Here is a 69,818-nt window from a genome sequence, read left to right as displayed (position 1 = left end):
GACGGGCTTCGCAGCGGAATATTCCGCGGCGGAGCCCGTCACGCTCGTGTGCAGCCGGCCTAAAGAAATGAAATGCTAGCGGGGAGCAGATTTATCTTACGTTGGATGTGAATGGAACCTGATGGATCTCATTGACTATAGTCAGGTCCATTAGGCTTACAGCATGCTGCTCTGCATTTTCTGGACAAAATAGTGTAGCAAGCTGCGTTATTTAATCCAACATTTTGTGCCAAATCTGCATCGGACGCTCTGAGCCTTAGGCCGGTCTCACACACATATATTATCATTGCGTGTTGCTTGGCAATTTTGCCGTGCACAGCATGTGATGCCAATAGCCCATTGATTTGTATGAGAGTGTACTGGGCCACTCTCATCTGCCATTATTTTAGTGCGAGTATTACACGGCATGTTCTATCCATCATTCACGCCAAGATGGGGATTGGAGGCACGCAGCATCCATCATTCACGCCAAGATGGGGATTGGAGGCACGCAGCAAGTATGCATATCATTGCATGCTTGCTGTGGGCTCGCACACGTGTCTCTCGCACAATACTTGAGTGACTTGAGGGACGGAATTCGAGAGGGAAAGGTGTGGGGGGTAATATATGAGATGATATTTGTATAACAAGTTTTCTGTTTTAGTACGGTGTGAGCTGCAGTAACTTAGACTCAATGTTGACCGTGACTTTTGTAATCGGTGGTACTGACTACAATTTATCACCTGAACAGTATACCCTTCAGGTAAGTTCATCATAACAATAAACTCATTGGCTTTGTCTTTTTGAATGTAAATCATAATGGTACCGTGTTAACTAGAAAAATATATGTGATGTTAAATACTTGTCAGGAAAGAAAAAATTATTATATCATTGAAACCTTTATTGGCTAACAGGAAAACGCTCCTAAGGAAAACCCTGACTACTTGTACTTAGACCTCGCTCTTCCCAGTCGCATTTAGAAAATCCTTTGGCCTGGGGGTATACCATCCAATACCATATTTGAATCATTTGAGAGCTCTTTCATGGGGTTTTCAAGGCAAAGTTTTTACAGGGCATGTCGCCAGGTCTTTTCCTAAGGCCTCATGTCCACGGGCGGATCTGATTTGCAGAATCCAAAAAAAAAACCTGCTCAGGATCCTGGACAAGTAAAGAAAATGTCCATGCCTGCATGGAGGGTTGGATCCCACTGTGGGCTCCCACAGGCGAAGTCCAACCCATCCATGGACATGAGGTCTAAAGGCCCATTTAGACACAACGATATCACTCAAAATTTGCTTAAAAGCCGTCTTTTGAGCAATAATCGTTGTGCCTAATTGTGCCCATCTTTCACTGTTTGGCCGAACGACAGTTTTCAGTTCTGTTCGAAAACCCTCATTCAGCAGAACAGCTGATAAGCAGGACAACACACAGAGAGCTGATTACAGCTGATAACATTGTTACAGCTGTTCTTAGTTCTTAGCCACAGAGGCAGAACAGCTGATAAGTAGGATGGCATACTGTGTCTGCTGCCCATTGTGCTGAATTCTCCACGGGGAGCCTGTAGCTGAACAATGGAGCTAATTACAGAGCTCAGACCTCCTGATGAGTTCTGGAACAGCCCCCAGAAGCTCTTTTGCATGCAAATGAAGCTAATAAAGTACTAATAGCAATTAGTGCCTATTAGTACTTTATGCAAAACGATCGCTGATCTTTCAATGTTTTGAAAGATATCTGTGTGTGTATATGGGCCTTAACCCTCCCCATTTATCTGGGCATGAGACTGGTATATAGGCATGACTCCTACATGGCTGGGTTAAATTATATAGTATTTGCAACTTAAAACCTAGACTTATTGACTGACTTCACACTACCTTCAGACTGATCTCATATATCTGAACTCCTAAGGCCTCCTGAATCAGATAAACTTCTGGCACTGTCTTATCAGGTAGTTAAAATGCAACTACACAATCCTTAATGCCGGAGTCATCTGCCAGTAGGAAGGAATTCAGGAGGCCCCAATACACATTAGATGGTCAGCAGGTTCAGCCAATATACATTTAATATGTATAGCTGTCCTAAGTTTTCTATTTGGTTTTATTGCTTTGGCTTATCTAATTGATGTATCGCAAATCGCAATGTTTTATCTTTTAAACCTTGTTTTTCTCTCAGCCATTAATTTGCTAAATTGCCTGAAAAGACAATTTTCCTGGTTAGACAATAAATGTATCAATTCTATAATTCTTTTTGGGTTTTTTTCGACAGAAAAGTGTTTAACAACACATGAATATAAATCCTTAAAGGGATATTCTGGCAAGGGGACTTTGGGTGCACTGGATGGGTGAAAACTGATCGATTGGTGGAGGTCTAACTGCTAGGACCCAAACTGATCCAGAGAATGGGGGACCCGTGTCTCCCCTATTTCATAGTTCAACATGCATTATCCCATTTCTATAGTGTAGTGGGGTATGGAACAAAACAGGAGGAGGATTCAAGATACGTACGCTGCCATGGATGATACACTTTTTAAGAAACATGCTCATTAAACTACAGTCAGCCTTTAGTGTGGCAATGGGGACCTCCTGACTTAGGAGTCCCATTATGACCCCCTACAGATATGCATCTAATGGCACCTATAGACTTCAATAGGCTCCAGTGTACCTCTGTTTGCCTCTGATTTCATATGGAAGTAATGGAAAGCTTTTCTCTGTTAGATTCTGTATGAATCTGACAGGAGAGAAGCTCTTGGCGTGTTTCATTAGATGTTTATTACCTATAAAGCCCATCATACAAAGTATCATACAATGGCACACTGAGCGTCCAGGACTCTGTGCAGCATCGGCCATGATCATAGTGCATGCACTGAGTTGTATAACTTCATAGAATGCTTAAGATCCTGATATATTATTGCCATGTACTCAATGTTTTACACATCCATACTTTGTGCTGAGCAGTGTATTTTACTGGAATCCTTGACTACTACAGTAAATATTCACTTGTAGCCTAACCCAGCTAGATAGAGATCTGGGTTTTATCAACATGCTGATAAAATTCACACCTAAAAGGTTGGGTTGTTAGGTAAGTACCTTATCTTACTATGCTTTGTAGGCAATCCTTGATTGCAATGTATCAACATTTAACCCAAGTAGTGCAATTTGCTTTACTGAATGTCCAGGTCCAGCAGGACAACAATGGGCAGGGACATTCCTGACCAAGCTGACATATTACTTGTTTACCAACTTCCAGTTCTTGCTTTACATAAAACTTTATATTTGTTTCCTGTGTATTTATTCTCATTTTTCCATTTAATTACCATGGTAAAATTATTGTACATGATAATCCATGGTCATAGATACATCTGCCTATATTCACTCAGCTGTCTTCATAGTGTCAGCACAGCAGAGGATCCACTGTGCCTCAAAACCGATTTGGCCTCAGGGGACTGCATCTGGGTACCCCAGTTTCACCCTTCAATCCTACCAAGCAGGATATGGTCTTTGCTGCAGAAAATCCTAGTCCATTACCCCAGAAACAGTCTTGACTAAGAGGCAGCTGACACAACTTGATTAAGTTTACCAAAACGCGGTACCAGAGGGTGTAGCCAGAGACATGTTGAGGTCAGGACAGGTGAAATACTTTTGAAATGATGAAACAGGCCAAGGGTCAGGGTAAGCAGCTGACAAAGTAAATGTGGGCAATAAACAAGCCAAGGTGAGAAGAGGAGAAGTTTGGAAAGCTGAATGGAATAGATAAGGATCAAAACCAGGGGAGCAGATAGAACATGGTAACACCTTTGTAAATTTGGAAATCTCATCTAACCATATTTTATTCACAATAAAGCATTGAACATATGTTTTTGTGATTTGCATGGTGAACCGTGATCACAGACAATGATTTCTGGAAGTATTCCTGAGCCCATGCAGTGATTTGCATTACAGAATCATACTTGGTTTTAATGCAGTGCCATCTGAGGGTCTATAGATCTCAAGCATCCAATATTGACCATGGACCCTGTCCCTTTTGCACATTAATTTCTCTGGATTCTCTGAGTCTTTTGATGATATTATGTACTGTAGTTGGTGGGATATTCAAAGTCTTCACAATCTTACATTGAAGAACATTTTTCTGAGATTTTTTCACAATTTTTATACAGTTTTTCACAGATCGGTGACCTCTGACCATCTGTGCTTCTGAGAGACTCTGTCTCTCTAACATGCTCTTTTTATAGTCATGTGACTTAGCAGAAAACTGACCCTCCAACTGTTTTTCCTTAGTACCACTTATTTTTCCAGTCTTTTGTTAACCCTGTCACAACTTTTGCGAGATGTGTTGCTGCCATCAATTTCTAGATTAGTTAATTTTTATAAATGAAATGGAAAAATGTCTCTTTCGCCTTCTGATATGTGTTCTATGCTCTGTTGTGAATAAAATATGGATAGATGAGATTTCCAAATAATTGCATCCTTTCTTTCTTTACATTTTACACAGAATCCCAACTTTTTTGGAAATTGGGGTTGTATTTGATTTGATTATTATTTAGCCTAATTATAAATGAAGAAAAGTTTAATTCATAACTTGTATAATAGAAAGTTAGTTCCAACATATTTTACTGCCAGTGCGAAAATCCCAAGAAGGAGCTCCAACCTAAATTTCATGGGAAGCATTTCAATTCAATCATGATACATAAGGGTCTTTTTCCATGGCCAGAGTTGTGCTTGTAACAAGTGCCAGTTGATGGTATAGAAAATCAATTGGTGATCATTGTTACTTTCATATTCACTTGGCAATTATCGGGAGGGGTTGGAATTAATGATTCTCTGTCCCCCTCATCTCCCAAACACTTTACATTGTCATCGACAGCACATGCCCTGTTTACACAGGCTGTGATCAAATGACAAATAAGGGTTTTCTTGATTCAAAAACCCTTTTAAAGGTAAAATGTTCTCAAAAACATACCCCTCATAAAACGAACTTCCATAAGAGGCTCTGGTGGCATAAAAATGGACTGCTTTTATTTGCACATGTCACATAGGGAAGAATGGATGGAAAGGCTTGCCGGTAATTTATATATAGTCTCTCCTTGTTTCCTAGGATGGAGAAAACTTCTGCAGCAGTGGCTTCCAAGGAATGGATATTGCTCCGCCCTCAGGACCTCTGTGGATTTTGGGAGACGTCTTTATTGGCCAATTTTATTCTGTGTTTGATCGGGGTTACAACAGAGTGGGACTTGCCCCAGTTATTCCATCTCAATCTTCAACATAAAGTATTATAGAACATTTTCAATGATTTTCTTCAGCTCCTTTAAATGCACCAAAGTATCAGCTATCCTGATGTAAAGATGATAGTGTAATCCCTCTACACATATGAAATTACCCATAAACAGAAAGGGAAATTTACTATGTCTGGCATCTCCTGCGCTGGACTTAGTAAGATTTCCCCCAGTGCACAGTGAGCTGAATACATGAAGGGGTGCATGCCTTTTCATGTATTCAACACATCACTGGCACCTCCATGCGCCTTCACAGAAATGTACACCTGTTCCCAACCACACATACATTTCTGGCATAATAATTACACCACAAACTGGCATAAATACATAAACCTGAGGGTCTGAGGTGCATGCCCCTCCCAACAAGCCCCACACACATTTTGAGAATGTTGAAAGGCTGGCACAGTAGGAAGAAAGGTTGCAAAGTTTTTGTGCAAGCATATTTGTGGTTTTTCTATAATAGAATTCTGGTGTAGATTAGTTAATAAATGACTTTCATAGAACATGTACTGTATAAATATAATGCAATGGTTTTAATGAATCAATATTCTTACAATCCTGCAATAAAGGTTTCCGGAGTTATAATGTACAATATAAAAGCATTTCTAAACCATAAATAGTACACTGTTGGTAATTGTTGCTGATTGCTTGTAATTGTATGATTTGCACCTTTTAACAAAAAGGAGATTTATGAAAAAATGAAAGCTGCTCTGTGATTGGTTGCTGTGGGCAGCAAAGACCAGCTATCTTTTAGACAATTTCATAAATGTGCCCCGTATGTTCTTCTGATTCGGAGCTCCAAATCCACCACAGAAACATGGAATGAAATTATAAAATTCTGGAACCACTGGAGGTTACTGATAGAGGTCGTGCCAAAATGTGCAATTGGGAATGTCATAGGTTGGGATCCTCTACTTGTGACCCGCCTCTATGTACCACAACAAGAGAGCCGCTCAGTAATAGTAATGGCTGTATTGTAATCCTATATTTCCGCTGCAGCTTCCCCTAGCAAAATCAGCTGATTACAGAGGGTGCCAAAAGCCGGAATTGAGTCCAACAGCTGATCACCCCCATTCTCAAAAGGTTTGTGCATAATGGCACAACCCCTTTAGCACAACCTCATTATATTTAAGTCTAGAATAAAGTAATTTCCTAAACCAGTAATAAGGTATTGCTTTGAATGTGACGCATATTACTTTCATATTTTTTACTCCTGTTCCTAAAGCCATCCCAAAATGACACTTACACCAAGGAGAGATAGTATTTACCTGTATTAAACAACATAGATGTTTTTTAGATATTTAAGGTCAAAGTTTACATAATGTGACTTTGAAATGAAGAACATATTTTATTATCAAACATTTTTTTAGGAAAATATACTCCATTAGTTTCATGTGCTCCATGAGCCCAAGATGAAAGTTCTGCTGTAATTAGAAGCAAAGTTATGATTAGAGATGAGCGAACGTACTCGTCCGAGCTTGATACTCGTTCGAGTATTAGCGTGTTCGAGATGCTCGTTACTCGTAAGGAGTACCACGCAATGTTCGGGTTACTTTCACTTTCATCTCTGAGACGTTAGCGCGCTTTTCTGGCCAATTGAAAGACAGGGAAGGCATTACAACTTCCCCCTGCGATGTTCAAGCCCTATACCACCCCCCTGCAGTGAGTGGCTGGCGAGATCAGGTGTCACCCGAGTATAAAAATCGGCCCCACCCGCGGCTCGCCACAGATGCGTTCTGACATAGAGGAGGGAAAGTGCTATCTTGTTGGAGCTGCTATAGGGAGAGCGTTAGGAGTATTTTAGGCTTCAAGAACCCCAACAGTCCTTCTTAGGGCCACATCTAACCGTGTGCAGTACTGTGGAGGCTGCTTTTTGCAGTATTGCACTTTTTTTTTTTTTGGTATATCGGCCGTGCAGAGCATTGCGCCCTGCAGTAATACTCCAGGGCCAGAAGCGCTTAGGCAGGGACAGAAGACATATTGATTGAATATAGGCCGTGGGCCTTTGCAAAAAAATTTGGGGAAAAAAATCTATTTGGGCTGCCTGTGAGTGTCCTCAGTGTTCTGGGTCTGTGCTGGGTGTAGTAGTTCTCCAAATTCATACGCAGCCAGCTAAGTGTTACAGCAGGCTTGCGCAAAATTATTTCCTGGCTCTGTCTGGGCTGTGAAATCACCGCTGTATTGCAGTGCACAGTGCAACACTCTGCAGTTCTGTGACATACTCCAGGGCCAGAAGTGCTTAGGCAGGGACAGAAGACATATTGATTGAATATAGGCAGTGGCCTTTGCAAAAAAATTTGGGGAAAAAAATCTATTTGGGCTGCCTGTGAGTGTCCTCAGTGTTCTGGGTCTGTGCTGGGTGTAGTAGTTCTCCAAATTCATACGCAGCCAGCTAAGTGTTACAGCAGGCTTGCGCAAAATTATTTCCTGGCGTTCCGTAAGCGAAGTCAGCCTCCAACCACAGGCCAATAAGCGGCACATTTAATTACAGCGTTCTGTTTCTGCACTACTGGTAATACACCATGCTGAGGGGTAGGGGTAGGCCTAGAGGACGTGGACGCGGGCGAGGACGCGGAGGCCCAAGTCAGGGTGTGGGCACAGGCCGAGCCAGTGCAGTGGCCAGGGGTAGAGGCAGGGCCAGACCGAATAATCCACCAACTGTTTTCCAAAGCGCCCCCTCGCGCCATGCCACCCTGCAGAGGTCAAGGTGCTCTACGGTGTGGCAGTTTTTCACAGAGACGCCTGACGACCGACGAACAGTGGTGTGCAACCTTTGTCGCGCCAAGATCAGCTGGGGAGGCACCACCACCAGCATGCGCAGGCATATGATGGCCAAGCACCCCACAAGGTGGGACGAAGGCCGTTCACCGCCTCCGGTTTGCACCACAGCCTCTCCCCCTGTGCCCCAACCTGCCACTGAGATCCAACCCCCCTCTGAGGACACAGGCACTACCGTCTCCTGGCCTGCACCCACACCCTCACCTCCGCTGTCCTCGGCCCCATCCAGCAATGTCTCTCAGCGCAGCGTCCAGATGTCGCTAGCACCACTGTTTGAGCGCGAGCGCAAGTACGCCGCCATGCACCCGCATGCTCAAGCGTTAAACGTGCACATTGCCAAATTGATCAGCCTGGAGATGCTGCCGTATAGGCTTGTGGAAACGGAGGCTTTCAAAAGCATGATGGCGGCGGCGGCCCCGCGCCACTCGGTTCCCAGTCGCCACTATTTTTCCCGATGTGCCGTCCCAGGCCTGCACGACCACGTCTCCCGCAACATTGTACGCGCCCTCACCAACGCGGTTACTGCCAAGGTCCATTTAACAACAGACACGTGGACAAGCACAGGTGGGCAGGGCCACTATATCTCCCTGATGGCACATTGGGTGAATTTAGTGCAGGCTGGGACAGAGTCAGAGCCTGGGACCGCTTACGTCCTACCCACCCCCCGAATTGCGTGCCCCAGCTCGGTGGTGGTATCTTCAGCGGTGTATGCTTCCTCCACTAAACCACCCTCCTCCTCCTCCTCCTCCTACGCAACCTCTGTCTCGCAATCAAGATGTGTCAGCAGCAGCACGTCGCCAGCAGTTGGTGTCGCACGGCATGGCAGCACAGCGGTGGGCAAGCGTCAGCAGGCCGTGCTGAAACTACTCAGCTTAGGAGAGAAGAGTCAGACGGCCCACGAACTGCTGCAGGGTCTGACAGAGCAGACCGACCGCTGGCTTGCGCCGCTGAGCCTCCAACCGGGCATGGTCGTGTGTGACAACGGCCGTAATCTGGTGGCGGCTCTGCAGCTCGGCAGCCTCACGCACGTGCCATGCCTGGCCCATGTCTTTAATTTGGTGGTTCAGCGCTTTCTGAAAATATACCCACACTTGTCATACCTGCTCGGAAAGGTGCGCCGGGTCTGCGCATATTTCTGCAACTCCAAGACGGACGCTGCCACCCTAGAACCCTGCAACATCGGTTTCATCTGCCAGTGCACCGATTGCTGTGCAACGTGCCCACACAGTGGAACTCTACGCTCCACATGTTGGCCAGGCTCTATGAGCAGCGTAGAGCTATTGCGGAATACCAACTCCAACATGGGCGGCGTAGTGGGAGTCAGCCTCCTCAATTATTTTCAGAAGAGTGGGCCTGGTTGGCAGCCATCTGCCAGGTCCTTGGAAACTTTGAGGAGTCTACCCAGATGCTGAGCGGGGATGCTGCAATCATTAGCGTCACCATTCCTCTGCTATGCCTCTTGAGAAGTTCCCTGCAAAGCATAAAGGCAGACGCTTTGCAATCGGAAACGGAGGCGGGGGAAGACAGTATGTAGCTGGATAGTCAGAGCACCCTCATGTCTATATCTCAGCGCATTGAGGAGGAGGGGGAGGAGCATGAGGAGGAGGGGGAAGAGACAGCTTGGCCCACTGCTGAGGGTACAGATGCTGCTTGCCTGTCATCCTTTCAGCGTGTATGGCCTGAGGAGGAGGAGGAGGAGGAGGAGGAGGAGGATCCTGAAAGTGATCTTCCTAGTGAGGACAGCCATGTGTTGCGTACAGGTACCCTGGCACACATGGCTGACTTCATGTTAGGATGCCTTTCTCGTGACCCTCGCGTTACACGCATTCTGGTCACTACGGATTACTGGGTGTACACACTGCTCGACCCACGGTATAAGGAGAGCCTTTCCACTCTCATTCCCGAAGAGGAAAGGGGTTCGAGAATGATGCTATACCACAGGGCGCTGGTGGACAAACTGATGGTAAAATTCCCATCCGACAGCGCTAGTGGCCGAAGGCGCAGTTCCGCGTCCCAGGTAGCAGGGGAGGCGCAGAGATCAGGCAGCATGTACAGCGCAGGCAGGGGAACATTATCCAAGGCCTTTGCCAGCTTTATGGCTCCCCAGCAAGACTGTGTCACCGGTCCCCAGTCAAGGCTGAGTTGGCGGGAGCACTGTAAAAGGATGGTGAGGGAGTACGTAGCCGATCGCACGAATGTCCTCGGTGACGCCTCTGCCCCCTACAACTACTGGGTGTCGAAGATGGACACGTGGCCTGAACTCGCGCTGTATGCCCTGGAGGTGCTTGCTTGTCCTGCGGCTAGCGTCTTGTCAGAGACTGTGTTTAGTGTGGCTGGGGGAATCATCACGGATAAGCGTACCCACCTGTCAACCGACAGTGCCGACAGGCTTACACTCATCAAGATGAACAAAGCCTGGATTTCCCCAGACTTCTCTTCTCCACCAGCGGACAGCAGCGATACCTAAACAATACGTAGGCTGCACCCGCGGATGGAAGCATCGTTCTCTATCACCATCCAAAACGGGGACCTTTTTGCTTCATCAATCTCTGTATAATATTCCTCCTCCTCCTCCTGCTCCTCCTCCTGAAACCTCACATAATCACGCCGAACGGGCAATTTTTCTTAGGCCCACAAGGCTCAGTCATATAATTTTTCTAAACAATTTTTATACGTTTCAATGCTCATTAAAGCGTTGAAACTTTCACCTCAACCAATTTTTATTTTTACTGGGCTGCCTCCAGGCCCAGTTACCAATTAAGCCACATTAACCAAAGCGATTAATGGGTTTCACCTGCCCTCTTGGTTGGGCATGGGCAATTTTTCTCAGGTACATTAGTACTGTTGGTACACCAATTTTTGGGGGCCCTCGCCTACAGTGTAATCCAATTAATTTTTAGCCCACCTGCATTACAGCTGACGTTACATCAGCTGTGTTGGGCACTGCAATGGAATATATATTTATGTACCGCCGGTGGGTTCCAGGGAGCCACCCATGCTGTGGGTCCACAGGGAGTTGTAACTGCATGTGTCCACTTCTAAAGAACCCCAGTCTGACTGGGGCATGCAGTGTGGGCCGAAGCCCACCTGCATTAAACATGACATTATTACCTCAGCTGTGATGGGCAATGCAATGGGATATATTTATGTACCGCCGGTGGCTTCCTGGCACCCACCCATGCTGTGGGTCCACAGGGAGTTGTAACTGCATGTGTCCACTTCTAAAGAACCCCAGTCTGACTGGGGCATGCAGTGTGGGCCGAAGCCCACCTGCATTAAACATGACATTATTACCTCAGCTGTGATGGGCAATGCAATGGGATACATTTATGTACAGCCGGTGGGTTCCAGGGAGCCACCCATGCTGTGGGTGCACACGGAATTCCCATTGCGGAGTTGTACCTGCCTGTGACTATTTATAAAAAAACGCGGTCTGACTGGGGCATGCAGACACCTTGACAGAATGAATCGTGTGTGGCACATAGGTTCCCCATTGCTATGCCCACATGTGCAGCTCCAGATGGAGGTGACACAGGATTGGATTTCTCATTGCTTATGTACAGCATTGTGGACTATCGCCCCGCCCCTTTTAAAGAGGGTCACTGCCTAGCCGTGCCAACCCTCTGCAGTGTGTGCCTGTGGTTCCTCCTCATGGCAGACGCACTTATAAATAGACATGAGGGTGGCGTGGCTTGAGGGCAGCTGAAGGCTGGGCAGGGACAGTTTGGTGTGCGCTGTGGACACTGGGTCGTGGGGGGGGGGGGTTGGTCAGCATGTAACCCAGGAGAAGTGGCAGCGGAGTGTCATGCAGGCAGTGATTGTGCTTTGCTGGAGGTAGTGTGGTGCTTAGCTAAGGTATGCATTGCTAATGAGGGCTTTTCAGAAGTAAAAATTGTTGGGAGGGGGGGAGGGCCCACTCTTGCCGCTATTGTGGCTTAATAGTGGGACCTGGGAACTTGAGATGCAGCCCAACATGTAGCCCCTCGCCTGCCCTATCCGTTGCTGTGTCGTTCCCATCACTTTCTTGAATTGCCCAGATTTTCACAAACGAAAACCTTAGCGAGCATCGGCGATATACAGAAATGCTCGGGTCGCCCATTGACTTCAATGGGGTTCGTTATTCGAAACGAACCCTCGAGCATCGCAAAAAGTTCGTCTCGAGTAACGAGCACCCGAGCATTTTGGTGCTCGCTCATCTCTAGTTATGATTATTTTTTGTTGACCTGGAAAGCCTACATTTCACTTTTTTTTCTCATGTTTGCAATCCTGCTGTATGAATATAGCTGAGGGCTAAAGTTTTACATCTGTTAGTTACTTTATGCCCTCTACCATCTTACCAATCTTCATGAAAATCTGAGAAGGTTGGGATAGGAGCTGTCATGACTTGGCATGAAATGGCCTGAATGCTTTAAATATAGACACCTTTATTGACAGGTTATTGCAAATTAGCTTGTTAACATAATAGGGAGAAATCTGAACCAATTCCCAGGAACACGATATAGGATACATATCAGCCATAATCCTCGAATCCCAGTGCTACAAAGCAATAGTGATAGCCACTGAGCCACCAAGTAACTTCCTTCCTTCTGTTCTACCTTCCGTCCCTTCTTTCCTTCTGTTCTTCCCTTTCCTTTCCTTTCTTCCTTCTTTCCCTTCCTCTTCTCTGAAGGAGAGGGAAAAGAAGATAATCTTCTTATTCTCCTTCTTCATTTTCTCCCTTTCCTTCTCCTTCTACTCCTTCTACTAGGAAGAAGAAAGAAGAACAGGCATGATGGCTCAGACATTAGCACCGTTGCCTTGGTTCAGATCTGTCCAATAGTAGCATTTGCATGTTTTTAATGCTCTTTCTTCCTGTTCTTCTCCTCTGCAGCAAAAAGCACAGTTGTAGTGACTCAGTTTCTTGCACTGCATCCTTGCAGAGCCTAAGGCCTAATTCCCATGGCCGGATTTCTGCCACGTGTCATGCAGCAGAAATCTGCGGCATTATCCCACAGCTATTAGATTCTACTGAACCTAATAGCTCAATGTTCACGCTGTGGAATTCTACTGCGGAATTCCGCAGAGCGAAAGAAACTGCGGCATGCTCTAATTGCCACAGAAAAACGCGCGTTTGGCTTCCATTGTAGTCAATGGAAGCCGTCCGTCACGCGATACTTATACTGTGAGCACAGCGGAAGTATCGCGTGATTACTCGTCACCGCCGGCTGCGTCATCCCACACTGCCAACGCATCATGAGCTGTACTGCTCATGCGTGCCGACTCGCCTAACGGGACACGAACTGCGTATCCGGAGAGCAGCGACAGCCCCATTGAAAACATAGGGAGTAAATCGCTGACTAATCAGAGGATTACTTCATCCCCATGGGGACCGCAGAGATGAAGAAATTCTCTGCCATAGCTGTCACAGCTGTAGCAGAAGTCCTCGATGCTATCCCATTGCAGGCAACCCCCGCAGTGATGATTTGTGGGGAAGGGCTTGAAATATCAGCCCTTCCCTAAAAATCAGCCCTAGCTGAAAAAAAAAGTTAAAAAAATGTACTCACCTAGAAAAGCCGTCCGGCTCTTCTCTCCGGCCCTGTCAGTCGTCTTCTGTCTTTTGGAGGCTGGGGATTGAAAAATCTCCGCCCCCAGAAAGCGCTGGTCTGATTGGCTGAGTGCTCAGACAATCACAGGCAGCGCTCAGCCATTGAATGACAGCTGAGTGCTGCCTGTGATTGGTCATAGCGCTCAGCCAATCACAGGCAGTGCTCAGCCATTCATAATTCAAGGAATAATTGAAGGAATTCCCTGCATAGCTGTCATAGCTGTCACAGTTGTGGCAGAAGTCCGCAATATACTCCCATGCTTTCAATAGGGGTTGGCGCTGCTGCCGCCGGCCCTTATTGAGGACATTGAGCAATATTGCAGATTTTTTTCTGCGCTGCGAGGCTTGAGTGTAAAAATCGCAAATGAGTATGAAACCATTGAAAATCATTGTTTTCATAATCATGTGTTTTCACTCGCTCTCTCATCACAACAAAACATATCGCTAGTGGGTAGGTGTAATAAGCCTTATAATAGGCATGAATACATGTTAAACAGGGAGGCCCTTGTCAGACTTCCAGCTGCCATGGGAACCAGATATATGGGAACCAGAAAAATACATGCTGTGAAGACAGTGACTTGGCATCCCATGTAAATGAATGGGACGCCTATTTTGGTGCAGATTTTGCAAAATAAACTCCTTAAATCTGATGTGTAAACATACCTTTAGGCTACCTACACATGGGCTTTCATGGCCCGATATTGTGCTTGCCAGCAAGCTGCTAATGCGAGGCATTTTTATGTAAAAAACACCTCCCATCACTGCAGTAAAGTTGCAATCCTCCGGCACAGCTTGCAGCCGCTTTGGAGGATCGGACAATTTTTTTCCATTTCAATAAGTGTAGTCTTTCCAGTAAGTGTATCTTAGTCCTTGATTTTCCAGTCCAGTCTTTGTTTTCCTAATTTGTGGTGTGTCTAACTTTTCCTTGTTTGTGTCTGCTTTGGGTCATTCCAACATTTTCTACTTTAGCCTCTTGTCTGGGCTCTAGTGCCCTTGTGTTCTCAGGAATAGTGTTTTAGACAGGGTCATCCACAGGGATAATATATGACTGTTTAGTGATAGTAGACTCTAGTGTTGAGGGACTGTGTCAGGAAGAGATAAGGGAGAACATTTCTTTGGCTGTCACGTTGGCTTCATTCTATCTGCTCACTACCAGTTTCATTATATCCTTCATCATCACCATCATCACAATCATTCTCACCATTCAATTACCATTACCTGCTGCCCCTGTCATCTAATGATAATTTGCTAATTGCATTTTTTTGCAAATGTTGATACATGCTTCATATATGTTTTTCAATTATTCTTGCTTCATATAACTGCTCTTTAACGATCCCTACAACCATTCTTTGGAAACACAGCTATTGCTACATATAAATACTCATTCTAATAACGACCAGCAATTAAAACAGTTGCTTTTGTCAATTCATCCAGCCTGAGCTAAAAAAAAAAAAAGGAGAAGTCAGGTTTCATTTGACTCACAGATGCTTGTGATGTAATCCCACCACAAACCCAATGATTTTCACATGCTTGACATACTCTTGGATCGGTACATTGGTCATGGGACACCCTGGTGTCATGGAAAATAACTTCACCTAGCTATGCAGAAAATAGAGAGCAGCTCTGTGATACATGACTAGACATCTATTAGCAATTTGTCCTATGTACTGGGATTCTGCATCTACTACATATTTCTATCTAGGAGGTTAAGAAATTGTTACATTTACCATTTACTTGGCTTCTCTATATGTGGCAATATCCTCTGGATTTTTACTGAATGCCCTGGTGTATACAACTACAAGTATGTGGAATAGCAGCTGCTATGTACATATCACTCATAGCCAGTGACTCAATTTAAAGACTGATAAGGATGATGATGAGCCATAGAAATAATGGCATAAATAACCTGTTTGTAAGTCCATTTCTCCCTGATAGAAATGGAAAGCAACCTGTCATGTTTAAATATAGATTCTGATCTGTCAGCAGCAGGTCATAAAGTCAGAAGTTGTTGAGCATATTGATATATAGTTTTGCTGGAAAGGATAGAGTATATGAATGATGTGATGTTTGATTGACACTGGACAGTAGTGAACATCGTGACGCTGAGTGGGAGAGACCATCAACCTGAGATTAGGCTACTGTTGGGCTTTAAATGTGTTTGGAGCTACTGCAGGCCAATGGAGGAGATCAAAGGAATCAGTGGGAACACGGCTGTAAAGATGTAAAGCTCCTTCCATTCTTCGAAGGACGTGACAGTTCCTTTTTTAAAGCACACAATTCAGTTAAGTGCAGACTTACCTTTGATACAAAAAGTTTCTTAAGGGTGCATTCACACGCGGTGGAATTGGTGCCAATTTTCCACAACGGACAATCTGCACCAAAATCTGTGTCGATTTCCGCATCAAAATCCGCGTCATTGGTAGGGATTACAACATAGATCCAGAGCAGACTTCACCCTTTGAATTGTCGGAATAGAGAAAAGCGATTACAGGGGTTCCTTATCATATCAATGCCAAATTTCTCTTGTAAAAGTCATTAGACCTAGTAATGTGTGCGAGAGGAGCAAAACATAGTTTCTCTATTATTGTCCATTTATTATAAGTTGACATAATGGTCTAATGTGGTGAAGGTGGGCTGCGTAACAGTAATGGGAGAGGTTGAACAGAACAAGGCTACTCGCGAAGTTCCAGCTGTTCAACTGTAAGTTCTTTAAATATAACAGGACAGATTTATGAAAATGCACCAGAGAACTGTCTTACATGCTTTCATCACCATTTAGGATGTGTTTTAGATACTTTCAAACACTTTGAGGACTATTCCCTTAGACCAGAGGTTCACATGCTAGTCTTAATAAACATACTGCCCAGCTAAGAGTGACAAAGTCTACGCCAGCTCCGAGGTTGAGTAGGTTTTCGGTATGACCTACTCCAGTTTCTGGCATAGATTATATAGTAAATATGACAAGCTGCACTTGGCCTCACTTCCTAATGCCTGGCCCTGTCCAATTTTTTTAAACAACGGCGGGGCAAGGTGTAAATGCCCAAAAAGGTGCTGTTTTGGTGTGTGTACCAAAATTACGTTTTTTGGGAGCTAGAACTCTGGCGTCCATGGCTTTATAAATAGGCCCCTTTTTGGGATGTCTGAAAAAGGAGTGTGGTTTTGCAGAAAGGGGATGTTGTCTAAATACAAGATTGTGCTCTGACTTTTCACCAAATAGTATGCGGTATAAAGTAAAGGCCCATTTAGACCCAACGATATGTAACCCCTCAATGCTCCACGATGTACAGTTAAGTCGAGAAGGTTCAAAGTTTGTATGGCATGGGATCAGGGGTCAATCCCACTCCATACAATGCAGTATGAGCTATCTTTGACAGCTGACATCTGTGTTCAAGGGTCCAGAACGTCTGCTCCATGATAAGATCATGAGCTGCCTTTACAGGTTGCTTATGAAGACATTTCTGTAGCATGGCTTGATAGACTGCCTGTGAGGAGCAATCAACCGGTTGCAAGTTCAAGTCCCCTCTGGAGGCTAACAAAAATGTAGAGTGAGTAATGAAGATTTAATTAATTAATAAAAGTAAAAAAAACTCTTTTCCCATGTATATGTAATAAAAAAACCAAAACCATATTTGGTATCGCTGCATCCGTCAAAGTAATACATTATGTATCCCTCATGGTGAACGTTGTCAGAAAAAAATACCAATAGAAAACTACAGGACGTCCCGCAAAAAATGAGCCCTCACAATACTATGTTGACAGAAAAATAAAAAAGTTATTTCTGTCGGAAGATGGCGGAAGAAAATAATTTCATTTTTTCCAAAGATTTTATTATTTAAAAGTCATACAGCAAAAAAAAAATATATAAATCTGGTATCGTAGTAATTGTACCGAGCCATAGAACAAAGTTATGTAATTTTTGCCGTAGTGTGTACACCGTAAAAACAAGACCCACCAGGTGGCGGAATTGTGTTTTGTTCCCATTTCACTCTACTTTACAAAAGTTTTTCAGTGCGTTACATAGTATCATTGAAAAATGCAACTTGTCCCACAATAAAAGAGTTAGGATTTTTTGAACATGAAGAGGAAAGACCGACATTGAAAAAAGGTCATGTCCTTAAACAAGGGGTTAAACAGAACTTTTTTTTTTATGAATCATTATCAAGCAGTTTCATCTATGAAACCTGTCATTAACAGTCTTAGGACAGGTCACCTCTGATATCATATTGTTGGAGGTCTAGTTCCTCCCGTCGCTGGAGGGTGTTATTATGTAACTACAGTTGGCAGAGTTACAAGGTGACTCAGCTGCTATTTCTATGGTCGACGATAAACAAAGCAAAACAGATTGCGACATAGAATGGAGTGCTCGGCTGTTCTATCTTTATGGGTGCAGAGAAGCTGAATGAAGAGTTGTATGGGGCAGTCGTAGAGTATGAGAGCTTAGGCTGCTTTCACATGGGCGACAAAATCTCGCAATTTTCTCGCAATGTGACAGTGCTACGAGTCATATATGTGAAGTTCATGCTTTCCAATGGGTTCCTTCACTTTAGTGATGTTTTGTAGGCTGCTACATTGTGAGAAGAAAAATTGTGGTATGCTGAATATTGCAGAGATTTGCAAGGCTTTGTAGCCCGTGTCCCCCTTCCTTTGTGCTGTATCGCATGAAAATGCTGTTTTCGTGCGGTGCAATGCAACTTTTACAGTAGGAAATCCTACTCTTTCCCCCAAAATAAGCCCTAGCTGCATAATAAAACCCCAAAACAATAAATTGCCTAACAGGCGCTGTCCGCTTCGCCGCACTTCTCCTCTGCAGGTCCCCGACACTTGTTTGAAATCTTCAGCCTGCGCTACCTCCAGGAAACGCTGGCTATGATTGGTTCTTGAGTGCCGCGGCTCAGCAAATCACTGCAGCGCTCAATGAACCAATCACAGCCATCGCATTAAATGACTGTGATTGGTTCATCAAGCGCTGTAGTGATTGGCTGAGCCACGACATTCGAGAACCAATCAGAGCCAGCGCTTCTTGGAAGTGGGGATTTTGAACCTCTAAACTAGAAAGCGGTGGCTGAAGATGAGAAACAAGTGTGAATAAATTTTTTGTATCCAGCATCCAAAGAATAAGATAAAACTTGACGTTTTTTGCATCATATTAAAAACCTCAGCCTGTGTGCACACAGGTATCTCAAACTTGCTGATGCGTTTCAGCAGAACGTCTGCCTAGAAACAAGTGTGTCAGAGCTGCAGAGGAGAAGTGCGGTGGGGCGGACAGTGCCTGTTAGGTGATGTTTTGTTTTTTTTCTTTTAATGCAGTTAGGGTTTATTTTGGGTAGTGCTTATATTTCAACTCCCCAAAAAAATCTCGCCAAAGGAGTGCTACAAAGTCACGTGACTTTTATCTCACCAGGCGCGACTTAGTAGCAATACAAAATCGCGATATTGCGGCAAGAAAACCCAGTGATATCGCACAGATCACAGATGCGATATCGCTGCGACGTTCGCACAGCAATATTGCTGTTACCCGTGTGAAAGAGACTTATCTTCCTGCTTCTTTTTCAAACTCTTTTTCAAACTCGCACTAACTAGCGCAGAGTTTGAATAGTCAAAAGAAAAACCCTGGTTAATGCGCTATTATGCTCCATAGCGGCGAGCGTATTAGCGTATGAGCCCATCTGTTCAAGCCCTTAATAAAACAGCAGCATGCCACATATACATGGTAAAGGGTCTTTTTACATGGGACAATCTGTCAGGGTCAGATGTCAAACAGGCCGTCCCAGCGATAATCATTCCTGTGCTCTTACATGAATAATAAGGCCGCCTGCACACGGGCGGAAATCCCGCGGCGGTATTTCCCACGGGATTTCCGCCACTGAAAGTTTGCATAGGAGTGCATTACAATACGCACTCCTATGCAGACGGCCGCGGTTTGGCCGCGCGAAATCTCACGCGGCAAACAAACCGCGGCATGTCCTATTTTTGTGCGGGGCTCGCACTCACCCAGCCGCCGGCTCCGGTCTGCGCATGCGCCGGCTGCGCGGCAGCCGGCACATGAAAGAGCCGGGGCCGCCAGGCGCGAGTGAGTACGCGCTCGTCCCTGCAGGCTCTCGGGTCGGGTTCCGCGGCGAGAATTCTCGCTGCCGGATCCGACCCGCTCGTCTGCAGGCGGCCTAAAACTGAAAAAAAAAACTGATCCTTTTTTTTCTCCATTGATTTCAATGAGGTTTTAAGAAAAATGGAAACTGAAGCTTTTTCATTTGCTTTCCATTTATTTTGAAACCTTATTGAGATCAATGGGAAAAAAAACGAATACGTGTTTTTCAGGTTTTTTTTAATCAGTTTCTTTTCTCCAAAAGCAGGTAGGTGAAAACCCTGAAGTGACCCTAACACAGGTGTGACAGTAGCCTAATGCAGAAATCTATGACTTTGAAAGCAGCAGTTGTGAAATAAATAAGCAATAATCAGGCATCTGGAGAAACAGGCTGTATGAATCATCACATATTTGGACTGATATTGATGAACTATCTGGATGAATAAATTAAAATTCTCTGAAAATGAACCTACTTGGGAAAATTCTGTATTGTTTCAATTAGGTTTTCATGCGAAAGATATTTATTTTTGATGCTTTTTTAATTTCTGTGTCTTCTAGATTTGAAAAAGCAAAAGCAAACTTAGGGTGCATTCAGACGACCATATATCGGCTGGGTTTTCACGCTAATTCCCGGAATTTAGCCCCGCCCCCGTTCCGCCTCCTCTCATTGCAAATAGTGCAGAGTGGCGGAGAGGAGGCAGAGGGGGGGGGGGGCGGGAGCTCAGAGCACTGCTCCCGGCTCTTCCAGCCTCCTCCCCCTGCAGAGAGAGATGCCGTATATCGGCTGGGCGTGAATACCCAGCTGATATACGGTCGTCTGAATGCACCCTAAAACATGAAATATTGCAGTTTTCAGACTGTAAGGGCTCCTACACACTTGCATTTTTAAAAACGCAATTGTCAGTAGGACTTTCTAATGTTAAAAACGCATCGCACAAAAATCGCAAAGCACAAACTTGCGATGTGTTTTTAACATTAGAAAATCCCATTGACAATCGCGTTTAAACAAACGCAGTGTTAAAAAAATGCAAGTGTGTAGGAGCCCTTACTAATCCCTTTAGAGCTTAAATGAACTTGTTTGCGCAGGTTTTTGTGCGTGTAAAAATCACACCCGTAAAATGTGACAAAGTGATGCCATTGATTTCAATGAGTTCGTTCTCATGAGCATGTTTCTTGCCTTGCCCTATCTTCTTGCATTTGAGGGCGGTTTTAGACGCACAAATACGTTTGCTGCTACCAATTGTTTTTTCCGCATCAAATAGTTCTGGAAATAGCAAGAAACAGGCTTATCTATCCATGTCACGTGCCCCTTTACACGCTCGCATATTACACCATTCCCTAGGAATAGAATGGCAATTAAACACCAAGTTAGGGCCAGCTGCCTTTTTTCCTCCGTTGTACGCAGGGTAATTCTCTCCCCCTCCCTTTCTCTAAGCTACCATAGTCTTCTAGGGCATCTTTTTGCGTAACATGGACAAAGATAGAGCAGGACCTATGAAGATTTTTCCTGGCAGAAACACATTCATCTGAATGAAGCCATTAAAATCAATGGCTTTGCATCGTCGCGTTATACAGGAAAGTTTTTCATGAACGGAAATGCCTCCGCAAATACATTCCTCTGTTGAAGCCCTTCCATAGAAAGCTATGGCAGCTTAAAAAAAGGGAGGGGGAGAGAGTTACCCTGCGTACAACGGAGGGAAAAAAAGACAGCTGGCCCTAATTTGGCGTTTAATTGCCATTCTATTCCATGATAAGGGTGTAACACGCGAGCGTGAACTGGCATTTCGAGCTCAAAAATGATAATACTATTCGCTGGCACACAAGTGTATTTAAGCATAGGTTGTTGAAAACCCTAAGACTGAAGCTGCTCGTTTTGTATAGATCTCTTTTCAGCTTGTGCGAAGTACACTAGGGCCAGGATCAGCTCATTATCATTAAGGACTCATGTCTATGACCATGTTTTCACTATGAAGTGAACCAAGAACTTCATCCTGGTCCCCTCCATAAATATCATACTTGTTCTGTCCTATGTGCAAAACTGTCATGTCATTTCCTGTATGTGTGTTGCACAGCTGCAGCGTCTTAAGGGATAACTGTGTTAAAACCATTGCCTGTCAGCTCTGCTGCTGAATGTGTCTATCCTACTGTGTCATGTGGTACAAGTGAGGTTATTAATGTGAGTGTCTGAGAGCATGAAAAGGTTCCATCTTCAGGAGGAGAGTGCTAACACAGAGCCGCATGGAAGCACCTTTAGCTTCCATGTTGGTGAAGATGGAGGAAGAGGAATGACTACTTGTAGTGTCTGGAGCGTGAATGTGAGAGGAGTGAGTCCCTTCCAGAGAGAGAGAGCACAAACCCCAGTTGACTAAAATAGGTATCCGTTCGCACTACAGGCATTTTTCCTGTGTGGCCGTCTATATGGGTGGAGTTTTTATATGCATCCCCGCTCTAAGGGCAAAGACACACAGCCGTATGCATAACTTTGCTTGCTGCTATGGGGTGCAGTTGCGCATGAACCAGGGTTTTTTGGGGGGTTTCCTGGCCCATTGAAACTCTGTGCCATAGCGTGCAAGTTTGAAAAAAAAAACAGCAGGTCCAACTACGTTTCCACTATATATTCCTCCCTTCCTTCTTTTCCTTGTCTCACTGCTTTTCAATTGTATTTCTAGTTAGATCATTATTTGAACTTAGAGAATTGCAGTACTAGAATGGATATTACAAACATAGTCTATGTAAAGCTTCTGGGGACACTGTAAAATGTCTTGTACCTGTAGATTATATTGATTCACTGTTGTGTCAACCCTGCTGATTCTCAATAAAAAAATTTTTTATTGAACATTAAAAAAAAAACAGCAGGAACATAGGTCCTGAGTCCTGACCTATCTTTTTCAGACGTACTATTAACAGGCAAGAATACCGCTAATCGAAATGATGATGATACCATGATAATCACGGCCGCATAACGGGACTAAATCATGCCCATCTGAAGAAGCCGTGAAACAGAGCGGGGAATTAAAAAATAAAAATAGTCACACTGCACATGTCCGTGTGTGTGTGATACGCGGTCGTGCACAGTGCTACACACAGCCATATGCGGTCTCTTCCGGCAGAGCTGATGTTTACAAAATCAGTAAAAGGCTGTGAAGAAAAAATTTATACGCATACACCCGTGGACATGAGAAATATAGGGCAGTCATATACCAGATAAGTGGGCTCTACTATTACAATTAGACTGCTCCTTTTAGTAGTCACTAAATCAGACATGTCAGCACAGAGATCTATTATAGGTCCATGTTGTATGCACCAACAATACAGCACCCATAGCCTGCTATTGGGCATTCTATATGGATATTTATGAAGTGTGAGAGATAACAAATGAATGCATGCGTAATGCAGGTTAGGTGTTCTGATGCCACGGTAGTAAACAGATAAAGTGACATACGTTTTTGCAGCAAAATCTAAACTTTACTGCACATATATATCCATAGGAGAGCGATGATACTTTAAACGTTGCAAACACAGTCCAGGACAACTGCCATGGGCCTAGCACCCACTCACTACAGTTTTAACATATGGACAAACAAGTTTAGAACACTGTCATAGGGTTTCGCTAAAATTGTGCTTCACTTTTACCTACAGTGCACCCTGCTCATGCCACTCAACTTGCCAGCGTCACAGCGCACTCAGTCCATCTACCTTGCTGGCTCTGGAGAAAGGTGGGGAAGTGGGAATAATCACCTGATAGTTTTTTCTTTCAGATTGATAGACATGACTATGCACTAGCTAATTGCCCAGGAGACAGGGGATTCAGTCATGTTGTTCAGTCATTAGATAACCCTGATTTTGCACTCTTTGTGGATGGATTGAGGTATGGTCAAGAAGGCAGGTTCTACACAAATTATGTTGTGCTCTCCTTACAAAGCCGAACCTCTTCTAACCTAACGTCTACACAGACTCCCACTATGCCTATGGCATTGCTCATGACTACGGACCCATCTGGAGAGTGAGGCCATTCTTGAGTAAATAAACAGTAAATAAATTAGAAACAGTAAAGGTGTACCAGCACCGATGGAAGCCCTCTTGCTGCCCGAGACAGGGGCCTAAAAGTGCAACAAAAGGCCACTCCATGGATGGCACCTGAGGCAATCATTAATCACCCAGCTGATCAGGCTGTGAAGACAGCCACGCAGAAGCCCAGACTTGATCCTTCAGGGGTTGGGGCGGTACAGATACCCCCTCAGACGACACCCCCGATGGATTATGACCAGTTGATTCAGTTACAAGGCGACTAAAGAGGGGTAAAGGGACACCTGGGGATAAATGGATGGTATCCAACAAGCCTTGTCTCCCACAGTCCCCTATCCTGTCATGGCCATGGCTTCGGCCTCCCATGAAAATACACACCTGTCACAAACAGCTGTGGCCGCTAGTCACTGGTCTGCACCAGGATTTAGCGTCACGGCAGCCACACACACACACAGGGCTGCCTGATTTGTGCACAGAACAACATGGGTAAGTCTGTATAGGCTCCCATGCAGTGCAACCCTCGTCTTGACTACTCAAGTAGACTACTTCTTACTGCCAAGGGTGGGCAGGTACAAGTTCGGTCTGGTCTGCCTAGACCTGTTCTCAGGGTAGCCAGTCTGACATACCCGCCCACAAACGCCACCAACAAAAACTGATCTCTGAGGTGGAATACAGGTACAGAGTACCAGAGACTCAGGATGCTTTACTTTCTGTTATGGCCTGTCTGTTTAGACCTTGTTTTTATTTTCAGTTTTCAGCGTCTGCTGAGTTGTCCAGCTACTCTGACCTGCTGACAATCTGGCCCTGGTACTTTGTGCCATTCCCTCAGTCTTCTAGCCTGTCTGCCTCGTTTGGTGTCCTGCTTCTGTCAGTTTGTCTGCTAGACCTCACTGTTATCAGCCAAGCCTTACCATCTGCCTCTGTTTTGTTTGTATTGTTTTGTGTTGATCCTTGTCATCTGCCTTTCCTGTCGGTTCTAGTGGGTAGTTGTCTCTTGCATAGGTACTGCGGTCCCTGCCTATCCCCCCCTAGTAAGAGTAGGGTCAGAGTTGGCGGCCTGGACGTGTCCACCATCAGGGCTATCTCCAGGAAGGGCCAGTGGCGTGGGGGGTAGATCAGGGAACCGTGAGTACCTAAGTACCCCACTGGTACCGTAACAGGTAGAGCAGAAAGTTTAAATGGCACCTTAATAACCACGATCCAGAAGGCCATGGCAGAGCTCAGTAGACCATGGATCGAGTGCCTCCCCTTGGTATTCTTCTCCGGAAGGTACACACCTGACAGAATAGGCCTTAGCCCATATGAGGTACTTTTGGGTCGACCTCAAGGCTAGGATTGTATTTACCGAGATAACTCCAGATGCAGCATGGTAGCTTGACAAACTGTTATTGCTCTCATAAAACACTTAACTAATGTATATTCTTGAGTGTTTACTTCCCTTCCAGATCCAGAGATTGACACAGGGGCCCATGACCTGCTCGCCGGAGATTGGGTCTATGTGAAGAAAATTGCTAGAAAACGCCCCTTTGAGCCTCTATACTAACACCACCACCAATCGGACAGGCTGTAAAAGATGGAAGGAAGAGTACTCCATTATTACTAAGGTACCACACCCAGGGGAAGGGATTGTGATATACCCAGGAGACTACACCTGCTTTGTCAATTATGGCAATGGTAGATTCCTAGGGAACTTCACAGATGGGTACTGTGCGGTTCAGAAGGATGGCACCCCAGCACGGAGACAAGTCCAGTCCCTAGGAGATGTCTATTGAGTGTGTGGTGACGGGAAGATACGCACCAGACTCCAAGGGGACTGGACTGGAGAATGTGCCCTTGCAAAAGCCTTAATGCCCTTACACATACTACCTGACAATATCGCAAAGAACAAACCCCCACACCGAACAAAAAGAGAAGTCGAGAGCCCAGGCGGTAGCTTCGATCCTCATGTGTACCTAGATGCCATAGGGGTGCCTAGGGGGGTACCAGATGAATACAAGGCCAGGGATCAGGTTAAGGCAGGATGGGAGTCGTTATTTACCATTGTCACAGTAAATAAAAATGTGGATTGGATAAACTATATTATAACTAACAGAGATTTGTAAATTACACCAAGGATGCCTTACAAGGACTTGCTGACCAACTAGGACCCACTGCCTCCATGACGTTCCAGAACCGGATGGCTCTGGACATGATCCTAGCAGAAAAAAGATAGTGTGTGTAAGATGATTGGTGAGACCTTTTGCACCTAAATTCCAGATAATACAGGCCCTACGGGTAAAGTGACCATTGCCATTAAAAAGCTGTCTGACTTGTCAGATAACTGACCCTTGGGATTAGTATTTCTCATGGATGACCGGGTGGCAGAAAATCCTGAACCAGATAGGGATCTCTGTCCTGTGTGTATTAATTATCTTTATCATTTTAGCTTGTTGTGTAATCCCCTGTATCCAGAGAACCTGCTGCCAGTGCTGCTCCAACCATGAACCTGCTGAATATGTCCTCAGAGAATGTGAACAAGCCTTACACCCCCTTGAAGCCTCTGACCCCTGTCTACAACACACTCCAGCCTTAGGGCCAGATCATCCTCCTTGGAACGAGTCAGTGGCTACGGGGGAATCAGGCTAGCTGTGGTCCAGTCGCAAGGGCTGTGAACAACCCCGTGGTAGACCCGGAGAGCTTGCCTTGGTTTGCTTGAAGGGCCTGCCTCGATCTGGGACGTAGAGGAGGGTCAATTGTGGAGGATTGCGAGGTAGTGTAGGGACAGTTAGTGAAACAGACAGTTTCAAGGGTGGTCTGTGGAGGATACACCTTGCATAGACATAAGGATATATATCCTTATGTCTATGCAAGGTGAAATGTCTATTTCACCATCTGAGCCAATAGAACAGAATGGAATGTGCTGGCACATCTCATACTGCTAACTGTTATCAGAATATGCAGCTTGATAGTAACACACTCTCATAACCTCAGGGCACACTTTTTACCCGCACATAACCCTCAGGCGTCATTTGACGACACATTGCTCGTTCCCACCCCTACCCCCTCCATCGAACTCAGAAAGATGGCACTGGCTTTTCATCTGGAAACATGTGATGTCGGACGTCCATGACGACAGCAACTCACGCAGGACCGGATGCAAAAAGACCATATTTGGACCACCCAATCCCATGCTTTGATTTCCAACCACGTATCGCTTCCTGCTGCCCATAAAGGGCAATTAACCCCTAATGCAATAAAAGATGCTTTACGCCTACTAATAAACACAGTCAGGAAGACTTTCTACAGTGACAGTCTTGTCTCCGTGTGATCTCTTCCATTGTGTGCACAATCTCTGAACATAAATCTGGAAGGGTGCAAACATTCCTATTGATTACGCCGTGGACCCCAAAATAAATCCACAACAATGACAGGGCCCAATGCCTGGATGGATACAGTCTTACAAGTCCCAGGTTGTGACTGCACTCACTCACCAGCCTTTACCTTGCGTCACTACTCTCCACAGAGCACATGGCTTGCACTGCCAGTTCCCTAGATATAACTTCCTCAGACTGAGACTCTGGACATTCTCTGTCTCGTTACCCCTGTGCCTTCAGAATGAAGCTATGTCTTCTGCTGGTCTGCAACACCATGACTCACAAGCCGCCACATCTCATGTGACATCACCTGCTGTGTTACACTGGACCTGGTCATTGTGGGGACAGAGCCTCCATCCCATGCTTCAATGCTTTACTGCTTTGGGCTGCCTGAGTCTTCTATGGCCTGGTCTCCAGGTCTTGGTCTTTTTCACCAGTCATCTAGCTTGATCTGCAGCTGCAGTGATCACTTCTCTCTTCTATAGCCAGGGACTCAGGTCATGGTCTCTGCTACTGTAATGATCAGGTGCAGGTTTAGAGCCTTTTATTGCGACCAGTGTAGGCCAGTAGCATGGTCAGGGAAAGCCAGAAGTCAGTACACAGGTAGTGTCAATTGCGGTACAAAGGAGCAGGCAGACAACATAATCAAGGTGAAGCCAAAAGTCGGTACATGGGTAGTATCGATTGCGGTACAAAGGAGCAGGCAGATACCGTAGTTGGGGTGAAGCCAGGAGTCAGTACACAGATGCAGAAATTGTAGGAGGTGAAGCCAGGAGTCAGTACACAGATGCAGAAATTGTAGGAGGAGCAGGCAGGTAGAGTAGCTTGACTACAGGGTGGGAGCACAATAATAATGCAAGGAACTGGAGGAAGGGCCAGGCTTTTATAGCATGTCCGATCAAGGAAACAGGGTGGAGACAAAACCGGAACTAGAGCATGGAAACAAGGACAAGGTAATACAGGGGAGCTATCAAAAGGGCTTGATAGCTCAGCAGGTAGGGTCGCTGCCTTGAGCTCTCACTCAGGCTGTCTGCTCTGCTGGTCTGAGCCTTATGTTCATCTATGGACAACTTCTGCTGCCCAGCTTCATTTGTACAGTGGTCACTATATAAACTTTACTCCTGGTTCTGGCCCTATGGGTCTGCTTGGCCCCCTGATTATTGGAACAACACTCTCTTAAAGGTCCCTTTGCTCTCAGAGGTGCCATGGTTGCTCCTGCAGCAGACCTTTCTGCAGTAACCTTCTTTCTTTCCTTCGCCTGTTTGGCATATGCAGCGAATGCTGCCAAACAAGCTCACAAGATTGCCATCACCACATGTCTTCACTGATGCGGTGTCACACACTATCTGACTGACCATGCAGTGCTCTCAGCTGCCTCTTTTAGAAGTCTCTCACAGTTATTAGCTTAAATGGGTTTTGTGACTTTTCTCTATTGAGGACCTACCCTCAGGACAGGTCATTATAGATGATCGGCAGAAATCCACCGCTCAGTATCTCCGCCGATCAGCTGATTCCCAGCATTGCTGTCTGGCACAGGCACATAAACCGCTGACCATAATGCAGTTTGACCATTAGGTGATAGGAAAGTAATAGAATTATTCTGCAAGTTATCATCAATATGACTTTATATGGCAGTCACTAAGGTGACTAATTTTGATGCAGGCACCTTTTTAGAGTGCATTGAAATAAGCCTGACCTGGGTTTTCCATGCTTGTAGGAGAGTGGGCCTGGATGTCCAATAACAGCTTGTTTCCAGCTGTAATGGTTGGAGCAGAGAAACCTCAGTTCCTGGACATTTAACCCTTTGTTAGATGTGATTGTGGAGTGCTTATGGGTTGCTGGACACATGAATATGGCCTCTGGGTCAGCCATTTATGGTCCAGCCGGAGGCAGAGTAACATAAGCTGATCTAATACACTGCAAAACTATTTAAAATATTAAAAGTATTGCAGTGCATTATAGGAACAATTTACTTTAATAAAATGCAAGTTCCTTAGTGGAACAAAAGGAAAAAGCAAAATAAAGTGTTTTGAAAAAAATCGTAAAAAGTATAAAAAAATAAAAAGTCAAAAACCCATCTTTCCCCCTTAGGTCAGCTTCACAGGGACGATAAAATTGCGCAAGATTTGTGCATTGCGAGATGCACAAATGAATGGGGTAATACACATAAGCAATGTTTTCCTGCATGGCGATGCGATGCTATTCGGGAAACAAATCGCGGCATGTTCTATCTTGCAACATGCTCTTGCATCCCAGCACCCATTGTTTTCAATAGGGCCGGCGGCAGTAGCACACCACATCCTTGGTACACACAGTGCAAGATCTCCCATTGCAAACAATGGGAGAAACTCTGCGTTCCTACGCCACGGCTGATAGCCGTGGCGGAAGTTTCCACAAAGTGATGTGAGGCTGTCTTTACATGAAAATGCCTTGCATCCCTGAGGAATTCACATGGTGGGGAGCATGATATGGGTGTGGGATTCATGGTTCTATATTGCGCTTGCCCATGTGAAGTTAGCCATACTATGCAAAAAAAACCAAACAAAAACAAAATATCATAAATGTGGTACTGCCTCATTCGAAATGCTCCATAGAAATAATATAGCATATTATTTAACCCTCATGGTGAATGCCATGAAAAAAAATATATTAAAAAACCTCGCAAAAATAGTTAATTTTGCATATCCCGCCTTACGAGAAAAAGAATAAAAAGCGATTTAGAAACTCATATGCATCATCAAATGGTACCATTTAAAAATACAACTTGTCACACAACAGCATTGACAGAAAAATAAGTTAGGAGTCTTTGAATGCAAAAATTACAAAAATGGAAAAACAACTACTGTATATAAATTTGGTGTCTATATAATTCAATGCACTGCACACCTACAAATCGTACTCACAGAATTAATTTAATTTATTATTAATACTGCACAGTGAACAGTATTGAAAAAGAATCAAGAATTACAAATTTTGGTAGTCTTGCCTCAACAAAAAAAGTGTTTAAGGCCACTCTCACACATGCGGTCAGGTAAACGCCGCTTGAAATCACAGCATCTGCGAGCCTCGCACAGGAATAGAGCATGCAGCGATTTGTTTGCCGCGCGAGATTTCGTGCGGCCAAATCGCGGCCGTCTGCATAGGATTGCGTTTGTTAATGCAATCCTATGCAGGCCTCCAGGGGCGGAAATTCCGCTCGTGTGCAGGCGCCCTTTTACTGCGATTTCAAGTGGTGATTTTGAAAGCATGGTATAGCGTTTGACAGCGCTTTTTAATTCACCCCATCATTGTAATGGATGATGAGGTGCATTAAAAAACGCGAAAGCGCAGAAAAATAGAACGGACAGCACTCAAAAATCGCGGCATTAGAAACACCATGTTCAAGCACAAGTCTGTGAGGCCCCATTGAAATTATATAGGAGTGTTGTACCGTAATTGCAGTAAAAAGCGGCCAGTGTGAGAGCGGTCTAAATTGTTATATGTAACTAAAGATCGGATAAATAAAGACTACCGCTCATCTCACTAAAAACAAGCCCTCATGGAGCACAGGCAATGAAATGAATAAAAATGTTATGGATCTTAGAATGCGACGACAGAAAAGCAAATATTTTTTAAGTGTTTTTTTAGTGTACAACAATAGCAAGATATAAAAAATTGTGCTGAGCCAGAGAATAATATTATCTGATTTATTCTGCAGGCTGTAAAAATGAACTTCAGAAAATAATGGCAGAATGTTTTTTAGCAATCCCTCAACAAAAAAGTTTTAAAAATGTATACAATACATACCCGAAAATGATGCAATTAAAAAAATACAACTTGACCTGAAAAATAAAACCTCTCATATGGATATGTTGATGTAAAAATTTTAAAGTTATAGATCCAGGAATGTGATGATGAAAAAAATGAAAAAATTGGTTGGTATTTAGGGTCTAAAATCATTAAGGGAATAAAGTGGTGACTTGGCCCCCGCCTTAAGGCCCATTTACACAGAGCGATGATCGCTCAAAGATCGCTCAAACGACAGTTTGAGTGACAGCTTTGAGCGATCATTTTGCACAAACTTTTAAGTAGCTACTCAGCTACTTAATAGCAATTAAGTCTGCAAATGAACCCTTAGCTGAAAGCAGTTAATAGCCCGAGGGCTACTATCTGCATTCAGTTTCTTAGTTCTCCATTGGGAAACAATGCTATCAGCACTACCCACAGAGAACTGCTGATAAGGCTGACTGACGATTTTTAGGTTGCTCTGCATTTAATGATCAACTAGCAGTGCATGATGGGCGCACATTTAGATGCAACGAATATCGCTTAAATGATCGCTTTTTAGTGATTTTTGAGCAATCATCGCTCCGTGTAAATGGGCCTTTACACATGCTCTAAAGCAGGGGTGTCAAACTCCTTTTCACCGAGGGCCACATCAGGCTTATGGTGTCAGACAGTACAGTAAGGGCTCGTTCGCGCAAGCGTATTTGCGCACTTAATATGCACTGAATAGAAGCCATTGATTTCAGTGAGTTCATGAACATGATGTATATTTTCACACAGTATGACCTATTATGTTACATACTACGCACCCCAATAGGCCATTGAAGTAAATGGGCCACGCAAATACGTGGTGAATGCGCAGGAAACCTGTGTATTCACTGCATTTTTGTGCACCATTTCAGTGGGCCCATCTGCGTTCTTTTTTGCGTGCCCAAATATACATGCATAAGCGATTTTCGATTGTGCAAATACGCAGCATATTTGTGTGACCAAAATACGATTACGCCTGTGTGAACGAGGCCTAATATTGACCCTGATAGTGGCCCAAGTAAAAATAGTGACCCTGATAGTGGCCCCAGTAAAAAGAACGACCTTTGCAGTGGCCCAATTAGTAATATTAACCCCCTCAGTAGTAATACCCCATAGCAACATTAACCCCCCCCCCTCAGTAATAACATTAACCCCCCTCAGTAATAATAAGCCCCCCCTCGGTAGTGATAATAAGCCCCCCCCCCACGGTAGTAGTAAAAAGCCCCCCCCCTTGGTAGTAGTAGTAAGCCCCCCCCCCCTCAATAGTAGTATTAAGCCCCCCCTCTCGGTAGTAATAATAAGTCCCCCCCTCGGTAGTATTAATAAGACCCCCATAGGTAGTAATAAAAAGCCCCCCCCAGTAGTAATAATAAGCCCCCCCCCGGGAGTAATAATAAGACCCCCCCTGGTAGTAATAATAAGCCCCCCCCAGTAATAATAATAAGCCTCCCTCAGTAATAAGTCCCCCCAGTAATAATTAGCCCCTCCCAGTAATAATTAAGCCCCCCTCAGTAATAATAAGCCCCCTCAGTAATAATAATAAGCCCCCCCAGTAATAATAATAAGCCCCCCTCGGTAATAATAAGCCCCCCTCAGTAATAATAATAATCCCCCCTTGTTAATAAGCCCCCCCACAGTAATAATAGTTCCCCCCTAACCCATATACTTACCTCCTCCTTGCTGTCAGCGCCGATCCCCCTCTGCTCGCGTTGAGCCCGGGTGCACACTGACATCAGTGCGTAGCCCAGAACGCTTCCTCCCTGACTGCTCTCCTACGGAACTGAAGAGTAGGGGACTCTGGGTAGGAGGATCCCGGTTGCACACTGACGTCAGTGTGCGCTGGGATCAGCACTAGCAGCAGGATTACCAGCGGGGAGCTGCAACACCCCAGCTGGTAATCGCTGCAGTGGTGAGCGGCATCGGCGGGCCACATAACACGTGGCAGCGGGCCGGATTCGCTCTAAAGCATCAATTTTACACAGAATGCTTTGTGTTTGGGTGAAACGCGGTCAGGAATGCAGAGAAATTAGGTTCACCTGGGCTTTGGGGCTGAAAAAAACCCTCTGCCACATAAAGAAATGCTCATTTTATAAAGGGTAGATTACAACTGTATTATTGTATCTTGACGCCACCGAAAGCTAGAGGTTTGACAGGAGAAACGCCCCTCTCACACCCCTAGCTCCCGATAGGGTCAAGGCTGAAAGGTCCTAGCAGCACATTGTGGATTGATTTGTGCCAGCGATGCAGGCTTAGGCTGAAGGTTTCTGCTGTAACATGGCAGAATTAACATCTAATAATGTAAGGCTAAGAAGAAACTTACCTTCAGCCTAAGCCTGCATCGCTGGCACAAATCAATCCACACACTGCAGCCAGCAGTGTCTGCAGAGCAGCCGCCCCCCCCCCTTCCATGTGCAGGGTAAGAGCTTACGCCTCCGGGCTGGCCGCCGCCTGTGTGTTGCGTCCCGCCAGCCGGCAGTCACCTCCATGCCGTCCGCTGCCTCTGTGCTGCCTCCTGCCAGCCGGCAGTCACCTCCGTGCTGCCCGCCGCCTCTGTGGTTCCTGACGGGTGCTCCTCCATTGACAGGTCCCAATACAGCCACAGTCCGCAACTTGAAGTGGGGGTGGGGGAGGGAGCGTGCTTGTGGGCCACAGCCCCCGGTAAAACCGCTTGCTGATGCAATTCCTTAGTGGCCTTCCAGGACCTGCAGGCCAACGAGCTCTGCAGCCAATCACGTACAAGGGGTGTCACACCCCTGTCAATCTTGGCTCCACCAGGATTTCCTGGTGGCGTCAAGATACAATAATACTGATTACAACATTAGGGCTCAGGAACCTCAAGTTACGCCTCTGAATATGCTGCATCACATGGTGGCATACATAGCTGGAGTGATACATAGCTTGACATTTGATGTAGCAGTGATCTCTCAGGTTACAATGCTTTCCTCTTACAATGGACATTTCTGGGTCTACTGTAACTTGAAACATTTCAAACTTTCTTTTTTCATTATTTTGCTTGGCGTTTTGGCACTTGAAAACCAATTACCAGTTTTCTATTGAATTACGATCTCAAATTACAATATTTTCAAGTTAAAATGTCAGTCTCAGAACTAATTACTACTGTAACTTGCGGGGGCATTTACATTACTAAGTAAATATACTCGGAAATGTGTTATTTTGCATTCCAGTTAACAGCACAAAGAGGAATTGTTGTGACATTTTGCGTCATATTTTTAGTAAAGAAAAGTCCCCACACCCCAGACCGGCTCAGAAAATAGTACTTCCTCATTAAGCTGAGGAATAAGGATAGAAATAACATGAATATGCCACTTTAGTAGGGTGACTTAATTACATGTAAACTGATATGTCGTCATGGGGGATTAAACCATAAAATCCTCCTTTTCATGTGGGCAGCAAAAAAAAAAAGAAATAGGTAGAACTCTTTGGCAACATCTCAGCATTTAAAATCAGGGAAATTCCATTTAATTTATCATTTTTACATGAGAAAACTCTGTTATGAATAAAGACAGCAAAAGTAAAAAAAAAGTTCTTGGAACCAGACAGAGCACATCGGGAAGATGACTTGGGCCGGTCACACAGGAACGGGTCGGATTCCGCTAGCGGATATCCACAGCAGGAGCACTGCGAGTGATCGTGGAAATGAATTGCGAATGGTTGTGTATGCAGGCCGTTTTCCACGCAAATGTACATGGATGGACAGCGTATCATCCGCACAGAAGAAAACTACACAGCCTTGTTGTAATCATCACTGTCATCTCCTCCTCCTCCGCCCTGTCAGATATCCATAACAGATTCTATAGCCAACAAACAATACTATGTGCCCAGTCATCTAGTTGTTGTGCGGCTAAATTTACACCAGGCCTGGTTGTTGGTGGTGTAGACACTGCGGTACCACCTGGTTGAGTCCACTAGCTTTAGGCAACTAATGGGGTGCACTAAGTCTAGGTTGCAGATATTTAGCCACCATTACTTCTCCAAGAAAGCTGCCCCTGCCTTGCACAATCATGTAGAGAAGAGAGTGGGCCAGACCTTACAACTGCCGGTGTGCAGCAAGGTGTATGCCACAGTCGACCCGTAGAGCAGCAACCATGGCCAGGGAGAGTACATGTCTTTCACGGCACACTGGGTCAATATTTTGCAATACGATGCACCACTGCAAAAAGGCCAGGCATTCCTGATGCCTCCAAGTTTGCATTAGTCTGGTTTAATTTATGACACCAGGCACCTATCCTCTTCAATGTCTTAGCTTGCTCTCCTCCTTTCTCCTTTCATAGGTTGAAGATGGAGGGCTGCCGTGCTGCATCACAGCTGCTGGGCCCGGCCAGAAAGGAAATCTCATGCTGGCAGATAACGGGAAGAACATTGTCACTGTACTGCATTTAGGTCACACAACACATGTTCATTCTGGTCATGACATCATTCTTTAACACATATGTTATTTTGCAGCATGTGCTGGTCATGTCCAAGAGAGTTTGCGTTCGCTTTAGCGATTCTTATGTGTTTAAGCATGCCTTCTTAGACTTGCAATGACTAAATGGTCTCACTGAACACCACTTGATATGTGATTTTCCAACGCAATGGAGTCCCATCTTACACAAGTAGATCCATCTTTATGAACAGTGGAAAGCCATGAGGGATTTCCTTGTGCAGCAAACGGGCAGCTTTTGGAGCCAGTGTGATTTTCTGCTCAAGAATTAGAAGTTAATCAGAGATGCATGTCGCAGGGACAAGAGCGGAATGAACAATATTATGCCGCTAATATTCATCTGGAGCAAACACTCACCGCGATGATTCGGTCAAGGAATGTAGGAAGGATCACATGTGGCTTGCAGCAGCACTATTGTTTCGGAGGAGGTGGGTTTGGAGATGGAGTAATCATAGGAAGGGATAGGGGACGAGGTAGTAGCCACTGTTATATTTGGATTCTATATACTTGTTACTGTAAATTACCATAATGCTTTTCTCCACGTAACCCTATTTTTGCACAGGATAGACATCATAGACCTGGAGAGAAGATTTTCATTTGACTATTGACTTCACTACTCAAAGTACAGTCAACTAAACTTCCTAAAATCCACCCTTACATCCTCCTTCCTGGAGTCTTCACATGCAACTGGTTTGGCTAGAGATAGGCAAACTCAATACCTATCACTATCTATCATTCCTTGTACAGAGTCTGTCCTCACACTCATCAAAGTTCACTCACACGTACATCAGTGGTAGAATAATGAGAGTGATGATGATAATGAAGAACATGATGAAGAGGACCAATAATAGTAGTATGGGGTGGAGTTGGAAGCAACCGGGCCCTCGGAAACACTAGCGAGGATGGCGAGGTATATGCTTTGTTGCTTGTGAACTGACAGCCATATTGTTAGCATGTAGCAAAAAGATGATTATTGGATTACCACATTTTTAGGTCCTCAGTATAAAACCTAAATGGGGGAATTTTTTCCACCTTCTGAGAAGGAGGCTAAATTGGATTACTAGCTCACCATGGCTTTCAAAAGGCACACACCTGCTGCAAGCATGTTGGATCGGGAGGCTACTCTTTGCTCACCGCTAAGTCAACGCTCCACTGCGTCTGCCAGCACAGTGAAGATTTTAAAACACTGTGCTTGATTCAACTGATTAGATCTGCCATCACTGCTGTCGGCTTGCTACTACTACCACCAACCGATCACTACTACCAGGCCTGCACAACCACTGATCTCCAGGCCTGTTGTCCATTTAATACTACATTGACGCTGATGCAGCTACTTCTCCTACCACACTTGCTGCAACTACCAGGCCTGCACAATCACAGCTCAACTGGATGATCCCAAAAAGAGATAATTTTTTCTAAGGTTTACATTTGTAAAAAAAAAAAGCCATTTCTTCTTCTCTTTCGAGGACACCAATCCTGTTGCTACTCCACAAAATGGAATAATTGTTGACAGTTTGTAAAAAAAAACATTGCTTCTACTTCGCTTTGCAGGTGCAAAGCATGTTGCTACTCCCAAAAACTGATATTTTTGGACTGTTTTGAAAAAGCCATTGCATCTTTTATTATCTGCCAGTATATATGTATAAACACTGGCAGACATCTTCCATCAAAAGAGGTTAAATTTGGGAACTTTTTTACTTTTAAAAAGCGTAAAACGTCTGTAGTGCCCCAGTACATGCTTTCCTGGCCCTCTCTATAATGTCATACATGTTTGTCTTAGGCTGGGTTTACACAGGGCGGATTTGCAGCGGAAATTCCGTCCAGAATTTCGCTGTGGCAAATCCGCCTGCGGCCGCTAAGCCCGGTATTTGCCAGCCATGTGGACGAGATTTGTCAAAAATCTTGTCCATACGAGATGGGCAATTCGTCACGGCAAAGCTGGCAGAAGCCGGCGCTGTGGTGCGAATTCCCCGGCCGCAACATGTCTATTTTTTTTTTCCGGTGCGGTCGCGCTGCTTTTTATTGGAGCATTTGCCGCAATGGAAAAGTATGCGGCCAAACCGCTCCAAAGCCCATGGCAAAGGGCCAAGGGTTTTGAAGCTGCATCTTTTCTGGTGAAAATCTCACGTTTTTTGCTGCGGCAAAACCGCGAGATTTCCAGCGGGATTCCGCCCTGTGAGAACCCAGCCTTATGTTGATGCACTGTGCAAAACTGTCTTGTTATTCTGATATGTGTATTGCACAGCTGCAGCAAATGAGAGGTTAATGTCTGCAAAGTGTGAGTTGACTGTCTGTTGAATGCATCAATTCTATCCTGTCATGTGGTATGAGTGAGGCTATAAATCTAAGTGCTTAAGAGCTGGAAAGGAGATCCATCTTCAGTACCACCAGAGAGCAAAGCACAGAGGAACATGGGGGCACCTTCAGTCCTCATGTGTTGAAGATGGAAGAAGAGGAGAGATTTCCCGAGCGCAAGGATCAGCATGAGCAGTGAGTGAGTCCACCGCAGAGAGAAAGAGAGAGAGTGTGAGACAGTCCTAAGTCTTCCTTACACAAGACCCAGTGCAGAGGTACTCCTCTTTTTCTTTCAATTGTTCACGCCCAAGCGTCCTGAAGTCTGGGACCATTGGGTGGAGGTACGCGCCTACAATTGTCACACACACAGGCGTCCTGAAGTCTGGGATCGTTGTGTGGAGGTACTCATCTTCAAGTCTGTCTGTATACATTTATAATTCTTCTTGCACTTGGAATACTGTTTATTTTTGCCTTGTATCATTGGAGTGTTTATTCAAGTAAAGGTATTCCAGGCCCTGACCGTTCCCGGGGACCTAAGGTACAATACTCCTGCTTGTGGCTTGTTTGTTTCCCCGCTGATGTTCATGTCGGGGGGGGGGGGGGGGGTACCGTAATGGTGGCGTTACCCGTGACAACCTCAGCACCTGTTCTACCGTTTATTGGGCATCCCCATGCCGGGGGTGTCCGGAGGAGATAGGCCCAGCGCTGCCCTGGCTGTGTGCGTCCCTCCAGGAGGGAGCGTGGTAAGTGCCGCCGTGAGAAGCCTGTATCTTGCCCTCCCAGCTCCTCAGCGTATGCCATGTGTCCGTGGTCACCCTACAGGACACTGCACTTCCACTACTGCAGTGTGTTTTTCAACAAGCTGTTAGTTACCACTGGGTATCATCCGGTTACCCATAGCCATACATGTTGCTGCAAATTTTGACATTAATTTTGCCTTAAAAATGTCTAAAAAGCACTAAGATACCCTCGTAGTAAGAGTGATGTAAGAGTGTTAGGCTATTCACATGGATGAAGGCGATATCTGGCTGTAAATCATGGCCCCATATCGCCCTCGCTATCCATGTGAAATTCCCAAGGATGCGAGGCGTTGTCATGTGAAACAGCCTTGCATCACTTTAGAGATACAGGGAGCCTCCAGTGTGGCTGACAGCTGCGGCGGAGGTTCTCAGAGCTTGTAAGCAATGGGAGATCTTGCACCGTGTGCGCCCAGCACGTGGTGCTGCTGCCGACGGGCCCATTGAAAACAATGGGCGCTGCGATGCGAGAGTACGCACAAGATAGGACATGCTGCGATTTGATTCTTGCACACTGTGTCATGTGGGGGGAAAAAAACGCTCATGTGTAAGACCCCATTCAAAAGAATGTGGTTCATATTACAGCGAGATTTGTGCCCCTCGCAATGTACAATTCTCGCACGTTTTTCTCGCCCATGTGAAGCCGGCTTTACACAGGGCTTTTGTGGCTTTTAAACAATGTTATACAACAGTTTTAGGGGTATTGGTGGAGTTCCAGTTCGGTTCAAACTGAAATTTTTGCTAAAATTCGGCTTACGCGCCAAACCTAACTTTTGAAAAGTTTGTTCACCTCTACATCACAGGAAGCTCTTGATATCGGTGTTGCTTCTTATTCATATACAATACATACATAAATAGTAAAATGGGATATTTTGGCAGAGAAAGCGGCAGTTTTGCCTGTCGAAAGTACTTTATTCATATACATACATGCATAGTAAACAGCAACACTGATATCAAGGACCTCCTGTGATACTTTCTACTACTTGCTTGAACTGTATGTTAATATTTTAATATAGTTTGAAGATATGAACTGTGCGGAAACCTCTAAGCTACACAGTATATCCAGCAGCTAGATGGAAGGGTTTTTCCTGTGTAGCAGGTGATTAATAAGGGCTTCGACAAGTCATTGGGTCCAGTACAATCTGTGTGTCTATCCCTTAGCCTGGGGCTGTGCACGGTTTACGGCTGTGATCACATGTAATAGTTGCTCATACATTACACTCTGCTCCTCCCATGTATTGTGCTGGTAGATTGTGCTGCTGTCAGTATAGGACATCCTCCTTCTAAGAAGGGGGGAGGAAAGCTGTGACAAACTGGGTAAAAGAGGAGAAGAAGGAGACGCACAATGGGGTATGCAAAGGGAAACAGGCTGCAACCTCAATAGATGCCATAACCTGCAGAACAGCTTCACCCACATTGTACTGCAGACAATGAGCGACGTGGAGGCCTCTAACAGCCAAGATCTCAGATCAACTTACTTACTCGAAGAATTTCCTTGGATTCAGAGTCTGCTCGAGCCCGAGAAAGTATAGAGAAGAACAACATTTGGTGAGTAACTCAATAATTAAGTCACTTTACTTATTTAAAGAGACACTTTCACCTACTTTTAGCCCTATTAGCTCATCTTATGGTCTGAAAGTAGGTGACCTGCTGAGTCCGGGGATGTCCGTGTTAGGGCTCATTCACACGGGTGTATTGTCACTGTATATTATACGCGCGGTGAATGCGGCAATGAAAGTCATTCTTCCATTCAAACTAGTGTGTGGACACTGCGGGTCGATACGCAAGAGAAATAAATCGCAACATGCTCAATACCATATGTAGCCCTTCTATATGTTGAGTATGAAACACTGTCCATACGCATGTATTGCTAAGGGGCAGCACTTCCATACGGAAGGGAATTTTAAAAATACACTAAAAAAATCACACTGCGCATGTCCGTGATCGCCTAATTCACAGGCATGCGGAGTTCCATATGCAGCTCGTACGCGGTCTCTGCCGGCAGAGCGTATGGGCTGTAATGTGTACAATGCTGCAGGAGACCCACAGCATTGCACGCATACGCCCATATGAGCAAGTCCTGATACTAACAGCCGCAAAAAGAAATAATAGAACTTGCCCTATCTTTCTCGCATGTAGTTTTTTTACACGCAAGCAACATAAGGCAGGACCTATCTTCCTTCCTTTTTAAAAAAAATCGCACGCAATAGCGCAGAGTTTGAATAGTCAAAAAAAAATCACTGGATTATACGCAAATACACTCCATAGTGGCGAGCGTATTTGTACATGCTCCCATTTGTTTAAGCCCTAAGGAAGGAGCGAACTTACATTGGAAGGTAAATACACAGAAAGTGCTTAGTATGATTTGGTGACATCATATGGAACTTGTAGAAAGATGAAAGGAAGTCCAGCTGATACACTTCTTAGTACTGTAGGACCTCGGGTGAACCGTTGCTTTTAATAGTAAATACAAATCTCACTGTAGATCGTATCAGTTTTCCAGGAAGGAAGAGGTAAAATGTAAGCCTCTCCTATAGATATCACATATAGGTGTGCTTGGGTGAAAACATTCATCTCCCATTAAGGGCTCCTTCCCACGGACGGATTTCCGCCGCGTAATACGCGGCAAAAATCTGCCGCGTTGCCCGCAGCTGTTAGGTTCTATTGAACCCAATAGCTCAATGTTCACGGTGCGGAATTCCGCACCGTGAAATCACCCGTCCTCACCCGTGGCATGCTCTATTTGCCGCTGGTGTACGCTCGGAGGGCTTCCATTGCAGTCAATGGAAGCCCGTCTGTCATGCTATCTTCCACTGTAGCACAGCAGAAGATAGCGTGAAACCGCTCTCCGCCCACCGCGGCCGGCGTGTCATGTGACGCTGTGTGTGTGTCATATGACGCCGAAGCGTCATGCGGGACGGAAGACTCTGGATCCGCAGGTAAGTATGGGGTCTCTGGGGGGCGCCGTGACAGGCTGGCCTAAGACAAACAGGCCTAAGTGGATGGATGTTTATAAATATTGATAAACATTGACTGACTTCTCCTTGAGTCTCCTTGTTTAGAAATTCTGTTGCCGTTGGTAACGTCCACGAACAGTTTGGCTGCCTTCACACCTGCGTTAGGGTCAGTTCAGAGTTTCTGTATCTATGCTCTGTTTTTGGAGAGAAACTGATATAAAATGGAATAGACAAATTTCAACAGGACAAGTTTAAAAAAAAAGCAAAACAAACATAAAGTCTGCAGTTTCTTTACATTCTGTGAGGTTTTCAGTTTTTTGGACGTCAGCGTTATTCTTCTGCCCAAAATAACAGAAACAAATCGAAGCCTTTCCATTTGTTTTCCATTCTGTTAAATATCTATACATATGTACATTGGGAGTACTGATCATCCCATGAACTTTTGACACCAGTTTCTTGGCAGCTTTTTTCCCCTTCTCCAGTTTTTAAGGGCTCTTTCACAGATGCGTTGTTTTCGCACAGAATAGGCGCGTCAATAAAATTGCGTCTATTAGAATCAATGGTTTTCTATAGAAACGTTCAGAGGAAAGAATTTTTGACATGCAAAAAAACTCGCATTTTAAAAAGATCGGACTTGCATGACTGCAATTCACGCATCTTAGGCTTTATTCACACGAGCGTATTCAAGCACAATAGCTCTCTCCCTGCCCCCTTCCCTTGCTGAGAGACGGCAGGGGGTTGGAAAGGGGGAAGGCAGTATAGCAGAGCTGAACTGTCTCCCCCTGCCTGACGTCAATCCGGGCTCAGCAACTCATGCGTTTCTACAGCGCTGATGGGCACACTTAAAAACACCCACACTCCTGTGACTATACCCTAAGGTCCATGCTGTGTGAAAAGATAGAACCTAACTAGAGGTGAGCGAGTAGTGCCTTAGTCGAGTATCTGCCCGCTTGTGTATAAAGATTCGGGTCCCTCTCCCCCCCCCCGCTCCCCCCTCACCTGTCACCCGCGCCGGCAGCCGAATCTTTAGACATGAGCAGGTAGATACTCGACTAAGGCACTATTCGCTCGAGTAGTTAGCCTTAGCGAGTATACTCACTCATCTCTAAACCTAACCTATCTTTGGTGTGTAATACTCAGGAGTCTCCATAGACTCCTATGGGAGCTGAATAACAAAGGAGGGAGTTTAGCTGTGTCCGGCGCTCGGCAAAGAAGACAGGTGTCTCAATTTAAGACATTAGAAGTCATTAGGAGGCTTTCTACCGACCGAGGGAATTCGGAATAGCAGCGTATTTTTCTGCAGCATGCGGCTCCCGGTCATGTGAATGGGCAATTTCACCGCTAATTAAACTCGGGACTTAAATATGGGAAATTGTCCATTCATGCTATTTTCTGTGCATTAAGCTATGATTTTTTTGCGTAGCTATTAGAGCAAGAAGACGATCCCCAAGTGAAAGAGCCCTAAGAGCTCCCACACATTTGCGTTTTTTTTTACGCGAATGTCAATGGGACTTTCTAATGTTAAAAACGCATCGTAAGTTTGTGCTTTGCAATTTTTGTGCGATGCATTTTTAACATTAGAAAGTCCTATTGACAATCGCGTTAAAAAAAAACGCAAGTGTGTGGGAGCCCTAAGGGCTCCTTCACATGGGCATATGTATTTTTGAGGGTGGCTCAAAACAACATATTTGCGCTGTGAACGAGGCTTTTTTGATCGCATATTGGTGCATTTTACTGTATTTTTTGCACACACAGGGCATGTTCATTTGCATGCAGCAAACACATCCTGATTTAAATGCCTATTTAGCTTAATGAGTTCTAGATGTGTTTTTACAGACTTCCGCAGCGTATTATGCATCCGTGTGTGCATCGAGTATGCATTTGGACACTGCCAATAGACTTCTATGGGCACCTTTGGTGCGCAGGTCCTATTTATTTGTGAGAGAAATGCACATGCAAAAACGGAGAATGTGTAAGAACCCATCATTCTCTGTGCAAATCCGGCCGTGTGAGGGAGCCCTAAAGATGTAACAGAGTTATAAAATGTTAATACATTTGTCGCATCTTTATACACATCTGCAGATGTGGAGTCACTTTTTACACCACCGGCTACTGGAGTGAGATTTATGTTATAAAAGTCTCTGATAAACTTAAAAAAGGTGCAATTTATGCTAGAATTCTGGTGCAGCACTAGTAAGAGCTTCTATAGGCTCTATTCACACTGGGCAGTTCGGTTGCAATTAAAACTGCACCAAAAAGTGTATCAGTAAACTCTTGTGTGTTTTTGCCAGCATTCTAGTAAAATGTGGCAAAAAATCCACATAGTTTAAGGGCTTATTCAGACGACCGTATATCGGCCGGGTTTTCACGCCTGACCGATATACAGCGTCCCTCTCTGCAGGGGGAGGAGGCTGGAAGAGTCGGGAGCAGTGCACTGAGCTCCCGCCCCCTCTTCACCGCTCGCTACTATTTGCAATGGGAGGGGGCAGGACGGGGCAGAGCCAAGTTCAAGAACTTAGCCCCGCCCCCTCCCATTGCAAATAGTGGTGAGGGGGCGGGAGCTTAGTGCACTGCTCCGGACTCTTCCATCCTCCTCCCCCTGCAGAGAGGGACACAATATATCGGTAGGGCATGAAAATGCATGTATAATCATGAACCTGCACTGTATATATAATCTTAGTCAGCAATGTGACAATCAAAGTTTTGGCTCAATAACTGTTAATAACAATTTGTTTGTTATCCAAATAATGTAAAAATACTACTGATTTCCCGGACACAAAAATATATATATATATTTTTTGTCTAGTGTTATATATGTGCTTTTCACCAAATGTAAATAGAAATGTTAAAATATACGAAATGAACAACATGCATGTATGTTTTACATCTTTCAGATCTTCATGTATTCTGAACAGAAAGTGGATCTGAAAATTAATATTATTGGTCCTATGGGGTAAGATCAAGTATATTCTTTGAGAGCACCATTACGATTATGAATTTCATTGTAATAGGTACAGTGCAACATTACAAAATATGATTAAAAAAGAGCATTCCAGGCCCGGGGCGCTATAGTTAGGGTGCTTTTACACAGGTTGGCCAAAAAATGGCTCAAACGAGTAGTTACTAGTTGCTTTGTGTCAGTAAATTATGGCTCATATGGATGGAGGTGGATGTCAAGAAGAGATGTTCCGGAATGTTCCTCCTCTATTCATTGAACGACTATCACTTCTGTGTGATAGTTGTTGTAATGACTGCCAGGCACTTAAAGCAGTATTCTGGTTATAGGATGTTTTTTTGCGATTTTTACCAATCCACTGGATGGGTTAGAACTGATAAATCTGTGCTGGTCCGACCACTGGGACCCCCACTGATCCAGACAATTGAGAACCCATGTCCTCCCTATTTCACAGTTGAAGATGCAGCATCCCATTTCTGTAGTGTAGTGGGGAATGGAGCTGCCAATCACACATACGCAGCAGTGACTCCATACCACTCAATGGCGCAGACACATAGCTGAGTATTGCACTCAACTACTTCTGTCTTTCCCGTAGATATGAGTGGAGCAGCACAACGATACTCATTTCTATGGGACAGAAAGAGGTAGCCAAGTGCAATGCTCAACCATGTGTTAGAGGAATGGAGTCACTGCTGCGTATGTGCAACTGGCAGCTCTATTCCCCACTACACTACAGAAATAGGACAATGTACGTTGAGCTGTAAAATAAGGAGGGAGCGGAAACGGGTATCTCATTCTGGGGATCACTGGAGGTCCCAGGGGTCGGACCCCAACCAATCTAGCAGTTTTCACCCATCCAATGGGTGGGTGAAAACTTGATGAAATGACCAATAACTGGAATACCCATTTAGGCACCTGATAGTCGTACTTTGTTAAAGTACCCTTAGGGTTATTAAGGGAGGCTAAAGGCACTTTTGAAAATGAAGTAATGATTGATCCCCATTGGCCACTACCCCACATTTCCACATTTCTGTTGCACTAAAATTAGTCTTCAGCTTTTCAGGCTGCAAGAGAGCAGTGCCAACATATTGAGAAAGTCCCAAAACACCCTATAAATACATGTAAAGAACTAGAAGCAATTGTTCATAAAAGATCCAATCGAGGCCACAATTTATGGATTTTAAAAAAAAACCAATGTTCTGTGTTTACATTTTTTACCAAGCAGTGTTCCCCTCTGAAAATAAGATCATTAGGGATTGGTAGGGATAGCCTAACATGTCACCCCTTCCATGGCCCTGAATCTCCGAGTAGCGCTAACACCATCTTCTTTAGACACGTTCAGACAGAGAGGACTTGCATCTCCTCTGTGACGCTGCGTGGTGCCCTGCACAGCATTACCCCACTCTTCTCAGCTTCCTCCTCACTCAGAGTATAGTGAATGTTGGAGCTGAAGGGTGTATGTTAGTGCTACCAATGGCCATATCATAGAATTGTTAGTTGTGGGGGTCTTAAATTTATAGAATCATAAAATGATAGAGTTGGAAGGGACCTCCAGGGTCATCACGTCCAACTCCCCTGCTCAGTGCAGGATTCACTAAATCATCCCAGACAGATATCTGTCCAGCCTCTGTTTGAAGACTTTCATTGAAGGAGAACTCAACACCTCCTGTGGTAACCTGTTCCACTCATTGATCACCCTCACTGTCAGGGCTCCCACACACTTGCGATTGCGTTTTTTGTTAACGCGATTGTCAATGGGACTTTCTATTGTAAAAAAACGCAACACAATGCACCAAAAACGCAGTTGCATTGCATTTTTTTACAATAGAAAGTCTCATTGACAATCGCGTTAACAAAAAACGCAATCGCAAGTGTGTGGGAGCCCTTAGAAAGTTTTTTCTAATATCTAATTTGTGTCTCCTCCCTTTCAGTTTCATCCTATTGCTTCTAGTCCTTCCCTGTGTAGAAGAATAGGGCTGATCCCTCTGCACTGTGACAGCCCTTCAGATATTTGTAGACAGCTATTAAGTCTCCTCTCAGCCTTCTTTTTTGCAAGCTAAACATTCCCAGATCCTTTAACCGTTCCTCATAGGACATGATTTGCAGACCGCTCACCATCTTGGTATCTCTTCTCTGAACTTGCTCCAGCTTGTCTGTCTTTTTTAAAGTGGAGTGCCCAGAAATGGACACAGTATTCCAGATGAGGTCTGACTAAGCAAGAGTAGAGGGGGATAATGACCTCACGTGATCTAGACTCTATGCTTCTCTTAATACATCCCAGGATTGTGTTTGCCTTTTTGGTTGCTGCATCAAATTGTTGACTCATGTTCAGTCTATGATCTATTAGTATACCCAAGTCTTTTTCACATGTGCTGCTGCTTAGCCCAATTCCTGCCCCCAGCCCCGCTTGTCTTGGGATAGTTGAATGAATTATTGCAGATCCAAAAGCTATCATATGGAAATTTAAGGACCATTGAGGGGGGCATTCTGAAACTGCCAATTTGAAAATTTATCAAAGCTTGTCGCATCCACCGCTAAATGCTTGTCTGACCTAAAGTCAGAGGCGATATTTGGATGATGCAAATGGGATTTTGACATAACACCTTCACCTTAGGCCTCATGTACACGGGCATGCACCGATTCTCTGTGGGAAATCCCGCACGGAATCCTCCGCTGCCAGCGACCCTGCATACCTGTCAGAAATCATCTTCTTCTGTAGTGCGGATGTGCTGCTGGCGCTCCAGCGCACATGCGCAGTACAGATTTCCCCGCACTGTTGCCTAGGCGATGATGCGGATCCACAGCACTTTTGCAATGCTCATTGCAGAAGTGCGCGGCAGGGACAGCTTTCATTGACTTCAATGGAAGCCGTCCCTGCGTGTCTGCTCTGAAAATAGAGCATGCTGCAATTTTATTTTGGCATGTAGTAGCCACAAATAAAATCTGCCTGTGTTTGTGGAGAGGAATCTCCACACATCAATGGGCACACTGAGCAGCAGATCGCCAGTTTACAAGCGCGGAATCTGCAATTCAATTTGCCCTGTGTGCATGAGGCTTATTGTGTCTATAATTCAATGTCTGTGTTTGGTGTTAAAATAATCCCAGTGCATTCATATTGTGTGTGTTGAGGAAACAGTAAACATGCCTAATGTTTTGTACTAGGGGTGTAACTAGAACTTTTAGGCCTCCTTCCCACGAGCGTGACGGGCTCCGCAGCGTAATATTCCGCTGTGAAGCCCGTCACGGCGCCCCCCAGAGCCCCTATACTTACCTGCGGGAGATAGCGTGAAATCGCTTCCCCGCCCACCACCGCCGCGTCACCGCTCGTCACCGCTCGTCACCGCCCACCGCTCTCGCGTCACCAGCCGTGTCACGTGACGCGGCCGGACCGCGTCATTTGGCGTCATATGACGCTCGGCGGTGGGCGGGAAAGCGTTTTTTCACGCTATCTCCCGCTGGTTACAGCGGGAGATAGCGTGAATGGACGGCTTCCATTGACTGCAATGGAAGCCGTCAGTGCGTACAGCCCGTCCTCACCCGCAGAAAATAGAGCATGCTGCGGGTGAGGACGGGAGAAATCGCGGTGCGTAATTCCGCGGTGGAATTACGCATCGTGAGCATGGAGCTATTAGGTTCAATAGAACCTAATAGCTGCGTGCAACGCAGCGGATTTTCGCCGCGAATTACGCGGCGGAAATCCGTTCGTGGGAAGGAGGCCTTAGGCCTCCTTCCCACGAACGGATTTCCGCCGCGTAATTCGCGGCGAAAATCCGCTGCGTTGCACGCAGCTATTAGGTTCTATTGAACCTAATAGCTCCATGCTCACGATGCGTAATTCCACCGCGGAATTACGCACCGCGATTTCTCCCGTCCTCACCCGCAGCATGCTCTATTTTCTGCGGGTGAGGACGGGCTGTACGCACTGACGGCTTCCATTGCAGTCAATGGAAGCCGTCCATTCACGCTATCTCCCGCTGTAACCAGCGGGAGATAGCGTGAAAAAACGCTTTCCCGCCCACCGCCGAGCGTCATATGACGCCAAATGACGCGGTCCGGCCGCGTCACGTGACACGGCTGGTGACGCGAGAGCGGTGGGCGGTGACGAGCGGTGACGAGCGGTGACGCGGCGGTGGTGGGCGGGGAAGCGATTTCACGCTATCTCCCGCAGGTAAGTATAGGGGCTCTGGGGGGCGCCGTGACGGGCTTCACAGCGGAATATTACGCTGCGGAGCCCGTCACGCTCGTGGGAAGGAGGCCTTAGGGTGCCATAGCAATGTCAGGAGTGGCCACTTTATTGACGGCAAACGTAATCACTTTTAGGCTCTCTGCACTTCTGCATTATCTGTTGTTAGTAAATACTAAAAGCCACAACATAAATTAGAATTGAAAAAGCAGCAAATATTTTTGCTTGAGCAACAATTAAGTTGATTATAGTATCAGTCACTGATCACCAATAACATTAAGGGGGTATTTTAAGTTCTACCATTTCTGTAAATCCAGCCCCCCATGCAGTAAAATAAAAGATTAGCATCTACTCACCTCTCCCGCTGCCTCGGGCCTCCCCTCTGATGTCATAGCTTCCGCAGCCCATTTATGGGGCAACACAGGCGCTGCAGCTAGTAAAAGAACTCAGCGCTTGATAGCAGGGATCTGTTTTTGGCTACAGCGCCTGTGACGTCCCATAAACTGGGCGGGGCTGCAGCCTTCCAGAAACACAGGCAAGAAGAACCCAGAAAGGCCATTTGGGTGCTGGGGGTCTGAAGTTGGGGGAGTGTATACTTATTTGTCATTTCAATGCATGAGCATCTGGATTTACAGAAATTGTGGAACTCAGAAAAGTGAGGGGACTATTCAGGACTCCCAAACTCCAATCAGGGCATTCAAATGCTGCTGCCAGAATGGACAGCGGCAGTTAAGGGATTATCAGTCAGTGTAAGTGCTGATTCGGGCTGTTGCAGGTGGGTGTCAGCTGTCAAGGACATCCGGTACCTGCCGTGTACTGACAATATACAACCGTCACATCAGATATAAAAATGCTCTATATAATGCTGTGATGGATCTTGTATCTGCAGAGCCGGGAAGACTTCCCTTCTGAACCAATATGTAAATAAATGGTTCCACAATGACTACAGGAACACATTGGGAGCGCACATACTAACCAAAACCATCCAGCTCGAGAATAAGACCCTGAAGATGCAGGTTGGTTCACTATTGTTTTATCATCTTTCAGAATGTTATGATAAATAAGTTTGTACAGTTCAAGAAAACATAGCTTTTTCTATAGATTGTAATAATGCGATTTTCCCAATATACCACGTTTCATTATAAAAGTCCGAAAAATAATGTTACACTTAAAGAAAGGCTCAAATATAAAATAGAAATCACATTTTTTATTTGTGTTTGCCTCTAGCTCAACACATTGAATGTCCCCTTCCCTTTAAATACCATTTTGCAGGTTATGTGTTAAATCAATCTACATGAACAGTTGAGTAGCTTTGTGAGACTATTTCATACAGACATACATATACCTCAGAGCTGAATTCACAATTGTGTGGGTTTCAGATCTAAAATCTCCCAGCATCAGGATCGGACTGGGTCAAAATGGCTCATCAGATAAGCCAGAGAAGGCTTTGCCATGTCTGGACTCTTACACAATGATTGGCCTGTGAATTTTAGCAGAAGACAAACTATAATTTCATCTCTGAAATCTGCATTCCAGGTGGAGGTTCCGTCTCATGCTGCACTTTTTTCTCCATCCAAATGCCAGTCAGCTGGGCGAAAGCAGGCGGACCCCACTATAGTCAATGGTGTCCGCCTGGCACTATTCAGGTCCATCCAGAGACAGAGCCATTCAGCTGCAGGGATTCCCCTTTCCTGCTCCCCGAACAGAACAGGAAAGCGAAACCCCCAACGCAGATGTGAAACCACTGTTAGCTATTTACACATTCTAGTAGTTCAGGGCTGTTTTTCAGTCCCAATGGATTATTGGGGGTCAGGAAGGAAGATGATGCTTGTGGTGATGATAATGTTAACAACGGCATCAATGTTTCCAACAGTAGCCTGTTGAATTGTGCACACAGCTTTAGGGCTTCTTCAGATGGCAGTGTTTTTATCATGTTTTGCGCCCATGATTTTCATGGTCGCAAAACATGACGAAATCAAACCAATGATTTCAGTAGTTTAGTTTTCACTAGTGGGATTCTAGCACGTTTATACTACCGTATGCGTGAGAAAAGCTAGGACTTGCCCTATCATTCTCACATGTAGAAAAACTACCTGCAAAAAAAGATAGGGCAGGACCTGTTTTACTGCTTTTTTTTTTAGCTTAGTTTATTTATTTTTAAAAAAAATAGTGGTTCATGCAGTAATATGCTCCCTATGTGGGCATATTTGCGCATGCGCAAGTCTGAATCTGCCCTAATATGTAAACTTTCAAGTGTCTTTCAGAGTGTATTTGCGCATAAACCTGTCAAAACCCTTTTTTTAACCATTCAAACTTCACACTATTGCCCCTTTTCCACACATATTAAAACTACGTGCGAGAAAGATAGGGCAAGGTCTATTTTTATCAGGCATAGTAATATTGAGCGAGAAACATGGCCATCAAAATGAAACCATTTAAGTCAATGGCTTCGTTTCGTCACGTTTTGTGGATGTGATTTTCACACCCACAAAACGTTACGAAATCATGGCCATCTGTTTAAGCCCTAACAGTTGTAATCTTGCTACAACCACAACCACTTCTATATAATCTATACATTCTCTTACTTAAGCATTGAAGTGACTCATAATCTGCTTTCAACGAACTACATTTTCCATTTCCATATGTGTCTTTTATGAAACTAGATATTGGATGGGAGTCAGGAAGAAATTTTTTCCCTTAAATGGGGAAAATTGGCTTCTACTTCATTGGGGTTTTTGCCTTCTTCTGGATCAACATTGGGGGGTAATAAGCAGAACTAGATGGACATGTGTTTTTTTTCAGCCTTATATACTATGTTACTATAATTAATCTCTGTAAATCTTGTAGAACCGAGCTCAGGCTGGTCATGGTGGACATGCTATTACTGAAGATATGTTCTTGTTCCATAGATCTGGGACACAGGTGGACAGGAACGCTTTCGGTCTTTGGTCTCCTCTTTCTATAAGGGCTCTGATGGTTGCCTTCTTGTCTTTGATGTCACAGATGAAGAATCTTTCTTAAGCCTTGAGACCTGGAGGAAAGACTTTGTTGATAAAATACAGACACCTATTACTAATTTTCCTATAATCATTCTAGGAAACAAGATTGACCTGGAGGATCGAAAGGTAAGGACAAGCTATGACATGATGGTCAACTGTGTTATGGCTATAGGTGTTAAATACTCATTCATTTAACCTTGGGTTCTTGGGTTCTCAATGCTACCAGAAACAAGTGTCGGTGAGGGAAGTGGGAGGGATGCGTAAATAGTGCAGAAAACTAGTGCAGAGTTTGTTCTTATTTAGTCTGCTCTTGTTGCAAAGAAGTCACGAGGAAAGGCAGATGTCTCATTATTGTCTTTGATGACTCTATGGAGGGGTGTCAAATTAATTTTCACCAAGCGTCACATCAGCATTATGGTTCCTTCAAAGGGCTGTTTATAAGGGCTCATTTACACGGGCGTATTTGCTCCCCGTATTACATGCATAAGAAAAAAAATCACAGCATGTCTTATTTTGGTCCATATTACAGACCAAAATGGCCCATTAAAGTCAATGGGATCTCGGAAATACGCAGTGAATATGCACGATAAGTTTATGCATGAAGGCAGGAGAAATTTATGGGATCTTCTTGAATTTTTTGCACGCAAAAGAAGCAAAAAGGTCCAAATACACATTGAATACGCACAGTTTCAGTACATGAAAATGCTGCATATTTCAGAGACCAAAACTGCATACACCTATGTAAATGTAACCACTCCTTATCATGGCTATGGAGCTTTCAGCACTATGATGGGGTTTCTCCCCTTCCACAACTTTAGCACTGAGCATCCTACCGTGGAGGTGGCTAGAGTGCCGAATAGGGCGTCGGAGCCGTGCCGCCACCTGTGAGCCACTGAACAGAGTGGTGTGGATGTGGCTACAGGAGATTGACGTCCAAGAAAGTGGAAAGCCAGTTCTTCTGGGCCACATAAAGTGACATGGCAGGCTGGATTTGACCCGCTGGCCTTGAGTTTGACACATGTTACAGATGCATGTATAGACCCTGTATGGTGGTACACAAAGTCCTTAGTGTTTATAGCACAAACCTGCAGGGACCCTGTGTGCCACCATATGATGCCTCTATGAAGAACAGCATTCTTTCCTAGAAGCTATGCTACGGGGGTCTAGATGGCCCTGAGATGTGTTGTAACATGCCGCCATTGTTTTGTGACCAGAGTCACATGGAGACACTGATTAGCAGTCTTTGGGCCCAGTACTGTGGATGCACACAGTACATATCTGTAGTATCGCTATGGGTGTGAGGCCTTATAATAGCTGTTCTTTTTTGTTAAATCAGGTTTAAACACATTCTTTGGAAATTCATATTGAGGGATGACCTCCAGATGTTTTCTTAATCATGCGGAATGTGCTGCCAGATAAAACATTGTTGTGTGGAAAGAGGGGAAATACTTTAAAAGTTGTCAAAGCAAATTAAATGGGTGTGTTGCTGTTTTTCCACTTGCTGAGGCCAGTCTGACTGAGAATGACAACAGTAAACTTTCTATAAGGCCTCATGCACATGGGTGGCAATGGCAGTAGCAGCGTCCGCGTGTACCTGCTTTCTTGTTCTTTTTTCTATACTACAGATGGTCTGCAGAGCTCGCCGTCAGACATGCGCAGTACAGATTAAAATTTTTTTTAAAACCCTGCTTCTCCCGCGGAATCCGCGGTCTGTCCGCAATCTCAATTACAGACGGGCCGCGGGTCAGATGGCTTTCATTGACTTCAATCTTCAGAAAATGGAGCATGCTGCAAACCTTCATCTGAAAGTGGTAACCGGGAATTGGTTTCCGCTCGTGTGCATGAAGAATCATTTATTCATTGCACGCTATGGGCAGTATTTGTTGTGGAATCCAGAGGCTGTCACCTGCTCCGGATTCCTCAGTTCAAATTTGCCCGTGTGCATTCACCCTAATGGCTCTTTCACACAGGCGTAGGCATTTTTACGTTCAAACGTGTAAACAGGCACACAAATCTGCCGTTTGTGCGCTCATTCAGACAGCCCAGTTCCAGGACTATCTTTCCTGCTCGGTGTAAAAGCACCTGGCACTATATTGGCTAGCCGGGTGCTTTTACACCACAGGAATACGCCTGTGTGATCTGATGCACTTGAATCCAATGCATTAGATGGTAGTGTATATTGGCCTGCCATGAAAATGGCAGTTGATATACGCCCGTGTGAATAAAGCCTAAAACTGACACATTTTTTAGGCTCTGAAAAACTGCTTAGCCGCGCCTAGAAAATACATATTTCTTCTGAGGGTGCGAGGTTTGTGTGGCTGTGTATACATGTACTTGCAGTGCCACAAACAGTTTTTTCTCTATGTTAGCATCATGCTAAGCAATATTAGTGTGCTATGATGTTCCTCCTTATCTCACATTAGAATTCAAGTGCAATGCTCACAAGATCCGTATTTGATGGAAAGCAAAAACACATGGGCGCATGCGCTAATACACTCGCCGCTACGGAGCGTATTTAGCGCATTGCTTAGTGTTTTTTGGGGTCTTGGAATATTACAACTCCACGCTACTGCGCCCAAGTTTGAAGAATAAAAAGCTGGAAGATAGGTCCTGCCCCATCTTTCTTGCATGTAGTATTAATGCGCAAGAATCTCAATTGTGGAAATGAAACCATTGAAATGAATGGTTTCATTTCGTCCCATTATGTGGCTGTGAAAATCACGCCCATGTGTTTAAGCCCTGAACCCACGAATAACACACCCTAAGGGCTCATACAGATGAGCGTAAAATAGAACCCATTGATTTCAATGGGTTAATTCTCATTTCGTTTTTTTGCGCGCCGTCCTGTGCACCATAACATACATATGCAGAACAGACATCGGAGCTATGCAGGGAAATCTTAATATCAGACAGGGCAAATCATCACAACGGGTCATTTTTATGATCCTTTTGAGTAATTCTAAGGAATCCACGATCACTGAATGATAAATCTGTCAAATTTTAAGATCGCCAAATCTAAGTTTGAACGACCTCAGCTTAATTAATGAAAACGTTTTTATTGTTATATTTCCTTTTATTTCTGTTTGTCATATACAATCGCTATTTTTACTCAGCAAACTCCACTTCTCTTAACGCACCTTTCTTGTTATATATTTTTTCATATTTTTACCACAAACACATTTTCACTCAATTGTTCCAATAAGACTTTCATGCAGCAGTATTTTGATCTGCAGTTTGTTTCAGTATTTGTCAGCCAAAACCAAGACTGGAGCCTACATAGGAAAAGTATCATGGAAAGATTTGCACCTCTTCTGTCTTTTGAAACTTCTTCTGGGTTTAGTTTACAAGTACTGAAGCCAAACAGTGTTGTGTGAGCCCAGCCTCAGGCTAGTTTCACATGAGTGTATTACTGTCACATTGATGTGCCTGTAAGGCCTCATGCCCACGGCCGAGTCGGATTCTGCCAGCCCGGCGCCCCCCAGAGACCCCATACTCACCTCTCTGGATCTGCCGCGAGAGTCTCTGCCGGCGAGCATGCGCAGTGCAGCGCATGATGTGCCGGCGCTGGGTGGTAACGCATTTTCCCGTGATACTTCCACTGTGTGCACAGCACAGAGTATTGCGGGACAAATAATTTCTATTGACTGCAATGGAAGCCGACCACACAATTTTCCGCGATGAATAGAACATGCTGCGATTTTCCACTCACGGGCAGGGGAGAATCTGTTAACGTAGCATGAATGTCTATGAATGGCTATTGCTATGGGATTCGCAGCAGGTGTCTGACCTCGAATCCCGCAGCGATTATCCATTCGTGGGCTTTTGGCCTAATACAGACGAATGTCCCCCGCCTGACCGCAGATCTACTGAGCCAAACTTAGTGCATTATAGATTCTTGTGATTCCTTGAGTTCAGTAGACTGGTAGTCAGCCCAGGGCCCTGGTACGTATTACAGGGGTATATATGTATGGGTCCATTTGTTTGTACTGGCCCCTAGTGTTTGATTTCAAAGACTTCTCTATTACTTTTTTTTGTATTTCTTTTATTTCACAATTTCCTCCTAAACTGCTGGACTCTTAAGGGCTCCTGCACACTGGTGAGAGCGATATCGGGCAGTGATTCACAGCCCAATATTGCCCTCTCAGTCCTTCTGAAAACCCCTGGATCCGAGCTGTGTTCACATGGAAACCGCCTCACATACCTGCGGGGGCTCTCTTCATCCCTCACAGCAGCAGCAGGAGATCTCAATGTCCTCCCACCGCCAGCCCCATTGAAAACACGTGGAAACCCCTGGATGCGACAGTGGGGCTGAAGGATCTGTCACAGCCGCGGCAGTAGATTACGATTTTCTCCCATTGATCTCAATCAGGCCGGCGCTACCAATAATAACATGAATTTTCATGAAATCTTGCACTGTGAGAAAATGGCACGATTTTCTCACTAGTGTGAAGGAGCCCTTAAAGTGTTTTGAGGAATTATTCTCAGGTTTTGTGTGCTAGTGTTGTACAGAACCACTGTCATGTGCTACAAAGTCTCCACCTTAATGACTCACCATTGACTCACTCTCTTCTGCATGCCATGGCCTCTCCCATCACAGAAATACAGCGAACTGGCAGAAAAATACCAAATAGTTCATTTAGTTTGTCCTTAGATTATTTCTAACCCTTTGATGCATTGCATAACGTACGGGATGTGATGCATGTCAACTTGTTTTCAAAACAGATGTTAATTAAGAACCAACAGGATATATAAGGGTGGATATGTTTTTATAATTCACATGTTCTCTACCACTTATTAAAGGCCCGCTCTGGCGATTATGTAGCTCTCCCCCTAGTATATATAAGTAAGCTAGTGTTACCTTAGTTAGTTATTTCTTTCTGTCTGAGACACCCGGCCTCTTTCTCCTTAGATGGTCATGTGATCTCAGCTCTGACCTGCACAGATCACGGTCCAAACTACGCACCATAGTGCACAAAGATATGTCCTGCCTTATCTTTCTCTCATGTACTATTAATGGCCGAAAATACTGCTAGTGAAAATAATATGGTTTGGTTTTGTTCTGTTAAGCAGCCGTGATTATCACGGCCGCATAACAGGACTAAATCACGCTAATTTGAAGAAGCCCTAAGGGCTGCCCAGCATGAGCATAAGCGCATATATGCTCGCTGTAGCGAGATGTATATGCACTGTGCATGGCATAAGTTCGCAGGCTATTGCGCCCGGATCAGTGCATTTTACTGTGCTTTATTGCGCTGTCTAGACCGTTCACATCAGCAAGGCCCCGGCAACGCCATGTTGGAGTAGGCCAGACCGCCTATTTGTAATCAGGTCAGCTTACTCACTTGGCCCAGGTGTTTTCGATTAAGCCTGCAAAATCGTGCAGTTCACTGCTCGATTTCAGGCAGAGGGCAGCCTTCTGTGTGCAATTGCGCAAAAAAAATACAGCATGTCGTGTGCTTTTCCCTGAGCTTGAAATGTGTGCAGAAAAACACCACATGTGAAGGAACCCATTGAAGTGAATGGGCTCTATATGCTGCGCAATGCATTGTGGGCGCAGATTTTGTGGCTGCACGTGAGGCCACCCTAAGGCCCCCTGTCCACGGCCGAGGCGGAATATCGCTGGCGATATTCCGCCGCAGGGAATGAGGGGGAAGGGCTATCAGGTCTCCGAGATGAGCCTATCTGACAGATAGGCTCACTGTGGAGAACCGCAGCAAATCGCAGCATGTCACGATTTAAATCCCGCGAGCGGAGAATCACTATAATTCTCCACTCGTGGTTGCCAGCTCCGCGCTTTCCATAGCTTCACACAGCATGATTTGTCGGCGAATCATTGCCCGTGGACAGGCAGCCTTAGAAGGAGGAGGAGAAATCAGACAAGCATCGACAGTATCTACATCAGCTCAGGGGGGATCACACAGGGCTGTGTTTCAGGGGGTCCAGGAAGGAAGCCATGCTGGTGCATGAGAGTTAGTGGGCAGCACTGTGGATGCAAAGACTTCACATTCAGAATATATTACTGGAAGGATCGCACACAAGAGCAAGTTGTAGACTGCATATAAGGGGGTCTGAAAAAGCTTGAAGGAATGGAGTATGAAACTTTGTATGCGGAATGAAAACAGTTACACTAACATACATAAAAAAGATAAATTTCATATCTTCAAAAAAAAATTACAAGTCATTAGGAGGATTTCTGCCAAACAGTAGTGCGCCACTTTACCCTGAAGCACATTTTAAATGTCCCGCTGTAAACTTCTGTTAGTCCCTAAGGGGATGAGGGGAAGCCTGCAGGGTTCAGTTTATCTCCTTGAGGGTTCCCTTAATCCCCACGGAGACTAACAATAGTTCACAGTGGGAAATTTAAAATGTGCTTTTGGGCAGCCAGCTTTAATTGTCCTGCTGTAAGCAGCGGGGAACTCCTCCAACCTCGCTGCGGAGCAATTCCCCAGCAGAGAGAGAGAGAGTGGGCTGGGGTTAGAGGGCTTCCCCAAGAGCTGTCCTAAAGGGAACAGCCCTCTAGCCTCGCCCCATCTCAACTTGCTGTGGGGAAATCCCTGTGAGAAGCCCTCTAGCCCCGCCCCCTCTCTATCTGCACAATGGGGATATCCCTCGGGGATCCCCAAAGCAGGGACAGAGAGTGGGGCTATGGGGGATTAACTCATAGCAGGGAGAGTGAGAGCTGGGATATGGGTTAATTTCTGCGGGGCTTTATCTCTGTCGACTCCTGGAGCAGCTGCAGATTTTTTAAGCAACACTCTGCTCCAGTGAATACAAGATTTGCACACGCATGGAGCTCAGGTCTTCTGCACATGATAAAAATTGTCCGTTCACGTGATTTTTAGTGCAGTATAGCTGCGATTTTTTTTGCGCGCCTATACTGCGCTATAACCGCGCTCATGTGAATGAAGCCTTATCAATGCAAATATATTTAGCTAATTCAGGGGTCTAGGACCCTAAAAAGTGCCTGGTTGTTATGAGTGACTTCACAGAAGAATGCTATTTACCCTGTCATAAAGCTACAGAAGTAGCGCTGGAGACTGTGATAATGATGTGACGGAGCCACAGTGAACCAATTCTACTAATTTCAACTTTTTATGTTATTAGTAAATACTGTTTACAATTCAGCTCAGTAACAATAAAGGTGAGACCATGCGAGAAGCTGAAGAACTGTCATGTTTTACCTGCTGCAGGTCTCTCAGGAATCAGCAGTATCCTGGTGCGAAGAAAGAAAAGTGCTTTACTTTGAAGTCAGTGCCAAAGACAATATCAATGTAGACGTGGCGTTTGAGACACTTGCCAAGCAAGCACTGATACATGTGAGTATTGAGGTTTACAGTTCTTGTTTCACCATTTCTCAGCATCAAGGGCTTTGACAGACGAATGTACGCGCAAATACGCTCACCGCAACAAAGTGTATTTGCGCATGAAGGCCTTAGTCAGACGGGCGTTTTTTGCCGCGATTTGCGCATGCGCATGCGTCCGGCGATTTTATAAAACCATTGCTTTGCAATGGTATCGGACACATGAGCGCTTTTTATGCGCTCGTCCGATAAATTATAGAACAGAAATCGCAGATCGCACCTATCTGCGATCTGCGATTCCTGTTCTCTTCTCTATATGCGCTCAATGGGGCCGGCAGCAGCAGCGCCGACCCCATTGAGAACATATAGAAGACAAATCATTCTTCTCTGCCACAGCTGTAACAGCTGTAACAGCTGTGGCAGAGAAGAACGATGTTTGCCCATTGAATTCAATGGAGCCGGCAATACAGCCGACTCCATTGAAAGCAATGGGCTGCCGGACAGCGCTGGATGAATTGTCGGAAAGGGCTTAAATATATAAGCCCTTCCCTGCAATTCATCCAGAAAAGTGTTAAAATAAAAAATATATACATAGTCACCTGCTCCCGGCAGCCGGAGTTCCGTGCGGCCGTACTGCAGTGGGTGTGAAGGGGGTGTGAGTCAGACCTGTCCCCTGATTGGCTCAGCGCTGAGCCAATCAGGGGGCAGGTCTGACTCACACCCCCTTCACACCCACTGCAGGCCGGCCGCGCGGAACTCCGGCTCCCGGGAGCAGGTAAGTATATATATATTCTTTATTTTAACACTTTTCTGGATGAATTGCAGGGAAGGGCTTATATATTTAAGCCCTTCCCGACAATTCATCCCACACTCGCCCGCAGCGCATTGCTTTCAATGGAGCGGGCTGTATTGCGATGCGCTGGACAGCTCCGGCCCGTTTCTAATGAAACGCGGCTAGGAGCAGATTTTCGGGCGATTTTCGGGCACCGGTCACGCGATTTGCGGATGCGCATCCGTCATGCGATCCGCAAATCGCGCGAAAAAACGCCCGTCTGACTAAGGCCGAACAAGGATTGTCACATAGACTTCTATTGCAGCTTTCTGCGTAACACACAGAAATGTAGAGCAAGACCTATCTTTTCTTGAGCACAAGATCACACTCAGGAGAATGAACGCATTGAAATCAATGGGTTCGCTTCGTCATATTTTATGGGTGTGATTTTCACGTGTGCAAAAACCTGCGGTTTCAGACGGCCGTATACGCAACGACGCTGATATGTAGTGTAGTTGTGCATGAAGGAGTTTTTTTTCCTCACCAGCCGCTCAAACTTCGCACCATAGCGTAGGAGTTTGAAAAAAAACAGAGGGAAGATAGGTCCTGCCCAATTTTCCCGCACATAGTTAATACTAGTGCTGGCCCTATTCTCGCCGTGCAATTAACGGGCGAGAATCCTGATAGAGAAAACAAAATCACTGAAATCAATTGAAGTCTGTGTTTTCATTTTGTCCTGTTATGAAGTTTTGATTATTACAGCCACATAATGGGGCTAAAACACTTTCATGTGTTTATGCCCTTAGAATTACATTTTTTTAAATGGACAGATAACGCTCCGGACTGCACTATTCTCCCATCCCCAAAAATGACTTGAACCTCCTCTTGCAATATTTGTCGCACTGCTGAAAGCAGCCCTTTTACTTAGGTTGGGCTCACACAGGCGGATTTGGATTGGGGATCCACAGTCACCATCCGTGCGAGCGATCCACAGTAAAACGCGGGCATAAAAGGCACACATATTCGATATTTCATTCACACTCGCTGCATGCTCTATTTTGCAGCTAAATCCACCCGGAAGGCCTCAGTTGAGGTCAATTAATAATAAGTATGGGCTGTGGGTACCCGAGTCATCGCTAAGCAACAGGGTGGGAAATACAAAAAAAACAAATAAAACTGTACTGCGCATGACCGCTTGCGAGCCTCCGCGGTGATTCGAGGTACAGTTATGGAAGTACACAGGGTTACTGGCTTGGCTCACAGAGAGAATCCAGAATACAGCCTCCTGCAAGCGTAATCCAACTCGCTCGTGTAAGCCTGGCCTTAGACGGGTGCATGAAAAAGGGGTATTGTGGTTTTAGTAAATAAAGGTTATTATTTGTATAATGAAAAGTTCTAGAATTTTCAAAAATTCTCACTGTACTACTTCCTCATGGTTTTCAAGATCTCTCACTGAGGGTGGCTTCACACTGGCATTGGAATCGTGCGTTTTCTCTGCGTTGCGATTCTGCGAGAGATCACAAGATTATGAATCCTATGGTTCCCTATAGCTAACGTTACATCTGCGATCTTGTGACGCTTGCCATCCTGCGATCTCTATAAATTGCGGCAGGTCCATTCTTTTTGCGATCTTGCCTATTGCTTTCAATGGGGCCAGCGGCAGCAGCGCCAGCCCAGCTTAAATCAATCTGAGAGGATCGCGATCCCCTGTCACTGCTGTGACAGTAGTGACAGGGGACTCCCCACGCCAAAGATTTTCGGGGGGTGGGGGGTGGGGCTTGAAATATATGCCCTACCGCGAAAATAATCCATAACTGTAAAAAAATAACAGTTTTATAATACACCACCTTAGTAGCGCTGTCATTTCTGGCGCATCTTCTTGCAGGTCCTCTCACTCTTCTTCTGCTTCTCCACTGGCCGGGGATTGCAAATCCCTGCCTCTTGAATGCACTGCCTTTGATTGGCTGAGCACTGTGACCAATCAGGGGCAGTGCTCAGCTTTAAATGGCAGGGTTTTTAGGAAGCGAGGATTTTCAATGCCTGGTAGGCCAGAAGAGCAGCAGAAGAAGAGTGCTGGAACTTGCAAGAAGACGCGCCGGAGATGACAGCACTACTAAGGTGATGTTTTCTTCTTTTTAAATTTTTTTTTCTACAGCCACAGCAGGAGATCCCTTCAGCCCTGCTGGGATGGGAGGCTGTTTCCCTGCGGAAATGCCTCGCATCCAGGGTTTCAAAAAGGATTGCGACAGCGATATCGGGGCGGTAATCACATCCCGATATTGCTCTCGTCGGTGTGCAGAAGCCCTGAGTTAGAACCTTCATTATTGACTTCTGGGTGGTACTAGTCTTGCTCATGTGATAATCATAAAGGTGGATGGCTCCTTACAGTTATATTTACCACAGCTATGTCTTGTAAAAAGCCTGAGACTTTATTCACACAAGCGCTTGTACACGGCTATTTAGCCACATTTTTAAGTCGGGCCGAAACTCGCGACTCTCTGATGCATTGGCTTCAGTTGGTCGCGAGTTGTGCCGGAAAAAATAGCACATACGCGACTGAAATCCGTGACCGAATTTATAAGCTCCTGAAAAAGATAGGTCTTGCTCTATCTTTCAACCCATGTACGTTGGCGGCTCCCATAGACTCCTATGCGACCTGCAAAAACAGGAAAGGGGAGGTAGTTTAGCAGCGTCCAACGCAGGGAAAGGCTTACAGGTGCCTCTATTTAGGAAATAGAAGTAATTCCTCGGATTTATGCCGAGTGAGGGATTTCCGGGCTGCGGCATATTTTTTCGCTAATACATCGCACCCAACAAGAAGATGCTAATTAAGCTCGGGATTTGATTGCATCTTTTCTTCATTCACGTGATTTTACGACCCATGCGGGCAACCATAAAAACACATACGCTCATGTGAATGAAGCCTTAAACTGTATTGAACTTTTTAATGCTATTCTTTTAGTCCCTGGAGGAGATCTGAAGTTATGATAATTTGATCGCTAGGATAGTACACTGCATTACTTATGTAGTGCTTTCTACTAAGCCTATGACAGCAGTCTATTAGACTGTTTGGGAGGCAGGGCCCAATAGGCTAAGTTACATAGCAGACATGGAGGCAGACATTGGTACCTCGCAATCGCGCTGCAGTGTGCCTATGAGTGACTAAAAGATCCCCCTCCATCTGTCATCTGGTTCTATGATGCAGATATTATTTATTATGGCACGTAAGGGGATAGACTGCCAGGATCTGAGGTTTCTGCATTCTTGGTAGTTAGAGCAGAAGCCTGGCTGTCACTAGTCCATTAAACCCCACCTTAAAAAGATGTATCTGTGGGTTTGAAGCCCATTAGGGTTTACGTCAGTAAAAAGGCTTATTGGCCGTCACTAAAGGGCTAATATATGATGTTATGTCATATAGCTATCATTTATTTCCCAAAAATAAGCCCTACTCCGATAATAAGCCCCATACCTAGTTTTGGGGGCTTGAAATATAAGACCTCCCCCCAAAATAAGGCCTAACTACACTAGATTTTTTTTAAAAAGCAATACTCACCTAGCTGCTGGCGTCTGTGTCCCTTGCGTTGGTCTCCGGCGCTGTAGCAGGCTGCAGTCCTTAGCCATGACAGGATTCTCTTCTGGTGACAGGGCTTTGAACACCCCGCCTCCGGTAAGAAAGCGCTGTGATTCGATTGAGCACTAGCCAATCAAAGCTGGCGCTTGATCTTTCACAGCCATTCAGTGAATTACATCACTGAATGGCTGTGAGTGGTTCATCGAGCGCCGGCTCTGATTGGCTGGCGCTTGATCCAATCACAGCACTTACGGGAGGTGGGGTATTCAAAGCCCCGTCACCAGAAGAGAATCCTGTCAGCATTGAGAACTGCAGCAGCGTGGGGACCAGCGCGAGGGACACAGACACCTGCGGTTAGGTGATTATTGCTTTTTTTACCTTATTGCTTATACTCACCTAGCCACCGGTGTCTGTGTCCCTTGCGCTGGTCCACGCGCTGCTGCAGGCTGCAGTCCTCAGTGCTGACAGGATTCTTCTCTCCTGGTAACTGGGCTTTAAATACCCCGACTCAGGTAAGCGCTGTTATTGGATTGAGCGCCAGCCAATCAGAGCGGCGCTCGATGAACCAATCACAGCGCTTACAGGAGGCGGGGTATTCAAATCCCCGTTACCAGGAGAAGAGAATCCTGTTAGAGCTGAGAACTGCAGCCTGCAGCAGCGTGGGAACCAGTGTGAGGGACTCAAGCGCCGGCTGCTGGGTAAGTATAAGACAACCCCGAAAATAAGACACTGTGTCTCTTTTGAGGCAAAATTTTTATATAAGACAGTATTTTATTTTCGTGGAAGCGCGGTAGCATCTACCATAACATTAAGATCGGTGGGGGACTGGAATCTCCTGGATAGTGGGTAGTCAGGACTTGCAGCTGTGTGAGGAAAAACTGAAGATACCTTTAAATCAGTCCCTACCAGCTACATATTATTCCACAATTTATCAATGTTTTTATATGGCATATTCAGTTATAGTCTAAGGATACACTATGGAAATCATATCTAGTAGTGTCATCTCCACTGCAAAAGTATAAAACTAATTTTACTGCATTTTTTAATGTATTTACTGATGTATATTCTTTATTTTTCCAGTACCAGGAGTGCAGAGTATGTTATCTTACCGAGTCCATCAAACTGACTCCGCTAAAAGACTCTCACGCCGGTGGCTGCTGCTGACACAATCCGCTTTGTTCTACATGAACGTTTGTTTCATACAAGGGCAGATAATTAAAATCTTCAAGTCAAATGGACAGATCTGTATGGAAACAAATGACTTGGTCCTATGATAATTTGGGTAGACTCCTATGGAGAACTAGAACATCTGCCAATTATTGTATATTTAATGCACATTGATATACGTTACTATTGGCAAGTTCCTGATGGACAGGTTGCACAACTAGTATTATAAACTGCCAATAGCTTATAAACCAGCACAAAACTCACCACTAAAGGATTGTATTATGTTTTAAATAATACCAAAGTTCCAAGACTTTTTTATGTTAAATTCCTCCATTCTCAATTCAGTTCAATTAAAAGTATTCTACTGCTCTGTGTTAAGTGTTGGTGTCTTCACTATGGCATTATATACTTATATTATATAGCATATCTAGTATTCATTTATAATGACTGGTCCAAACATGGAAATGTCTTTCCCTGTCAGGGGAGGCTTCTGATTCATAGTAACATAGTATGTTAGGCTGAATGAAGACAATGTCCATCTAGTTCAGCCTACTTCAACCCCTAGTTGATCCAGAGGAAGGCAAAAACCCCAAGAGGCAGAAGCCAATTAGCCCATTTGGAGGAAAATTCCTTCCCGACTCCATAATGGCAGTCAGAATAATCCCTTCTTTGTTGGTGATGGAACCTGCTTTCTACTAGATGTAGCAGATGCCCTCTTGTTACCGTCGCAGTCCTGGGTATAAACAGATCCTGGGAGAGATCCTTGTATTGTCCCCTCATGTATTTATACATAGTTATTTGATCACCCCTTTGCTGCCTTTTTTCCAGGGTGAATAATCCTAATTTTGATAATAAGCTATCTGGGTTTTCCAGTCTTCTCATTCCATTTATTAATTTAGTCGCCCTTCGTTGAATCCCCTCAAGCACTGCAATGTACACTGTACACAGTATTCCATGTGAGGCCTGACAAGTGCCTTATATAGTGGTAGAATAATGTTCTCGTCCTTCGCCCCTATACCTCTTTTAATGCACCCCAAGACTCCATTAGCTTTTGCAGCAGCTGACTCGCATTGGTTACTCCAGTTTAATCTACAATCCAGTAGTACCCCCAGGTCTTTTTCCATATCTCTTTTCCCTAGCTGTACCCCATTTGGTGTATATTGGTGACATCCATTTCTCCTGCCCATGTGCATAACCTTACATTTATTGATATTAAACATCATTTGCCATTTTTCTACCCAAGCCCCCAGTTTATCCAGGTCCCTTTGTAGCTGCCCATTGTCCTCTATTGTATTAATTGTCATATAATTTTGTATCATCTGCAAATATGGATATTTTACTGTGCAGTCCCTCTATCAGGTCGTTGATAAATATATTGAACAGAATGGGGCCTAATACTGAACCCTGTGGCACCCAACTAGCAACGGTGCCCCAATCAGAGTACGAACCATTTATTACCACCCTCTGCTTTCTATCTCTGAGCCAGTTCTTTACCCAGATACACACTTTTTCGCCCAGACCGAGCTGTGTCATTTTATATATTAACCTATTATGCGGCACGGTGTCAAATGCTTTAGAGAAATTCAGCTATACAAGATCAATGGACTCTCCCAGATCCAGCTTAGAACTTACTTCATCGTAGAAGCTGATCAGATTTATCTGACATGATCGACCCCTCATGAACCCATGCTGATGGGGAGTTATTCTATTGTTCTCCTTGAGGTATTCTAGAAAACCCTCGAATATTTTTCCAGTTATTGAAGTTTAACTTACCGGCCTGTAGTTACCAGGCTCTGTTTTGGACCCCTTTTTGTATAACACATTGGCAATACACCAATGCAATGGTACAACCCTGGTCTGTTAACATAACATGGATGGACATTACTCCGAGGGATTCGTGGCGGGTGTCTGACCGAGAATCCCACAGCGATTATCCATCCGGGGGCTTTCGGCCTAAGGCAGAACTCCAGCCAATGTTTGGCAACCCTCTCACTATGCATGATAATTAGCAGACAGGTGTCAATCTGTGGCTGGATGGTGGTGTGGGTGTAGCTAGCCTGCAGCTCATGGATATCCAGGACTACTTTAAGTATACCTTTGTGCACCTGCTGCAAAACTACTGCACAGATCCACACAATAGACATATCACTGTGACAGGCAGTACCTTATGGTGCCCTCAGAGAAGTGTGCAAAAAGTTGGTCTCTAAAGGCCCTTTTAGACGGAACGAGTGTCGGGCAGACACTCGTCCCTGCACATACTAGCACCTGCATTTTATATAAGAGAATTAAAAAACATGGAGTACGGAGATTGTTCTATGGAGCCATATGTTATAAATACAGTATAAGTAGTAGTAGTATAAATAAAGTTTGTTTTTTATAAAATGTGCTGGCTTCATCTGTCACCACTACGCCATACAATTTCTGAAGCCGCAATTTCTGAAGTGAACTTTTCTTCCTAGCAGACCTCTTCTGTATCCCCAACATCTGTGGGTAAGTAGTGCAACCCCCCCCCCCCCCCCTCCCCAGGACCATACACAGAACACTTTTATCCCTACTCAGATTTCTGGGGACATTCTGCTCGGACAAGCTCTGCATAGATTTTTTATTCTGATTAAATTACATTGCACAAAAATATTAGGGGAACACTTTACTCAAAATGTTAAGGGAACACTTAAATCACACATCAGATCTCCATGAAGAAATGACAAGCTCAACGTGAACCTGCTCTCATCTGTAAAAGAGAACACCATCAATGGTGAACCTGTCAATTCTGTAGTTCTCTGTTGAATGTTAATGCATGGTACTGGTCTGTGAGCAAAAGGTCCTACTACAAGCCATTGGGCCATCATGCCACCCTCATGGAGTCTCTTTCTGACAGTTTGGTCAGAAATATGCAGACTAGTATCCCGATGGAAGTTATTTTGTAGGGTTCTGGCAGCACTCCTCCTGTTCCTCATCGCACAAAGGGGTATATTCCAGTCCTGATGCTTGGTTGATGCCCCTCTACGGCCCTGGCCAACTTGCCTCATGCAACAGCTCATGTCCTGGTATTTGCTCTATGTTCTTGAGACTGTGCTGGAAGACCTAGCAAACCTTTTTGCAATGGTTTGGTTTACAGATTTGTGGAATCTTCTGGATGTTTCTGAGTGATCTATGTATTCTTGTGTTTATGTGTATTGGCAATGTGTTCCATGTGAGTGAATGTGATGTATATTGCATAACTGCAGCACTGAATGCGTTACTCTCTGGGTTATGTCTGGAAAAGTATCTCTTTGTATGTCATGTGACCTTGTCATATATATGTAGTTGCAAGGTGCATGAGTGGGAAATTTCTGTCAGTCAGCCAGCCTGTCGGCCTTTGATGGTCTTTCCTATCTGTTGTGTAGAGAGAAGCTGCTCTGCACACAGACACCTTTAGTCTGTGTGTAGTGGATATGGAAGATGTGTGCTGTGGACCCCATTCTTCTTCCCTGTATGGAAGAATAGGAGAGTGAAAGGCCGCAAGAAGTTCGAGTTCCCGCTGTGCAGCGTTGGGTGCAAATCTACTACTCCGTGAATATGTACCAGTAAAGAGTCAGTGAAGTGTTCCTGAGTAGAGATGAGCGAGTATAATCGCTAAAGGCAATTGCTCGAGCGAGCATTGCCTTTAGCGAGTATCTCCCCCGCTCGAGACTGCAGGTTCGGGTGAGCGGTGAGTAGCGGCTGTCAGCAGGAGCGGGGGGGAGAGAGGGAGAGAGAGATCTCCCCTCCGTTCCGCCCCGCTTTCCCCCGCAGCTCCGTGCCCGCTGCCGGCACCCGAACCTGCAGTCTCGAGCGGGGGAGATACTCGCTCATCTATATTCGTGAGAAAGTGTCCGGGACCAGAGATCCACAGATAACTTGGCCTGTGTCAGTCACTCTGTCCTCCAGTGTTTCCTCTCTGTCACAGCATGTGTTCTCCTGCACTACCTATTCTGCCAGTGGATGTCAAGTGTGAACTGTATTGGATTTTACTGCAAGTTCTGTTTAAGTAACCGGCTTTACCGACCGTTCTCGGTTCGGCCTTTAAACCTCAACCCTGCGTGCGGTCTCTTTATATCTGCATCAAGAGATCACCGTGGAGGAAGGAACAGTGGCATCACCCATGACAAAGTGAGCTAAGCTAAATCCTCAGTAGGTTAACCCAATTTAATAGCCTGCACTCAGCCCCTTTGACATGTCCCTGGTTACCCTCTGGGTAGGAGACGGAAGAGCCACCACGACAAGGCCTACATCTAAACCCCGCTGTCTGAGGCCCGCTCTTCGGATGCTGCAATGGCACATATGGATGTGCCATCCTAGAGGAGGACGACTACCTGCACAACATCATTGGGCTGCGGGTATTGCCTCATGCTGTTAGTAGTGACAAGGACACTAGCAAAACGCAAACCTAGAAAAGGATTGTCTGTGGCCACAAACTGAAAAAGCATTCTCTTTTTGGGCATTGTGTTGTTGACTCTCTGATGCATGTGTTGTCACCTTCATTTGCACCAAAGCAAGTGAAATTGATTCACAATCACACATACTTCCTAAATGGACAGACTGATAGTTTAGGAGTCTCACACTTAGTATGTTTATGTAAACTATAAGATACTATTATTTATATTAGTAATAGTTTCTATTTGAATATAAAGTTACACTTAAATTGGTATTTCTGGATTTCAGGACTTTTTTCTACTGATAACCAACAGGTCATCAATAGATAATCGGCAGGTGTAGTGGCCCTCAGTTAATGGGGCCCCTCCATAAGTATGAATGTGTTTGTCTTGTGCATTGCTATTGTTAGTGTCTTCAATGTGTGTGCATTTGTGATGTGTATTGCAACCCTGCAGCACTGAATTGGTTAATGCCTGGGTTATGTCTGGAAAATGTATTTCTAGGCAGTCTAAAGAAAGTGTGTCTTCTTGCTGAAGAGAGTTTGGAGTCTAGGAAAGTGTGAGTAGGAGAAACTGTGCCTCGTTCCACGAGGATCCCAGGATGGAAGAGACTGAGCGATGGCCTGATGTGTGCCCTGGGCCCTATTCATACAGACCTCCTTGCTGTTAACATGGAGGACTGAGAGAGAGTAAGAAGACCTGCCAGTCAGCGTTGTGTGCCACTTCCAAACGTGAGTGTTGACCAGTAGAGCGCTGAAGAGAGAAAGAGAGTGGCCGAGAACAGAACCCCACAGATAACTAGGACTGTGGACTCGTCTGTCATCCTGTGAATCCTTCCTGTCACACCACTATTGTGTCAGCACCAGTGTCCTGCTGGCATATGTAAAGTTTTGGACTGTAGCCTTTATTTGGAGTAAACGAGCTCTACCAACCATTCCTGGTTTTGCTCATAAAGTTATCCCTGTGTGTGGACTGCTTATTTCCAACTTCTTAATTTACCACAGAGGACGGAACGGGGGTGTCATGAGTGACAAGGACTTAGGGTAAACCGCAAACTAGGTTTCCCTGTGAAACTCCCCCAGCAGTAACTTAGTTGGGTCCCATGCTACCCCCAGAGAA

General features: G+C 45.0%; 2 protein-coding genes across 2 annotated transcripts in view; both read left to right on the top strand.

The window, feature by feature from the left end:
* Positions 1-5,283, top strand: part of CTSE (cathepsin E) — a 16,254-nt gene extending 10,971 nt beyond the window's left edge. The window contains exons 8-9 of the mRNA XM_066598676.1: positions 644-742; positions 5,068-5,283. Coding sequence (XP_066454773.1) covers positions 644-742; positions 5,068-5,238 — 270 coding nt within the window. The 3' untranslated portion in view covers positions 5,239-5,283. The remainder of the gene's footprint in view (positions 1-643; positions 743-5,067) is intronic.
* Positions 5,284-39,650: 34,367 nt separating this feature from the next.
* RAB7B (RAB7B, member RAS oncogene family) lies at positions 39,651-64,677 on the top strand. The gene is made up of 6 exons (XM_066600187.1): positions 39,651-39,947; positions 44,251-44,309; positions 49,385-49,511; positions 51,405-51,620; positions 58,685-58,810; positions 64,219-64,677. The coding sequence occupies exons 2-6, from the start codon at positions 44,257-44,259 to the stop codon at positions 64,300-64,302; spliced, it is 606 nt and encodes a 201-aa protein (XP_066456284.1). The 5' UTR covers positions 39,651-39,947; positions 44,251-44,256; the 3' UTR covers positions 64,303-64,677.
* The last annotated feature ends 5,141 nt before the right edge of the window (positions 64,678-69,818 follow it).

This window comes from Eleutherodactylus coqui, chromosome 4, assembly GCF_035609145.1.
Source record: "Eleutherodactylus coqui strain aEleCoq1 chromosome 4, aEleCoq1.hap1, whole genome shotgun sequence".
Lineage (NCBI taxonomy): Eukaryota > Metazoa > Chordata > Amphibia > Anura > Eleutherodactylidae > Eleutherodactylus > Eleutherodactylus coqui.
Note: the sequence above shows the minus strand (reverse complement) of the source record. Positions and strands in the feature narration are given on the sequence as shown.

Coding starts and splice junctions, on each gene's coding strand:
- RAB7B (XM_066600187.1), top strand. CDS start 44,257: ATGTATTCTGAACAGAAAGTGGATCTGAAAATTAATATTATTGGTCCT. Junction 44,310..49,384: donor AATATTATTGGTCCTATGGG/GTAAGATCAAGT, acceptor TTGTATCTGCAG/AGCCGGGAAGACTTCCCTTC. Junction 58,811..64,218: donor CCAAGCAAGCACTGATACAT/GTGAGTATTGAG, acceptor TTATTTTTCCAG/TACCAGGAGTGCAGAGTATG.